Source organism: Hoplias malabaricus, chromosome 4 (genome assembly GCF_029633855.1).
Source record: "Hoplias malabaricus isolate fHopMal1 chromosome 4, fHopMal1.hap1, whole genome shotgun sequence".
NCBI classification, from domain to species: domain Eukaryota; kingdom Metazoa; phylum Chordata; class Actinopteri; order Characiformes; family Erythrinidae; genus Hoplias; species Hoplias malabaricus.
The window spans coordinates 54,151,470-54,223,558 of NC_089803.1; the positions used below are offsets into that span (position 1 = coordinate 54,151,470).

Consider the following 72,089-nt stretch of genomic DNA (forward strand, 5'->3'; position numbering starts at 1 on the left):
AACACCTTGAGAGGTCAGTGGGCCCACCTCTTAATATGCAGCATCAGCAGTATTTTTCCTTTAAAAAAACAGAAATAAGGCCTAATGGGTACACTTTATCTATAAATTTTCCTCTTGGGTGTGACGAGGCCAGAAATTAAAATGTCTGCTTCTCTTCTCACTGAGCAGTCACATCTGTAGGAAAAAATGGGACGTCTCTCAAAAATTGATGAAAAACGGAAAACCTTTATTACAGTAAGCAGTTACAAGATACAAAGATGTACCATGGGTTCAGCGGAGCTAGATTGAACATTGAGTAATAGAAAAACACAGCTTATATAGTTTGACAATACCGCCTTCCATCTCAGCTCCTCCTAAGGAACACAATACACATGGAACCCTGTCATCTGTGAGGAACTTAATGTGTATTGAGTTCTATCACCTTCATGTCTAGACTAGTTCACTTTGTCTGTGGTGGTTGTTGACTACTCAGTAATAAACTTCCTTTGATATTGATTAGGTCTTCTGGTCCCACAGTGAGAGCTGTTGTGGCTCTTCCTGCTTTGCCTGTTTATATACTAAATATGCCAAATGGTCAACCTATCTCTAGGAAGACACACTGGTTTGGAACATTTATTATGATATTAATATTGTTGATTGCAGCAAGTTAAGCCAGTCACATTTGGGTCCATGCTGTAATTTCTTATACATCCAACGTAGCCAGAGGAAGTCTGAGCGTCTCCGGTAGGTCAGGCCACTATCTGGAAGACTGTCAAAGTGAACTATGACTTTAGAAAACTAAAGTCCACTAAACTCACTGTTGCCATAAGCTATACAAGTTCACCAGTAGAGTATATGTATATCCTTCTCGACTCGCTAATTAGTTGGCTAAATAAGAGTTCAGGAGACAAAATGAGTGTGAAACTTTGATCAGAAATGTCCCTCTGCTACTGCCTTGTTAGTAGTTAAGATTCTCAGTCTGACAATCTAACTTTAAAACTTCTTGGACAATAAGTACACTGTGTTCCACCTTAATTCCAGCCGCAAAGCCCTTCTCGCCATTACTCCTCTATCTTTTCCTTTTTCTCCCCCATTTGGTTAACCCCTTATCCACTGTAACCCTCATCCACTTCCTCACCCACACTACTGATTAGGTATTTAGAAGTGAATCACAAAATCAAAACATACATATCTACATTTTTTTTAACATTTATGTGAAATTACAACTTTGACATATCACCAAATTTTCCAAAGAAACAAAAGAGTAGGAGGAGAAAAGAAGAAAAAAAAAGTTTTAATGTCCCCAACGGACACATCTTTTTCCTATGTGGGACAGGGAAGCTTGAGGAGAAAAAGGAGAGAGAGAGAGAGAGAGAGAGAGAGAGAGAGAGAGAGAGAGATACGCTAAGGGAAGGAAGAGGTTTTGCTATTTGTTGTGAGAAATGGGAGGAAATGTGTAAGCAAAGTGTGACATCCGCTTTCATTCACCATTCATTCATGTGTTTCTTAGCATTTAAACAGAAAAAAAGTATAGAAAGCTGTTACCCTATCTTCTTGGATCTCCTGCAGATGTTCTCTTAACCTTATTCTTTGCTACTGGGCCAGAAAGGATAGACTGTATATTAAATAGTAAACAATGAGATGAACAGGTCGATATGGACTGTATCCGCCTCATTTCATGTGCATGATTTAGCCTCTCTTTAAATATATTGTATAGTTCTATGCTCTGACCTTGCCAGGGCCCTTAGAATGACTAGCCTTCACCCTTGTCCTGTTGTGGGCCACGAGTAAGCTCTGGCCTTCCTCACATTCAGACACCCATATAAACCCTCTTCCAAACACTTGTCTGCAGGAAGCGGCACAACGCAGAGTGGCCTCAGTAAAGGCCTTGACCTCAGCTCTCCCTTCTCTGGACCCCCATCTCCCAGACACTCAACAAAGCAAAGACCAATGACCCCATAAGCAGCCATTACAAAGCTCCCCTTCTTAATCAGACGTAAAGACATGGGAAATGCACTTTCACACTGTTCTCCAAAAACTCTCCTTTCTTTGTCATCACAACAGTTCACCCCACCCCCCACTACAAAACACTTACTGAGGCCACTTTTGCACTGCCAGAAAGAGGCGCAATCAATAAAACATCAGGGAAGAATTTCATCCTAAGCGCATGATCTTTCCCTCCTCTGATGGCTCCTAGCGGACCCTCAGTATTTCATCTTTGCTAACTTCACTTCTCTGCCACTTTTTTCCTTCCGATTGCAGAACTGCATTGTTCCATAGCAAAAACCATGGCAAGCACTTTAGGATAACAACTGTTTTATGTACTTCTGCAGCTGATGGAACATTGCTGTGAGGATTTTATGGCATTCTCCCATGCAAACATGGCGCTTTTCAACTGCATGGAACCTACTTTACTAGGCTCAGCTCCCTGGTCTCCGGAACCGGGTACTTTTTTTAGTTCCAGCTTGTGTCTGGTTTGAAGTGAGCTGAATAGTTTGTAACAAATAAAAGAAGTAGGTTGGATTGGTGCTCCCTTAGAGAGGTTGATGCTTGGTGGTTTGGGTACTTGCATGGAAAACACCCAGGGAACGTGTCGTAAGGTGAGAGCATGTCGCATGAGAACACCCAGTCGTCACAAAACCCCTCCATACGTATCCTCTCCCACGTTACTACTACTCTCTTCCCAACACTCACTCTGGCTCCCACTGTACGTGCTAACAGCACCAAGCACCTAAAGTGACCATTACAAGGTGATAAATGTGACGTGCAAAATTTGCTAAGCACTGATTGGCCAGAGAAACTCAAAAACTAGCCACTTGATAAATCTCCAGGGTACAGCAGTAGTCACATTTGTTTTTATCTGACTTACAATGGCAGCTTGTAAAATTACGCTGTGGTGTTTTGAAGAGGTTAAAACACTCCTTGGGTCAGTGGTCAATTAATGATTTCAAAGAGCGCCGGACACTGCAACAAGAAAACCATTGTGAGAACTGGGACAGAGCCGTGTTCAGTCCAAAAAAACAAAAACAACACATGTATACACATTGAGTAAACAGGGCCTAACATTTCCACCACCATTGGGATGTTTTTCAAAGCCTGCAGTTCCCATTAGAGACTGCAGAGTGGTGCAGTGGAAAGGCACCATTAGTGAGATCATGTACAATAAAAGCATGTTGTATGTTTTGCTCACATTTTGCATTGAGCATGGTTACTTTAGCTCATGTAGTGTCTCCAAAGCATCCCATTTCATTTCATACTCTTCAATGGAAATACTATTATAACTGTACATAGAATTAACCAGTTTTTAAACTTTTCCACAAGCATTTTTAAATGTGCAGCACATTTAATGTTTATGCAATAATACATTGCAGGGTCGAAACTAACTGTGCTATAATTAAAGATTAAAATAATTATCCTATTATTATTATTATTTATTATACAGATTGGGGGTTCTTTAATGAAAATATGGTACTGAACAAATGGAGCTGTTCTTCAGTTGAGGTGAAGAACCATCAAGTGAGGTGGATGCTGTACATTGGTGGTGATTGAAGTATGTTTCAATGTTTCAAAAAGTAGTCTGTTGAGTGTATAAAAAAGCACAATAAAAGTATACCTAGCATCAAAAACAGCAAACAAAAATGTACTGGTCAGACACTATATGCAATAATACAAAAGACAAGGGTGAATAAAGCATGAACTTGTGACTTAGATGTATCCTGTACAGTAGTCCTTTGGGCATGAGGGATAGTAGAAAGGTCTGGAATTACACACACACACACACACACACACACACACACACACACACACACACACACACACAAAATAAAAATAGCAAAACCGCTTTGACTGCATATGTGGTTTTGAAGTTGGAACAGGGGTTTATTTGGAAACAGACGGAGGAGGTCATGCACGTGTGAGCGGGCTGAAGCGTGTGTCATTCTGCACTACTTATTGTCTTTTTTTCTATCCTCCCTCAAGGAGATACAGAACTCAGACTTCCTGAATATCCCAAGAGGGATATTGAGGTTAAATATTTACTCAAGAGGCTGGGAAGTGGCTCTAGAAGGGTGTGTGTGTGTGTGTGTGTGTGTGTGTTAGTGGAGGAGGCTGTATCCTATTTTTACACCATGAACTACAGTCCCTGTTTATCATGTGGTGAGGCCCACTGCTCATTGTTACTGTCAATATCACTACAGGACCAAAAAAGATTCTCCTGCTGCATGAAGACAGATGCTTCAAAATACAATCCTATGCTTTTAGGAACAGGGTTAATTTAAAATTGCTCAGAATTTGTTATCATTTATACATGCCTACAGTATACACAACACAACATAACATTCCTCTAATTAAACTGCAAGCAATCCTGGATTGGTTCTTTCACACATTCAGCACACAGTGGGAGATCTTCTGTGTCAGAACCGTTCTCTCAGCGAGAAATGCTGTAGGCATGCAGTGGCTCCTCTGATGTGTGTGCAGGAGATTCAGTGCGATTCTTCGGGATATCATCGGTTCTGTTCACACATAGGCTGTCTATTTACAAGGGCACTAAGAAGTTAAAGTCCACCTAAAATCTGGGACAAACTCATAAACATTTCTGGGTTACAATGAATGTGTTAAAGTTGCTCTAAACATGTGATGTAAACAATAGAACATTGACACCCATGCTGGCTATTGGGAGGGTGTGTAGGGGGTGGGGGGTGTAGCATTTGCTATAGTTAGTGATGAGGGATAAAAAGGGCCATACTGACTAGTCACAGAGGTTCTCTATACACAGCACTTTAATGAGGTATTGAATGGTGATGATATCTCCATAGAAAAAAAGGACATATACTAGTACGGCCTGGAGCAGCTGCATATGAGCTTAGCGTCACAATTCTCAACATGAACCATCATCGGTGACTATAAAATACTCCTCTTGGCCTATAAATCTTTAAATGGTATAGGCCCACAGTATCTTGCTGAACTTATACTCATACCCTATCACCCATCATGTACACTTCGTTCACAGTAGGGTAAGTCCTTGCCTGTTTTACCGTGAACTTATTAACCCCTTTATTTCTCCCCCAGTCAGATTCCTATGCAAGATCTTGGCTCACCATGCTTGGCCATGCAAGGTTGCTGTCTTAGCCCAAATAGACTCGGCATCTACTTTGACCACCTCCTGTGCCCTCTTGCATCTCTATTGCTATTTTTTTACCTTCATATTACCTATAACTCATTATCTCTATCAGTTCACATTTTCTGTTCGTTGTTGTGCTCAATCAGAGGAGAATAGGTTCCCCGTATGAGTCTTGGTTTCTTCCAAGGTTTCATTTTTGTTTATGTCTAATGGTGGTAAAGGGATAATCAGATGAAAGGACGTCTGTATTTTCTACTGTTCTACTCCTTTGGGTGTTGGTACTGGTGGTGGTGGCAAAGCCTACAGCGGCACATGCACCGCAGCATGAATACTGAGCTCCAGGCAGAGCTCCACAGCAGCTGCACACACAGACACACAGAGCAGGAAGTGTGTTTTATTTGCTCAGCAGAGAGGACGGACATCCTTCAGAGTGGAAGATACGGGAAACGGCCAATTAAGAGCATGTGCCGCTCACCTCAGGGAGAGAGAGAGAATATTCTTGCATCACATGTAATTGACATATGAGGGGTATTCAGTAAATTCTCAGTATCAATATAATCTACTAATTATAATCCTGCAGGTCGTTTTATAATGGTTCTAGGAAGTGTCACATTCTGAGTCTATAAATCAAACATCATCTCATTTTGATCATTAATATTTTTGCAACCAAGTAGACCCCGGTGTTACCTGTTACCAAATTTGAAGCAATTATCTGTTAATAGCATTAAATGTTCATTTTTCAAGTAAAGATTAAGTAAGATTTTAAGGATGATCTTATATATATATATATATATATATATATATATATATATGTGTGTGTATATATAATACATTTGTTTAAGTCCATACCTATACAGAGATATTATTCAGATTCAGATATTATTCAGATATTAAGCATCTTACAGTTTTCCTTTACATCAAAAGGCTACGATGATTCGTTCAGAAGGAAGTCGTGGGTCATGACTGTTTCTGTAAATGTTTAACCCACTGCTGAGCTTAATGTTTAATCAGATAAGCAGCCACTGTATAGAACATTGACTCTATAAACACAGACAAATTCACAGGACTTCATGCACTTCTCCCAGTAGGTTTATAGGTAAATGAAAAGCCTTAATTGATGCTTTACACATTTGACAACGCTGAAGAAGAAGGTCAGGTCATGCTGGGATCTGACTTATTTTGATGAAACTCAAGAGCCAGGCAGAAGAGCTCTACGCATGTGCAGCGCAATCACAGGCCCAGAATTCTGTACATATGTGAAGGATAATCAACACTAGCTGGATTACTTATTTCTTTTAACATCATATTTTACGACTGAGCACCGATTTTGTGACATTTAGGAAGGCTATAACACTATAACACTAGCATACTCAAATATTATTAATATATTTTTCTTGTTTCCTTTTTATTAAGCTATTTACAATAAAAAAAAAACAACAGTAATTTTTAAAATATAACAAATTAGAATCTTTATTAAATGTAATAATAGGTAGTGCATAAAGACTACTAAATACTATTTTTTGAGCCTTCTAAATAAACATTCACTTTTATAGAAACTGAACGTGTTTGTTCCAAAACTTATGAAGCTGATTTACTACATATCCCAGTGGTCAATGTTTTTAGTTTAGTGTGGACATGGTTATGACAGCAATGTAATGCTGGGTCACATGCCCTTATTAATATTTAAAAAGCAATTATTAATACCATTTACTCAAAATCAGCAAACTTAATGATGTATTGCTGAAGAATTTGCAGAAATGAAAGTCAGATTTTATTATTATTTCACAGAAATATCACCAAATCCACACCAGAGAGCTGTGGTGGCTATGGTTGTTAAAAACAAACTACTTAATTAACAAGTTAGCATTGCTAACAGCAATTATTTAGCTTTGATTGGTCTTAGATGACGACTTACACCTGGAACGAACCAGTTGAGAGACATTTTGAGGATGCATTTACAGACAAATGTGTCTGTTTCATTTGATTATTGTTTGTTAGCAACATTAGGCCCTTTTATCCAACTGTCAAACTAAAGAAAATAATATAAAGTGTTTATTTCTTTATTTGTTTTTCCTTTTTTGTTGCCAATGCATTACATTATTAGTAGGCAGAAGTTCATAATATGCCTTCTGGAGACCATGCTGTGATCAGGTGAATGCTGTGAAGAAGGAAAGAAGGAAGTTAATTTTTGCTCACCCTGAGCTGGTGCCTCTTTTCCATGAAAAGGTGGGAAAAGACCACCTCAAAATATAGTCATGTTAGCAGTGAACACCCACTCCATCCAGACAGCAAGTTTGTTCCCACCTCCTCCTCTTCTCCTTGCCTTCTTTCCTTTTCCACTCTTCCCTCCTTTCTCTCACCAACCCCCCATGGGTAAGTCGTGATGAATTACTGAGCAGCTGTATGATGTGTGCTGCCACTAACGATGAACTCCAGAAGGGGGTGGGTTGCTGAGTGCTGGTTGAAACAGGGGAAGGGGACTGGGGGTTTCCAGTGAGTGACGGATCTTGTCATTGTGCAAGGAATGGCGGGACTTTGAAGTGGAGGCCGCCCTCCCATTCATAGGGGCCGCAGCGAAGCAAAGGTCAGGGGCTCAGGGGTGGGCCACATCTCCCCTGTGTGTGTGCCAGAGAGAGGGAGGTAGAGATGTTTCTGAAATCGAATGAACAGAGGAAGGCAGGACTGCAGAGGAGGAAGTAAAGGAATAACTAATCATATCTGTACCTTCCCTGATTTAAGAAGAGGTAAGAAGATCCTCTCTCATTTGGACATGGTGTCCCGCTGGACTTCCCTGTAGTGACCTCACGAAATGTACCCTTTAACAATAGGGTCACAAGGACGTTTCCCTCCATTTTGGATCAGCAAGAGCTTCTTTCAAGTACACCTCAGGCTTTTTTTGTTAAGCCAGTCATATAAGCACAAAAGTCTGAAGAGGCAGAGTTTACTGTTATGTTCTTAGGTTGTGCATGAGGCATATGTCCAATCAGATCATGCCCATAAATCACTGAAACCAAGACTAAACAAATGGTAGCTGAACAATACTGTGACTACTGCTCTCTCAAGAGCTTCTGGGCTTAGAACGTGGTTGATAAGATAACATTCTTCAAATGTTAAACTGTATACATAAAAGCAGACATGGAAATTGTATATTCCACTACATTTACCTTTGAAGTATATGCAGTTTTCTTGGTTATTTACAGTTTTGGATTATGCTACAGCCTTAACACTGGACTGGGTTCATGTATTTACCTACACAACACATTATCCCACTTATAAAATACTTAGGTGCTTTAAATGTTTTTTTTTTAATGCAATTCCCTACTTAAAAGTTTAATACACTGAGTAAAAGCTGAAAGTTTTTGCTTACTGAACCTTTCAATCAACATGATTTTAGCCCTGCTCTTGAGCTTAGTAGTAAACTGCTCTTGAATTATACTCTTGAGCTTAGCAGTAAACTTCAAAAACTGTTTATCTGATGATGACACTTGTTTGGTCTACCAGGAATCTGTTTCACAAAGAAAAATTTAAGAATTAGCTAGATAAATTAAGCTAACACTGAAGACTGTCCAATAAGCATGTCTTTTTCCAGCGGAACCTCATGCTTATGTCATTGAGAAATCCTGCTTTGTACAATCCCCCTAGGTCATGCCTGGGTATTATTAGACCTATATTCTCTATATTTTAGAACATATTATATTTATAATTTCCAGTTTTGGAAACCCCTAAAGTAACTGTAGTGGTTTTGCATAAGTTTCAAAGAAATGGTTTCTTCACAGAAAAAAAGATTTCACAGACAACAGTATTCATAAGCACACATTTTTATTGTGCTGTATAAGGGGTTGAATATCTATAAAGAGAACTTTTATTAAAATTTTAACAAGCAAGCAATTTGAAGTGTAATCATAAACAGCAATATTAGGTGAAACAGAGAAAGCCATAAATGTTAGATAACATTTGAAGTTACATATTAGGCAAAGGAGGCTAAGAAAGTGACTGAAAGGCATACATTTTTCAACATCCCCTGCCTGGGACAAAAGAAACTACATAACATTGCATAATGAGAAGAAAAATGCTTTAAAATGAGTGAAATGTCCAGTCCAAATGTGACCGAGAAGCAGAGAGGAACAGTCTTATTAAATTCCCACAAAAATAAACTATGTGTATTAAGCACAAAAATAAACTATAGATATAGATGCATTTGAGATATGTATACATATATAAAACTAGTACTGAATATAGAGTTAATTTGAGTCCAGCTAGGCAGCTTGGAAACAAACAAGTTTTATAAGAGTGTCGTAGTTAGTTTAACACTAGACTATAGTTCTCCCTGGACTCAGCCACCTGAATTTAAGCAGATATTAAGTTTGAATAATGAGGTAAAAAAAAAAAAGAGGCCCTCCTGGAGGTAGTAATGTGTATTCGATTGTACTAGAACATGTTATCAGGATCATGAAGATACAAATTCAACTTCATTAAGACACCCACAGCTGAAAGCACATGAACAGTGGCTCTTGTGGGAACACATTCAAACCAACAAATGGAGTTAGGAAAGTATTCAGAGGTCTCTAGAGGAAAAAGTGACATTACCTCAGCAATATACAATGTCATATATGTGCATCACAGTGAACTGCCTTTGTTACATTTATATTTTTTTCCTGAAGGAGTGACCATACTTCTTGTAAACCGAATTCAGATCAAAGTAAAATTTAAACTAAATGCTAACTGCCTTAAATGTGACTAAAACTCAACAAAGAAGCTCTGTTCGCCATATTTCAGTGCATTGTATGAATAAACAGTATGTAGTGTCCCTTATGGTGTTAATATAATTTCAGTGATGTTAGAAAAAAAGCTAAAACTAGATTAAGGCATTCATATTTCCTGCTAGTTTGTAGCAGCTAGCATAAGGCTATCAGTGCTGAGTCTGTGTTTTCAAGTGTTAGTCTGATAACAGATTACATTACAGACACATTCCACATTTACATTGTTTTGCTAATCTGAAGTAAAAGAACACCAACTTCACAAGAAGTATGCTCCCTACTTTAGGTGTAATTGTTGTTACTTTAGTCAAACGTTATCTTATCTAGGACCACTTTCATGATGGTGATAAAGACCAGCAACACAGTGCAGAGCTTGCACTTTAACAATTTCATTAACAAGAAAATCAAAGTCATTAACTCTCACAGGATCAGATGTAAAGATGTAAACTTGTAACAAGAGCATCTGGAGACAACCATGTAAAAACAAGGTATAAAAAAATATGGGTGAGAAATCAATATTGTCAAGGTAAAATGCATCTGCATTGTCAAACAGAAAATCTCTTTGTCATTATTATTATTTATTTATTTATTTAAATTTTTTTACCTATATGTTATTAGTGAATATGAATTTAAGATAAGTTAGTATGTGTGAGAAGTATGCCTAAAAAACATTGTTCAGCATGCCAATGTTAATGTCTAGCTTTTCTACCTTGTAATACTCTAGATGAATAGAGCACAACCTAGAGTTTGTGGTGGGTTTTTTGTGAGAGTATACCATTGTTAGCAACATAATTAAACCACAGTTCATCACCAAATGTTTAACAAGTTGCCCCAGTATTATATTCTTGTTACAACAACCTGCAAGACTATACAAAATGCTGCACTTTCTGATGAAGATACATGACACATTTTACATCATATTTGCCTCTTTGTCCAACTTAGCTGTTTCATGAAGATGTTCAAAATAGGCAAACGTGAACAAAGCTTTAGTTTCAAGCTGCCAATAGGCAATATTCCCAGAGTTTCAGTGCCTGATCTTGCACAGATAAGCTACTCTTTCAGCCACCACAGATGAAGTTGGTGTGGATAGATTAGTAAATTGCTGCTTTGTAGCTTTACAGTGTTTGAGCAGGTTTCAAAGTTGGTTTGCAGCTGCCACCAAAAAAGGTAGGCGTTCCATACCACCGTGAATTAATCAATTCAAACGGCATGGCCACAGTTCCACTAGCTTTCTTTGAGGCTCTACCTCAGGCCCAGTTCAGAATACCAGTTTATATTTTAAAGGTTTTTCATGGTCAGAGGCTGAAAACGGTGTTTTATATATATTCACTACATAAGAAGCATTACATATACACCTGTTTGAACCATATAATGAGAACAGAAAATCACATTTGTGAAAATACATAAAACTCGCTAATCAAGTATATTTCAATATCTAGTATTTAAAAAAAACAAAACAACAACAACATATTAAAGTATATAATATACAAAACCCAAACATATATATATTTTTAAACCTGAAAAAGTTTCAAGTTTTTACTTTTTTTATATTTATGCATTTTGAAATCTGTCTTTCATCCCCCAGGTGAATAAAAACGAGCACTTTTAAAATTGATAAGTTTTGTAAAGCACGGATCATGTGCAGTCCTTGTGTCTCTCAGCACATGTCATTTTAGAAATCATACTAAAGAGACCAGGCAAAATCATTCATCTTTTTGAGACTGGAGGTAGGTATTTGTCAATTGAAAATTAATTACTTTTTTTTTTTTTCTTTTGAGGTACATATCTGAAAAGTCAGAATAAATCTATACTAAAAACATAGAAAATAGACAGGGGGGAAAGACAAAAAAACTGTAGCCGGAAAAATAATCCAATTCCTAACATTATCATTTAGTGTGATACAAGCCCTTGATCCTTACAAACCATTGAATCAGTACAAAACTTATAAACATATATTCAAGTTATAAACGTAAAACAGATGTCCCAGTCGAAGAGAAAGAGAAGTGTTACAAATGTCAGGTAAATGTGATAAGGTTAAAATAAGGAAAACAAACAAATATCAAAACAGTACTTAATTCCCTTAGCTGCTTGATGAGTTCAACACAGAATACAAACACACCTCGGATTTCAGTCATCACCTGCCTGACTCTCACATATCGTTTGCAGAGCCTGTTTTTTTTCTGCTTTGCCATCTTGCAAATATGTTACAGTCGTTCTAACAAGGTTTGTTTTTATTTATTTTTTAATTATAACATTGGCACTCACTGCCATCCCCCTGCTTTGTAATGAGTAGTTTATAGCAGCCTGTGTCTCACGAGCTGGTTTGCTGGGTGAAGAAATCGGAGGTAGCTTTGAAAACAATGGTGAGGAGATATTGCATCGGCAACAGTGTCTTCCAAGGTGGCGCTGTCACTGCTGTTCAGGTATCTCGTGTGTCTTGAGGTATAGTGTGGTTTTGTTCCTGTGGTTTTTTTTTTTTTTTTCTTTTTCTTTTTCTTCTTCTTCTTGTTTTCTTGAGGTTCAGTTTTTGAGTCAGAATTAATTGATATACTTCCCTTTAACTGAAATTATCAGAAATTATGTTTTTCTTAAAGCTGTGTCTTTAAAAACAAACAACAACAACAACAAAAACAAAACAAAACAAAACAACAATGGAAAGTAAATCAAATGATTATGTACAAGTAAGATGGTTAAGAAGATGCCAGGGTTATGAGAGTATGTACAGTAGATTGCTGCATAAATTGTTCTTTAGGAGAATTGTGTCTCACCGAGCGTCTTTACAGTTTATAGGAAAGCATAGAGTTTGCTGTTTTTTTCTAATGCACCACCAAAGACAAAACAGGACCAGAGTTGGTTTGGAAAATGTAGTTTTCTGGATATACTTGTTACAGGAATACTACAATAAGTAATCTTTTCAAACTGTTTAATTTGACACACCACACCACATGTCCAGGTGTATTTGTGTATCAGTGTGTTCTAAAATTTCTATTAAATTGTAGCTGTTATTAACAATGTATTGTTTTCGTACTCTTTTACTTGTACCAAACTTTTTGATCACCAATTATAAAATGTTTTAATGTGTTTGTGTGTGACAGTGTGTGACAGGGGATAATATGATGAATAAATCCCACACCTCATCAAAGTAGAGGGCAGTGGTGCACTTGTCAGCATTGTTCAGCAAAAAAGATTTGGAAACTTAAATTGGCAGAAAGATCTGAATTAAAACTTCCCACTAGTTTGTATTTTTTGTATTATTGGGTGTACTCCAGATGAGCTAGACTGGAGGAATTTGGGGGCAAGTTTTTGTAGGTATTGTTTATGGTGGATTTTTGCTCTGAAATATTTTATTGTCATTTTCCACTTTAATGTAATAAGCCCCTTTCACGCATTCATGGTAACAGAGAAATGTTACAGAGTTTACCCTGAGGAGCCGAATGTGTGAATGCCAACCCGTAATATTCATCCCGGACTTTATGCTGACTTTATACTGCTAGCCCCAGACTAAAATCTCCGGATAAAATCTGAGTCAGCATGTGTGGACAGAGCCACTAATGTCCCAGAGTATCTCTTGCACATACTGCCCATTGCCTAAAGCACACAGAGCAGTTCCTGCTGCAAGAATTGAAGCAGAAAATCTCCCACTGAGCGCTACATGTGTGAAAGGACCACTCTGGGACATCTCCAGACATGACACACTGGAGTTTCTCTAGAACATGTGTGGAATACATAGTTGAAAAATGTTTGTGTAATTTGACATTTTTGGGGAAAACAACAAAAAGGTCCACTCTGTCTTTGGTGATATGACACTGAAATAAGGGGGTTCTCTCTTTGTGTGTGTGTGTGTGTGTGTGTGTGTGTGTGTGTGTTTCTGGTTTCTGTGTGCACTTGTGATGAAGTAGGTGTGTCTGGGGCTCCACCACAAATATAGAAATGGTTGTGTGGTTTGACTAGAATGACAAAACCAGACAGTTCTACTGTTCTACTGTCTACTCTGCTTGTGTAGCCTGTAATATCAGTCAGTCAACTAGAGAAAGAGAGAGTGTGTGTATGTGTATGTGTGTGTGTGTGTGCATGTGTGTGTTGCATACAATGAACCCCTGCATCTCTATGCTACAGCAGTTTGGAACGATGAGGAGGCTCCAATCGTCATCTGCTCAATGTTTTTCAGGTTTGTTTGTTTGTCCACCGTTTCCCTGCCCTGGGTTCATGCTGTGAGGTGTTGTGTGTGTGTCCTGATCACTAAAACAAAACCAATCAAACAAACAATGCAAAGAAAAAAAAAACTGAGAAATGATCAACTTAAAACGAGAGTGGAAAGTCAACATTAAGTGGTCAAGGCAGTCTTTTCCCTTGGAAAGAGCTGACAGCTGGATGAGGTAGAGATAAAATACTGTGGTTGTTTAGTCTTCCTCTGGTGACCCCGCCTCCTCCTCTTCCTACAAGACACAAAATGACCTCCTGTCAGTCACTGCCATCTTAAACACACACCAGCATCACTATCTAGCACATTCCCAGTCTGGGCTAGGGTAGTAAACACTCCCAGCTCTGGGCTTTGTAGCAGTGCAACTGTGTTCTCTGGCAAGATGGATCTCAGTTCAATACCACGGAACGCTTTGAGTAGGTTTTTTTTATTGCATGATGAGTTTTATAATTCTAATTCCATAATTATCCAAAATCAGTACCAGATCTTAGTAATGATCCTGGGGCTGAACGCAATCAGTGCTTCACAGCTATGATCAAATTCTAATGTATATTTTTCCAAGAAAGAGCCTATTAGTACAGCAAAAGAAGGGCAAACTCACTGTTAACATTCTTGATTTTAGGAATCAATTTTGGACAAGCAAACTTTTGGAAATATAGTGCACTGTTGTGTCTATCATGTTTTTGTTAGCTCAGACCTATACAATACTATACTATTTTTGGTTTCCTTGTTTCAGCACTCCCCAGCTGTTGCTGAGATGACCACCACTGAATAGGAATGAGATTTTGAGGAATGAGAGAGCAGAATAAGAAAAAGGCACACTATGCTCTGGGCAGTTTCCAAAATAAAATGGATTTATTTTCCACATGCCTTCATTTTATTTTGGTACGCTAACTGACACAATTTATAACTTTGTTCCTTTCCCAAATTACTGGGCAGCTATCATTCATAGGAAGATCCATGGTTAATGACTGCACTATATGGGCTATCTCAGTTTATTATTGCAACAGATACACTGCATCTTCTAAAGTATTTAGAGACCTCTTCTAATAAGTGATTTTGGTGGACCATTTAGGTGGGCAAAGGCCTTTAAGGCACACATACAATTTGTATAATGTCCATAGAAAAGCGATGACAAATAGAATGGGATGCTCTGGAACAGCTGAACTTGACATTATGACCATGTCCAATGCAAAGAGTTGGTTAAAAAATTATTAAGCCCTCCAGCAATGGGCTGTGGAGAAGTGGAATTATGTTTTCTTAACTTATTTTGAACAACAGTAGCTGGATTTACGCTAGGGTTTATACTATCAAACTACCCAATATATATATATATATATATATATAATGTTTCTCATCTAAAAAAATTTTGTTGATAATCAAATGTACAGTAAAATTGATAATGCTAGACTAATTAAATTACAATGTTAGACTGTTACTTAAAGGCTCAGTGACACCCACTCATCATGAAGAATGAGGAGACTAAGGGAAAGCTTATGACTAGCATGTTAAAGAAAGGTCAAATGGTGGCCTCTGGGTCTTAACCCACACCTATAGATTCCCGAGAGAGAGAGAGAGAGAGAGAGAGAGAGAGAGAGAGAGAGAGAGAGAGAGAGAGAGAGAGAAAGAGAGAGAGAGAGAAATTGACAGCAACATTTTACAGGCAGGAGCTTCTGTGTGTTCCCACACAGGAACAAATTAGGCCACAGTTATGCATTCCCACCACAAACTGGTCCGCACCAGCGAACAGAGGGAGAGGGGCAAAAAAGTCTTTACCTATTCATTACTTTCCATAGGTACCTTTCCACACTAGATGGCCTCACTTGGTACAATAGACTTTGGAATTTTCTATATATCCTCTTCAATTAGCTAATCTCAGAGGTACTTCAGTTTTATACTCAGGAAGATGGAAGAAGGAAGAGCCAAAGGAATACATTTTGAAATTGAAAATGGCTAAATAACTAAATAAATAAATGAAACATAAAAAGAGACAGAACTGTTAGATGTGGGCTAAATGAAACGTGATTTACAGATAAAAAGGCCAAAATACAATACGCACTGACACATAAACCATAGAAAATAAGGTTTCAGCAGGATAAAGAGCTGCTGTCTTATAGTGTGAATGATTTTGTTCAGTGATGAATCACAAATCTGCACTGGCCAAAGAGAGATAATTAGGTTTATTATAAAGAAATACTCTTATTTTTATTTCTTTGTCATTAATATTGCATTCAAGTCATTGAAGTGCTTAGCTCTATTGTTCAAGATGGAATTAAGTCAAAAAAAGTGTCATCTGAACTAATCCATCAGGACAGATTGCATATCCATCTGTAAAGGCACATAAAAAGCATGGGAATGTAGAAAGCAGGGATTCCACACATAGTAATGGAAGATTTACATTAGCCTTAAAGCCCCACCATGCAGGTCCCTTGTCAGGCAAGAATTATGCTGTCTCATCAAAGACTGGGGTCTTTTCAACCTTGAAAACCTAAACCTTATCATACCCACACACACAAACAAACACTGGGCAGTCACATCATTAACTGATAGACTGTGTACACCTGGATTGTGCATCATAGCAAAACCTTTTGAAATATGGACTTCTCTCACGTGCCTTTCATGAGTGAGCCGAGCCCACACAAGTCTTTATGATTTTAGCACGGTCTTCAGCTGTGGTCTGAGACTTTTACCTGTTTGCATTGTGTTTACCAGGTTATTGTACACTGTAAATGATAAATAGCGAGGATTATCTATTGTGATTGCTATAGGCCAATCTGGATATTGGTAGCGGGTTTTCAAAGGTGTGTTTCAAAGGTGTAAAAAAGAGTAAAACATCATGTTACATACCTGAGCAGGCTTTTGTTGGACAACTTGCTGTGGCTGTAAGACAAAGAACAAGAACATTGAAAGGGACATTTTGTTTATGAACAGACAAAAACCAACATGGAACAACTGAAATAATTTAGCATAAAATTAATCAGATTTTCCTCTGTGGTACTTACAGAGGCAGATACAGCCAGACAAGCTGGTTAGGCTTTTAGGAGACAAGCAGAAGGCCTAACATCGTATTACACACTTACAGAAAACAGAAAATGCTATAAAATAGAACTGTGAAAAAGAATGTGTGAAAAAATAGAATAGAAAAAGAATGTGACTGTTTAAGTAATCAATCAGTTTTCAATTTACAGTGGTTTTGTTAAAAGAAAAATACTTTAAAAAAGGTAATTTTCATTTTTAAAATGGTAACCTGACCAATGCATTCACTTGATCAAATTTGAAAAGCTATGCCAGCCTTGCACCAAGTGATTCCAGGTAGGAATTGTTTATTGAAGACAATGAATGAATGAAGCTATGCCAAAACTCTTTTCTGAGGTGGTCACAGAAACACTGAAATTTTTTTTGAAAGTTAATTTAAGCTTTAGTGTTTGTTGGAACTGTTTGTTAATGTAATTCGCTATTAGCTTACCACTAACATGCATGCATTCATTCATTCATTCATTCATTGTTTGGAACCGCTTATCCAATTTAGGGTCGTGGTGGGTCCAGAGTCTAACCAGAAACATTCACTCACACACTCAATCCTATGGGCACTTTTGAGTCGCCAATCCACCTGTCAACGTGTGTTTTTGGACAGTGGGAAGACACCAGAGCACCCAAAGGAAACCCACACAGAGAAAACACACCAAACTCCTCCCAGACAGTCACCCAAAATGGGTCCCTGGAGCTTTTCTTCAGAAGCCCGCTGGTTTACCTATGGCCTAGATTCGTATTTTTGTAATCCGAATTATTGAATGTGAAATTTTTAAAGATGTATAAAGCATACAAATATAATTAAAATATTCAAAATTCAAATTCAAATCCTTATGTCACTTATGTCCTTAGCCCCATAATGCTTGGCTATGTTTTGGGGCTGCTTTGCCAAGTCTGGCACAGAGGACCTTAAAATATGTGCAGGACTCAATGAAATCTCTAGACTATCAAGATATTTTGGAGCTAAGCTCCACTTTACTTGGCTTCACTGCCAACTGTCAGAGTCTTCCAACAGGATAATGACCAAAAACACACAGCTAAAAGCACTCAAGGTGACTAAGAACAAAAGATTGGACTGTTCTGAAATGGACACTCTGCCAAAAGCCCAAGAATCCTGAAATATCTTTTTCAAATTCTTGCAAGGATCTTGTTCATATCTGGAGCATATCTGAAGATTGTTTGATATGATTTAAGCCAGGTCAGACACTGAGCCAATATTTGCAACTTATAGTATACTCTGTCCAGATACATCTCATGTTTGAAACATGCACTCATGATTCAATATTTGGCTAGAACATGACCAAATATGTGGTTTATAATCACTTTATGTCACTGAAAAATATACTGTGGAATACAGCAGGTTTGTTCCTGCCTTGCGCCTTATGATTCTGCGTAGGCCCCAGACCCACCGCAAACCGGAACTGGATAAGCGCTTACAGATAATGAATAAATGACTGAAAAAATTAACACTAAAAAAATGGAAAAAATCATACCATACATACAAATTTAAGCACTCAATAAGTTGCCAAAATATGACCAAATCTATAGCGTTTCTACTGTCCCAAAGTCCAAGAGATATGTTTTTCAAATTCTTGCCATTTAATTTAAATCAATTCCAACTACCTTCAAGACCTTTGCACACATAAGCCTCGATAGCAATCAATGGGGCAACAGCTCAGGCAAAGTGGGCCGAAACACAGCCATGCCTTCACAGCAGGCAAGAGAGGGGGTGAACAAAGCCCAGATTGTGCCCTCTTAGCATTACATCACGCTCACTAAGCACTGCCACCCCACAGGAAGTGGCCCTAAGACCCCAGCCTGACAGCTGAGGAGTCTTCTGCTCCTCCAAGAACCAGACAAGGGAAAAAAAGTCCCCTGTGTTTGCAACCCAAACCAGCCACTGCGAACAGAACACACACACACACACACATACACACTCCGCTAGATTGTTAGGAACAGCTGGTGATTTTTTGTGCCAGCGCCTGCTGGAATGCTAGCAGGCTGTAACACAGTAAATGTCAACACCGGATGGACCTGGGAGAAGAGTGCATGTGGTGATAAAGAGAAACTGGGAAGATGATGCACACATTCCGAAATGCAGAGAAGCAGCAGAACGCACTCTGGGAACCACCAGCACATACAGAGTACAATTCAGACACCTGTCTGATTGCATTTTTTTCCACCAAACTGGCTAATACAAGTGTACAAGTGTCAAGGTCAGAGATCACTTCAAGAGCAAAAGGCCATTATGTCATTTAAATTCAGGAGATATAAGAAAAGGTAAGATGTAAGATAATCCATGTAAGATGATCCAAAATGGAATGGAAAGTATAATAAATGCAAAAGTGTCCATGTACTTGATGCTGGAAAAAAAGATTATATATAGCTGATAAGACCTTGAGTGTAATATTCTTTTAAATATTATAGTAATAACTTGGACTTTATGGTTGTTTTGAGTGAAAATAATTTAACATACTCTGACATTTACATTGTACTCTATATACAACAAATTCTTGACATTCAGTTCTCTTGGTCATTGCAAGCCATATGAAAGAGGAGGGAGTAAGACCCCTCAAAAGCAACAGCAGACACAAGAAATATGCTGCATACAACCTTTCACCTGGCAAGCAGTTCTATTCTGACTTGCCTCTCTTTAGTCTCTGCAGCCCTGTAGGCCTTTGCATGCACCATTTTTCTAACTGACAGACCAAGCAGTGTCTCTGCCTTTGTGCTGGCTAAAGCTGTGGATTATATGCAAGGCTAACTGCCTATGAAGGCTTGTGAGTGATCTAATATCTGCACTGAGCCGCCACTCCTTTAACTGCACGACATTGGTTATTTGCCCTCAATGGCCGTGATTCGCTGAGGGCACTTACACATCATCTAATACCTCATGACCTTTACAACCTTTGCAATCTTTGCAAACCACATTACAACCATCACTGCTCCCAGTAAAACACTTACACATTCACTGACATTTTACAGTACACTAAGAATACAAAATGTACATTTTATTTGGACAATATATAATATGCAATATTTAATACAATACTGTGATATTTTATACAACATAATGTGCAATATTTCAATCTGTCTAACAATGTGCAATATCTCATGTGTATTATACCATGTACAATAGTCATGTTCATTTAGTTGTAAGTAGTATATATATATATATATCTTATTTTTATATTGCATTTTTATTGCATTATTTATGTTTACAGTAATTACTAAATTTTTTTTGGTTCCTCTTTATGTTCTTATGCTGCTGTAACACTTGGATTATCCCCACTGTGGGACTAATAAAGGATTATCTTATCTTATCTTTCCTAATTATCTTTTTGAGGGTGACTTTACCATAATAATGGTCTTCTGGAAACCTTCAGTTGATAAAAGTTGATGTCTCTCCAAAACATTAAAATAATCTTTCTCTATGTCTAACTCTTTACTTTAGTAGAAACTAATCTTTTTCACTCATAATACATTTGTCCCATCAGCTGAACTATGCTATCTGAATATTTCACTAGCTTACAATTTCAAAACGCACAGAAAAAGCATTGTTAATCACGCCAATAAATATAAAACCTTTATCAAATGGTGTATAAATATAATTGAAATATACCAAATTAAAAAAAAAAATATGATTAGAACATGCAACATTGTAATTCAAATATTTATTACAGTTATTTAGCTCCACAGTTACAGCAATTCAATTAAAACATCAGAATCACAGCATGACATTCTTAAAACAGAAGGGCCTTAAAGCATTAAATGTGAAAAAAAGAAAGAAAAGAAAAGGCTTCCAATTGTTTTTCATTTTAACACATCTCAGTATTTGCAATGAGAACGCTCCATGTGACGAGTGAGTTCCCTCAGTTCCTTCCTCATCACTGACTGCGGAATGGAGCTCAGGACAAACAGCATTTGAAACCAGAGCTCAACAGGTATAGAGGCCCCCTTTTTCTATGGCTCAGGACATTCCCTCCACCCCTTTCTCTTTCAGATCCCAGCCTATCTCACCCCTCTTCCCCGTATCAGCACAAAAGGGGAAATCTCAGCATTGTCTTTCACAAGGCTGAGGCTTCACTTTGAAGTTGCTTGGAGCTGACACTCGGAATCTGAATTCTGGTGCTGTGTTAAGATGTGGGATAGGGCCCCCCCCCCCATGCCCCCCCTACCACCATCATCGCCACCACACACACTGTGTGCGGCCAGGGCTGAAGGAACCAGAGGTACCTTCCCAGAGACGAAGGAGATTGGCAGAAGGAGTGCCGGAGGCAGCCATGCCATCGTTGCTGAAACCCAATCCCAGAGCAGGAATGTATCTTGACCCCTTTTCCCCCCTGCCACCCACATATCTTTGGAAAGCCCACCCCGGATTGATTTCCTCTCGAGATAATGCAATACAAATCAATACAACTGCTGTTCTCAAGCAGCATATAAAATGCTGGCAGATTGTGAAGAGATCCACAAAGTGCAGGGCCTGGCTGCATGAGCGAGCATATATCTTGCCATATTGGTGCTTGTGAGGGACATCTGCAGTAGAAAGGGTTGCACCATTTCTATTCTATTCCACATATTAATAAAATCTCACATCCTATTTCTGTCCCAAGTGTAAATTTTGGGGCTGATGTTCAAAGGTCCTCTTATCCACCAAAATCCAAAATTTCTATAGGAACTGTTCTGATAAACAAATGGCAGATGTTGACATAAATTGTATCTACACGATTTTACTCGCATAGTCTCTAATGGGAACTGCAGGCTAAGGAAACATAAAAAACGGCAGCGGTAAAGTTAAGTGTTGAATGTATTAATGAGTTGTTGTCTGGGACAGGACATGGCTCCTTGCACCAGTTCAGACAGATCAGTAGAGATTTTTGTTACCTACTGCACCGTCCAGTTCTCACTGGAGTCGTTCGTTGGCCACCAATCCAATGAGCGTCTGAACCTCTTCCAAACCCCACACATAATTTTTATGAGCTGTTGTTGTGAGTCCATCCATCCATCCATTATCTGTAACCGCTTATCCAATTTAGGGTCGCGGGGGGTCCAGAGCCTACCTGGAATCATCGGGCGCAAGGCGGGAATACACCCTGGAGGGGACGCCAGTCCTTCACAGGGCAACACAGACACATTCACTCACGGACACTTTCGAGTCGCCAATCCACCTGCAACGTGTGTTTTTGGACTGTGGGAGGAAACCGGAGCACCCGGAGGAAACCCACGCGGACACGGGGAGAACAAACCAACTCCTCACAGACAGTCACCCGGAGCTGGAATCGAACCCACAACCTCCAGGCCCCTGGAGCTGTGTGACTGCAACACTACCTGCTGCGCCACCGTGCCTTGTTGTGAGTCGGATAAATATAAATGTGATCTCTACTGCAGCTTGTAGATCTTACACACAGTTAGTGCGTGCTTGATGACTGCATTTTGTGGTGTAGACAAGCGTCTCTGGCCAATCAGCACTCTGCAAGGTTTACATGTCCTGGTTTAGTACCTAATCAAATTGCTTGGGGCAAGCGAGCAGCATCTAAAACATTCCCAGCACCAAGTACAAAATTTGCAGAATCGAAAGCAGAAAAAGCCAAGCAGATCCAAGTATGCCATGGAAAAGCAGCAAGAGAGAGCCATACCCTCCTTCTCAATGTGGCACATCTCAAAACAGAGTCTCAAAACAAATGCCCAGAAAGGCATCCAAGTAAGCGCTGGTCAATAAATGTTCTGTGGTAATAAAGTAACACATTTCCACCCTTCACAGCTCCACTCCCCCACTGACTGATAATAGGACCTGCCATTTACCTGGAGGAAACCATGCTCACTGATCAAAGGGGAAATAACATGTGGGAGATAAAAGCTAACTATCTTGTGAGAAAATGTGCTGCTGTCGTTTTACTAGCTTAACCCGTGTCAGCTCTTAATGTGATTGGTGACCTTTGGTGCTCCTGTGAAAGGGCTCCTACAACTTTGCTCCACATGTTGAGTCCTGATCATACCTGTCTCTTTAGGAGTGTGACTTTCTGCAAAGTATAACATTAGATGCTAGCTAAAATCATTAGTGGTTAAAGTGGTCAAAATATACATGTTGGGTTCTAAAATTTATTACAATTTGTTGAATAAATAAACTTCATTCACGGAACTGAATGGCATATATCATTTCTTAACATTTTAAATGCCTTCGCTTCATGATTGAACAACATGCACACAAAAAACATTGGAATAAAATATGTTTTACATTAAATTCTGTTAAAAATAGGTGGCTTGTTAAAAAGCAGGTATGCCAGACCATTTAAACTGTTAAATGTTAACAATGTTTCCATTCAGAAAGTGAACATTTGTCTAATGTAAATGCTTGTGTCTGTAAGAGCAGAATTGCGCTCCAAGAGCCCGTAACAACCATTAAAGTTTAATGCCAACCAGAGAACACTGAAAGTACTTTTTATTTTAAGGTACATGAACATTCATTATTTTCTGAATAAAATAGTAGTGTACTAACAAGTAAGAATGGTACAATTGGCAGTGCAGCATTCAACTCTCAAGATACTAAATAGTTATTTTAATAATTGGCTTGAACACTGTATTTACCTGAGCTCATGGCACAGAAATATGATTACTGTATTTGCTTTTTTGAATTGAGTCATTTGGGTCTCTATCAAAGAATCATATCAGTTTGATTGCAAAGGTTTGACTGTGTATATGAGCAGCACAGCATGAGCAGTGTAAACTCGGTAAGCAGTCTGATAAATATTAGCTGAATAATAAAATATCAGCCAAATGTATCATTTAAATCAATAATAACATGCATTGTTTCATCCAGAATAAAGGCTGGAATAGTGACAGGCCTAATAAACGATGTTTACTTGACTACTTCTGCCTATATAAAACAATGTCAACTTTTCATAGTGGCCAATGAATCTAATCTCAGAGACACAGCTTCAGGATACAATGTGCTATATGATATTACTAAAGAATACTACAATTTTACAGAAGTTATTCTGAGTTCCCAAGTTTTCCTCTAATACCTAATGGCTTGCCACAACCTGCTGCATTGGAAATAAGTGCTACAGTGAATGGTTTCCCAGCCTACAGTGTTATGCATGCCTTGCAACAACTGCCTGGAGGAAGACTGAGACACAGGCACACATATATATTCACACACACACACACACACACACACGCGCGCGCGCGCACACACACACACACACTCATCATGCTCAGGAATGATAACATCAAAGAATGCTATCTGGGGGGAAAAGAGGGAAAAGAAAAGGAAAAGAAAACCATGGCATCGCTGCTCATTCCATACTAAAGCCTGCCGTGCAGCAGCTTTTCTCTCCGAAACGCACAGTGGGCTCCTGCTCCACTGGACACCCTGCTTCAGTGTGGTCAACAATTTCTTCACAGTTCTCTGGGAAGCATGTAGGTTTGCCAAAGAATAAAAGATAACAAGATAAGCAAGCGCTTTGACAGCCAGTTAAATCTTGTCTGGACTGTCGGCCCCTTTTCAAGTTCTGACAGCACAAAGTAATCAGTTTGTCCCCCCCCCGCCCCCCACCAACTGATGAGACAGGCGTGAACTTTTTCCAGCCGTGAGTTGCGTGAGTGTTGCTAGCATGGAAAACCAACACAGCTCCCTCACTTGTATTCCAACAGACCATCTAGAGGTTTTAGAACAGGAGCAGGGGAATTGGTAAGAAGAGATAAGGGATTATAATAGTGTTCTTCAGACTTTGTCTGGAACTGTCAAAAGAGCTTCCCTTGAAGTGATAGCGCTCGGCTGCTGAATGCCCTGGTCATGATTATAGGCTCTCAGATTTCAATGATTTTACAAGTAAATATTCTTGTCAAATCTTGCCTGCCATTCTTTGTGTTCTCAAGACTTTGAATGTGTGACAGTCTGGTGAAACTGTTGATGCCTCATTAGAAATATGACTCCCATTCACCTTTTCCCACTATAAAATAAAGGCATATATATGGGCAAAAGTTGCACAAAGATTATGTAATGCTTAGAAGGCAGCTTCTGGCACAAGTGCCAAGGACATCCGTCCTAGAGCATGCAAGTGCATGTCTTAGCACCTCCAGAACAGAGCATGCTGGAACAGTGGCAAGCCTCACTTCAGAGGAATGAATGGGCTTTTGGCTTCTGAGCATGGCACATCTGACAAGGTCCATTTTTTGTGCCATGTGGCATTTACTAAAAGTTATCCACATTTGGGGAAACCCCACTTTTTCTCGTATGGTTCCATCAGTTCAATAAAGAAAGATTCTGGATCTGGGCAATTCAGATTGTAGAAAAAAAACATACAAAATTATATACAAAATTAAATACCTAAAATAAAAATGATTAAACATTGAATTAATTAAATGTTGGATTAAATGATTTAATTTTGAAATAGAGGCTTAAAATGTCAGTAGTTATTTAAACATATGTGTTAAATCTTTAAATAATTCATTATTTTTTAAAAACATTTTAAATAACAAATGGTTAACACACATTTTAAAATATTAATAATTAATAAGCACATATATATATATATAACAATTAAATATGTTAATAATTAAATACATTGATATATTTAAGCTTCCCTTTCAAAATTAAATAACGAAATCCAACATATAATTAATTCTAATTTTAATAATTCACTCAATTATTTATTTATTTATTTATTTATTTATTTATTTATATAACAATGCCACAAATATCCCTCAATAAGGAGGCTGCCCAGAGAGATATGTATTTTAATTTAATGTTATTTGAAAATGACTTGTTTTTACTTGGTGTTCTTCACAATTGATGGAAGGACAAGGATCATGGCTGGTTGTGACAAGACCAGACGTTGCTCCTTGACCTTGATGTTGCATTTGTGGAGTGCACAGAGACTGGCAAACAAAACCTTTCCCCAACTAATTAAATTTTACCAAGCAAGATGCCTCACACAAAAACCACATTTTCGCTTTAGGCCTTAGGTGAACAAGCTGTTGCTTTTTTTAATAATCCAAATCACTGTGCTCAACCTCGTCTCACAGAGCTATGATGTCCGACTTTAATATTTAATTGTTTGTATGTCTCAGCACACTTTAAACTGAGCATGTATTATGCATTCAAAATGTAGCTACAAGCCATAAGCCATTATTGAGACATTTTAGTTTGAGAGCTAAGGCCAAGAGAACACTTTTGCCCACTAGCCATTTTCATCTTACCTTGCTAGTAAAACAGAGCAGAAAGTCTAGAACACAAGAGCATGGCTCACATGCAGTTTAAACTTAAACTGCGAACACATGGTTTGTGTTTGCAAAAAAAAAAAAGGCCATTTCTGAACATAGTCTCCTTAGGGCTGCTGACAAGAATTCCACAAAGACAGGGAAAAAAAAACCCACTCTGCCTGATTTGATGAGGCAAACTTATCCAAGGACTCCTGCACTAGAGTCAGACCCCACAGACGAGCCACCCAGTAACTGCAGCCCTCCCCAACTCCACCACTCTTGTGAATAAAGGCCACATGTTCTGTTAAACTGGAGGTGGAAGTGGGGAAAAGGAGACAGACATCTTCAGGGTGTAGGGCCACAGCCTCGGCTTTGTGATCTCTCCTGGAATGCCTTCACTATTTCAACTGATCCTGAAAAGATTCTACAGCCAGGACCTCCATTTCCCCACTCCCCTCCTCCACCCAATTCAGCCTACTTCCATCCTTACACTTTCCCCCTCTCCCCATTCCTCTCCCAATCAACCACCCTCCCCTACCAAACATTTCTATGAATGGTACCTATCAGACCCGGCCTAAACCCTGCGATTAGGGAGAATTTGCCGAAGGGCCCTTTGTAGAAGAGAAAAATGTCTGCCAGAGCAAGGAATGTGGAAAATTCCTGGCAGGACAAGCAGCCTTTTGTTAGGACATTTTCTTTTTTTTGTTTTTTTTTTTTTTTGGTGGGAGTGGGGGGTATTCTGGAGGGAAAGAAAGGCACAGACAAATTGGATCTGCTCCGTTTAGGAGCCTCTGCTGTTTGAAGTGAAATCAGTTCCCAGAGTTTCTCAAAGTAGAAGGGAAGAGAAGGGAGAGGGGTTGGGGGCAGTGCTATAATTCAGGTTTTAGTTCTGTTCCCCACAGCTTTTGAGTTTGAGTTTTTCTTGTCTTGAGGGTCTGTGGGGTATGCAATGGGAACTGCCATATAGTAAGTCTTGTGGGATCATATAGGAAAACATACTTTTATAGTTCCCAGTCCATTTGTCCTCATTTGGTTTTACTAAAAATCCAAAAACGCCGATGACGAAAAGCGGTAGGGAACGTGTGCTTCTCTTTCTTGGTCTTTTATTTTCTCTCTCTCTCTCTCTCTCTCTCTCTCTCTCTCTCTCTCTCTTGTTCTCAAAGGCTGCAACCGCAAACTTCTTATTGTTATTGATAGCTGTTTAAGTTATTCATAGGCATTTATCCACACATACAGTATAGGAGAGAGAGTGTATTTCTTGGAACTATAGGATGCAGTTGTGGTTTTTTCCAGGCATAAGAGTTGAGTGGGAAGAAATCCATATGAAGCTGTAAGCTCTCCATATAGTAAGCTAAACGATGCAGATGTTATGGATTAACCTATTTTACCTGGAACAATGTGCCTCCTGTGTCCTAATGGCAGTGGCGAAACTGCATTAATGACTTGAATATCCAGGCTACATATGTATCTGCACTGTGTCCTACATGCAGTAAGATCCAGTTGCATATGTTGCTTATCAAAAGATGAACACACCTCCCTAAACAGAGACGTAAGCTTGCAGCATACAGATTGGTGATGACAGTGCTAGCCAATGGCTGATGCTTTCTCCTGGGTGTTTATTCACTTTCCCCCACTCCGGCACGCTGCATTAATCTATGCCCCTGCTGGCATTTTCCATTATTGGTGGAAGCCCCTTTTTTTCTATGACTGATTATTCTGCACTCCAGTCTTTAAACTCACAGAAACTAAGTGAATGTGAACTCAATCTCTCCTGACATTAATCACGCTAGTTAACTGTGGTAAATTGACAGCCTTCATGTGAGTGTGTCTCCGCTTGAGATGGGAGCTGGAGATGGGGGTTGGGCGGTGATATTTAGAACTCTATGCTGATTTCATTTACTTTTTTTTTTTTTCTTTAAAGGGTGTTGAGGCTAGTGGTGTGTCAAGACTGAAGTTAACTTAAAATCTACTTCTTGTCCAGAATAAGAAGACTAGTTGATTGCAAGCTATTTCAATGTATGCTTGTATGGAAACGTTCTGGGCATGTCCAGCCTCTCGGTGAAAGACATCAGTGAAGGAATTCACAACTGCAGCCCTGTGTTGGCCCAGCCTCCCCCTGGCAGGAAACGGAGGCAGCACATGTGGGGCCAAAGCCTGATAGAGGCCTTGGCTTGCATAGAGGCCTTACCATCAATAATACACGCCACATACCTTTCCCTGCTCTTACAAACACACACACCACCCCCCCTACCATCTCTTTCCCTTCCTCTCTTCCTCTTTCTCATGTCAACACCTCTCTGAACCGTGGTGGTCAGTGCTCAGTTAGGTGAGTGCTTTTGTGTTCTCAGATAATATAACAACAGTGGAAAAAAGGTGACTTGTTCACTAAATAAGAATTAAATAAAATAAAAGTGAAAATAAAACTATGACCATTGTGCTCAGTGACCTTTGCAGTTTTACTGGTTTCTGACTAGTGTTAATTTTCTATCTCAGCATGTTATTAGTAAAACTGGCACAATTTCTAAAAATCTATATATCTTTCTGTCTGTCAACAAGTAAGGGGCATAAAGGCCCTAGCTGGTCAGGGGTCCAGCAGTAGGAGCAGGATGTAAAAGCGGCAAAGAGGAATTAATTTAGTTGAGCCATATGCATTACCACTGTGGATGAGGAGCCCAAGCCTGGATACTCAGTACACCCCTGTTGGCAGGAATTTAGCTTCTGGAGCCACAGCAGGAAGTGGGGAGCAAGAGAAGGAAAGATGGGGAGGAGGAAAGGAGAGAGGAAGAGAGCAAGCGGGGAGGAAGGGGGAAGGGCTGAGGGAATGTGGGGAATGAAGTATAGATGTCCACTGTCTCTGAATAATACAGGAGGGTGTCCAAATTGCAAAGTAAACCAATATTTTCTTTTTATAAAAGAACATACCATTGCACTCCACTGGCTTAAAAAACCTGTCTTGCCCATAACTGCAGTATTAGTACAACATTTGGTTTAGTTCGCTAAAAATTTTTAAAAATCTCCTTATTAATTAGTAATTAATTTATTAGTAATTAATCTATTAGCCACATCTTAAAACTTAAGTTGGGATGTTGTGTAAAACATCAATAGAAACAGAATACGATGATTTGCAAATCCTTTTCAACCTATATTCAGTTGAATACACTACAAAGACAAGATATTTAATGTTCAAACGGATAAAATGTATTTTTTTTTTTTTTTTTGCAAATATTCACCCATTTTGAATTTGAGATCTGCAACATGTTCCAAAAGAGTTGGGACAGGGGCATATTTACCACTGTGTTACATCACCTTTCCTTTTAACAACGCTCAATAAGTGTTTGGGAAATGAGGACACTAATTGTTGAAGTTTTGTAGGTGGAATTTTTTCCCATTCTTGCTTGACGTACAACTTCAGTTGCTCAACAGTCCGGGGTCTCCGTTGTTGTATTTTGTGCTTCATAATGTGCTACACAATGGGAGACAGGTCTGGACTGCAGGCAGGCCAGTCTAGTACCCGCACTCTTTTACTATGAAGCCATGCTGTTGTAACATGTGCAGAATGTGGCTTGGCATTGTCTTGCTGAAATAAGCAGTTGCTTAGATGGTAGCATATGTTGCTACGTTGCTTAGATGGTAGCATATGTTGCTCCAAAACCTGTATGTACCTTTCAGCATTAATGGTGCCTTCACAGATGTGCAAGTTGCCCATGCATTGGGCACTAACACACCCCCATACCATCAGAGATGCTGGCTGTTGAACTTTGTGCTGCTAATAATCCGGACAGTCATTTTCCTCTTTGGCCCGGAGGACACGACATCCATGATTTTCAGAAACAATTTGAAATGGGGACTCGTCAGACCACAGGACACTTTTGAACTGTGTCAGTCCATTTCAGATGAGCTCAGGCCCAGAGTAGCTGGTGGCGTTTCTAGATGTTGTGAGATATGGCTTTTGCTTTGCATTGTAGAGTTTTAACTTTCACTTATAGATGGAGTGATGAACTGTGTTCCCTGACAATGGTTTTCTGAAGTGTTCCTAAGCCTATGTAGTAATATCCGTTACAGAATGGTGTCAGTTTTTAATGCAGTGCCGCCTGAGGGATCAAAGGTCATGAGCATTCAATGCTGACTTTCAGCCTTGCCGCTTACTTGCAGAAATTTCTTCAAATTCTCTGAAGCTTTTGATGATATTATGGACTGTAGATGATGAAATCCCTAAATTCCTGTATGTTGAGAAATGTTGCAATCTTGTCTTCGTAGTGTATTCAATTGAATATAGGTTGAAAAGGATTTGCAAATCATTGTATTCTGTTTGTATTTATGTTTTACACAATGACCCAACTTCATTGGAATTGGGTTTGTAAGATGTGGCTAATTGAAGGTGAAAGCTAACTTGCTTGACGGTATGGCACAAGCAAGCAGTGCATTTTAATCACATAGTAAAGCACTTCCATTACTTCCCTGAGCTCTCTGCGAGGAATGATCAAAGAGAAGACTCACATGTGCCAAAAAAAGACCTTTTAAACATAGCGGACTCTGTACTAAACAAAGTGTGTGACTCAACACATTGTCCCAATGTGATATCCTTTGCACGTTGGTCTTTGTTTATGTTTGTTAATAAGGCTAACAGCACACTGCACTGTTCCATCCCATTCAGTAAGCAAGTGCAAACATGAAAAGAGTCAGAGAGAGAGAGAGAGAGAGAGAGAGAGAGTGATCGAGCCAAGCCACTGATTCACACTCTGAGTCATAGAGCAGTGAAGGCACTCGGCTGACTGCAGGATCCTTTGGCCAGAAAACCCGGGGGGCCAAGTTCAATATTTTGCCTGTGAGGCTTGCTGAAGCTATAAAAAGGTTTTGATGTTTGACACCGTATTCCCATCACAATACCCTCCTCCAGCCTTTACACACTCACAAAAAAAGAAGGAAGAAAAAGAAGAAGAAAAAAGTAAGAAAGGAAAAAGAGGGAAAAAAATCTTTTCACACTTTGGCAGAGGCTGAGGGTTTTCCGAGCCTCCCCACCACAGTCCGAGACTGTTGGATTATTCCCAATCACAGCGCTCATCCCCTCCTTCACCTCCCCCTCCTTCCCCACTGCCAGACTCTCCCTCCTGTTTCCCTGAGCTCCGATTCCGCTCCTCACCACCTGCCAACATTGTTTGTCCCATGGCCAAGAGCAGCACAGCCTTGTGTGAGAGAAGAGTACTTCCTCTACACCCCCCTGCCTAGGCACCCTCACCCACCCTTTACTCATTCATTTACTCATTCTGCTGCCTTTTCCAAAGGCGTAGGGCTTGCGCCTTGCTAGTGTTAAAAGAGTAGTGACTAATGCCCCTGCACCCCTCCAAACCACATAGTAAACTACCAGTGACTCCTATAGCTTTAATCCAGCTTGAGATTTTGAACTGACCTCTTATAGTCTGAGGACATTGTGCACAAATACAAATAGACCTGACTTACCAAATTAATTTTGTAATCAAACATGAATGAAGCTAAAAAGGATTCTTGACTCAAACCTGATACCACCAAACAGATATAACATTCCTTAAGATTGCACCTATTATAGTGTTCTGTGGACCTTCTGTGTCAACTACGCAAATGACTCAAACCATAAGATATGTGAAAATATAATGGCAGGCTAAATTCAAGCCAAAATGTGTATAAGAAGGGAAACAAACAATCTATGAATGTGTTGCCTGTACCTGACCCTTGCTCTAGAAACATTTGAGGACTGATGTCAAGAACTGAAATGAAAAGTCAAGTCCTGCCAGGTATGACACCCTATAAAGCAAGCAGGAATTGAGACGTTGCACCTTTCTGCTACATGGTACCTACTCTACTCAGCTTGGCTGTACTCCACTTTTTTTGCTTTTTCATTAGTTACACTTGGTACCTGGTACCTGGAGCTGGGCATTTTTTTAGTACCCGCTCGCTCATGGTTCCAAGTGAGCCAAGTAGGGACTAAATGTGACATGTAAACTTTGAAAACTGCTAATTAGCCATGGAGACAACCAGAACATGAGCAGACAACCAGCACAAACCATCCTACTGTTAATTCTCCACACTACAGCAAAGATCACATTTGTTTGTATCTGACTCTCGGTAGAAGCTTGTGACATTACATTGTCTTTTGATGAGGTTCAAACATTCCTTGGATTTGTGGCCAACAAAAGAATCTAGCAAGAATTGGATGGTCAAAAAACTCTGTTGATATGTGAGAACAGGGCACAAAGCCCCTGTAATTACTGCCACTCTTGTTGTGGATTCCAAAGCCCATAGTTCTAAGTTCACAGGCTACATTTGATATATTGTAATTGAAAACCAACTAGTACTAGGGACCAAACAGCAATTACAGTTGAGTAGAGTAGGTATGATGCAGTGGAAAAGCAACATTTAGGGGTGATGTATGCACTGTGCATACTCAGACCCAAGGGCGGAAGTGGTGATTCTATCTGACAAATGCGGTTGAGGAAATCAAGTGAAGGAAGTGGAAGCACCTGGGAAGTGAACAAGTGCCATGAATCAGGATCTTGTCTTCCACCTCATATCAAAGGAATTTCTGGCAGTCAAGCACGTGGATGTCTTTGCCTAGAGTGCTTTCTAGCCTCCTGAATTTTGCTGTGCCCTTTGAGGAATGACTTGTATGAGAAGGCACAGCGAGGCATAAATTTATTGTCTCTGCCAGCATACCCGTTTCCTTCCATGGCAACTAATATTCAGGGCTACTGGCCGAAGAGCTGAGTGCTGAAAAACCTGAGTCGATTGCAACATTGCTGGCAAAAGAAAGAGGTCGAACTGCACAGAAAGAGGATAAAGAGCTTCTCTCTCCACTGTAGTCCAGCTTGCTTGGTGAGCAACCAAATGCATAAAACTCTGTGGACACCAGCCAGTTGGCAGAATGATAGGGGAACTGCTGTGCACAACTGATTAATGCTAGCTGTCTGAGGACAAAGATTCCCCCTTCCAATCTCCCCCACTCTGCCAACAGCAAAGCTCGTCCGCTTGGCACAGTCAACCTTGTCCGTCTCAGCACCTGTGCAGGGTGCACACTGGGAAAAGGAAGAGGGGGACTGTAAATCAGTCTTTTGGGCTGCTTAAAGAGATCTACCTAGCAGCACTTGCAATGGTTTAGAGGACTTACTTAATACTATCCATGGCAGGAGTGCCTGCAGGACAGATTTTGTGTTTTCAAGGAGCCAATCTTTTAAAAAGCTTCTAAAGTCTCAGCTTCCACAGTCAGCTGAAGGACCTTTTTATGCTTGTCAATGTTGTACCAAAAAAATCCAACATCTGCGGTATCCTTGTAACATTGGACCACAGAAAGGAGAGTAGGTGTTAGCACCAATTTCTGGAGATGGTATCTGCAGGATAGAACAAAGTGGGATGAACTCAGAAAACATGAAGTTCAACATGAGAGAACACCTTCTAGTCAGCATTCCTTGCTGGATCAAATTGTCAAGGTCTTCTCCAGACACATCTCTCTATTTCTTATCACTCTGGGGGAGGGCAGTTTCTACTCTCTTTCACTATCATCCACACCACCTGTGGAAAATGACGTCAGTTATTCAAGGACCAAAAACACCAGGGGACGTCCATTTTATAGGGTTCACTGTTTGTTCCCAAATCCAGGGAAATCTAGCAACACTAACTTTACAAGCCTTACTTTCTCTTTTCTCTGTGGTAATGTTGTGTTATAATATTATTTCTGCACTGAAAGAGACAAAACGGTTAGTACAGAAGAATGGGCTTGGTAAAAGATCATGTACATCCAGATAATTGCTCAGTCTAGACCTTTAATTTCAGCATCTCTCCCCCTTTTGAATCAAAGATATCTAATGTTTAATGTTTCCTGGAGAAGCTACTAGAAAGGCTTAAAAATTGGTCCAAACAAAATTTAGCAAGTTACAAAAGGAGGACAGTGAAATGCTAAAAAAGAAATAATTATAAATAAATAAATAATAATACAATAAATAAAAAAACAGCTGGTGGGATCCCCTCATGATTTTCCATTTTAAAATATTTTTTAACTCTCTGGCAAGACTTGTTACACGCACACTCTCAGATTCCTCTGGGGGTAGATATGGATAAACACTACTTTCTTTCCCTCCCGGTGGCCAGAGCCACCTTCTTCCATTAACCATTTAGGGGGGTTGAGGATGGTTGGTGGGGGGTGAGGCGAAGGAAAACATTCCAGTGGCCCCTTGTAGCCAAAAAGGATATGCTATAATTAGTTCCAGGAGGACGAGCGGTAGCTGAATGAAGAAAGCTGACTTGTTTATCCAGGAAAGGAACGGCAAGGCTCTTGACAAGTCCACCCTGTATGTGTGGAGGCAGCCATGTGGCGACTATGGTAGTCCTAGACCATGCCAATTTATCTGTGACACACTAAAACTACCAAACATATCAGAACCTAGCTTTCAAGGGTACACAAAGTCACCCATACATGAGGAGGCCTGCAGTCATGTGCTTGCTTAGTCCATTCATAGAAGAAAAAGGGAGGGAGGGGGGAGAAAAAAAAAACAAAAAAACAAACTTGGTGCTCTGCCCCTGACCGCACTGGGTGAGTTAATGGGCGATTCCTGGTGTGCGTCACGGCGCTAGGATAAATGGCACCCATCCGCAAATGCAGGCCTTGGACTTGCAGAGCTACTAGAGAGGACACAGTCATGCTTTTACAGCATGCTGCCTCTCTGACTCACTCTCATTCATAAACTCACTGCCGACACACATCAGAGAGCCTTCCATTGCACAGCTCATTCTGTGTCACAGGAAGTTTAAAAGTCCTCCAACACTGGCATGATTTAATGAAAGCTCACTCCACTGTCCCTATATTCCTGAAAAAAATCTTGACAAGTAGTTTTTAATAAAGTTGATGTGCAATAAATGGCCAAAAGTAGGCACTTTCTTACCCTGTGTTTCTTTTGAAATCAGGGCTAATACTTAGATTGCCTCCTACTTTTTTGCTCTACTTACCCATGAAGGCTTTACACTAAATATGGAACATTTGCTGTAAAGATTTGATTGCACAGAGCCCCAAGAACCTTAGCAAAGTTAGACACCAATTGGCTAAGGCTCCATCACTCCAGAAAATGCAGTTGTACTGCTTCACAGACCAATGCTGAACTTGGCATTGATCATGGTGATGATGATTATAGGCTCGTGTGGCAGCCTGAGACTGTCCTATGAACACCTGTGAACAGTTTAAAACCTGTGTCAGCATTGTCAGCATCAAATACTAGAACTCCCTCGTTAAAAGAGGGGTCTACTGAAATAATAACACAGCAAGATGACATTTGTTGGATTTTTCATTAATTTAATCCAACAAATTCGCAATCTCAAATTTCTTCTATAAGAAATCTCCCAATGAGAAATGTAACATATATTTTGACCTTTTTTTTATTTATTTATTTATTTATTTTTTAACACTAGATAATTTAACAGTTACTATTTTCACACAATATACATTAGGTGATTAAGTGTACAAATATGTGCTTTTGTGTAACTTATAATTGTAATTTAAAATTCAAACATTCTTCCACACATTTTATGCTAATTGTTCCATAGTGTTAAAAAGAACAACTGTCATTTTATTTAAAAATAAACATTAAGAATTAATTATTCATACACTGCATTCACTAACATAGCAATCACCATTTTTAAATTGTCTAAACCAAAACTCACACGTGCTTTTGAATACAATGTTATCACCAAGAATAGAACACATCCATGTACATGCATTGGCAGTGTTTTTATTTTCTTGATGGAACTCATAACACAGACAGTGACGAATAAATTATTTTCGCTTTCCATTTCAAACTTTATTTTTAGGTTATGTTTTGTTTTGTTATGTTATGTTTTACTGATGAGACTGGGAGAATATTTTCATTTTTAAATGCATATTTATATGTTACACACACACACACACACACACACACAGTAAAGCTTGTTTGTATACCTAATGGTCTGTCAATCTCAAATACATCATCCACAAACTGACTCTGGCCACTGACTAACTTTTGCCTAGATTGAACTTTTGTTGACCTTTGTTTCATAACGCTGCAGTGCACCGGTAAAACCTACAGTCAGCAAAATGCTGCTATTTTAATTCAAAGCCGTTGCTTTGTTGTTAGAGTTGTATGGTATATATATGGCATATAATTTTTCTGTGTCTTTTCTATTCACTTTGAGACAAATAGCGTGAGTAATGCACTCCATTCTCTATTTGTCCAAGACAGTGACATCAGTGTGTGGGTGGACAGAGCATTTGTTTGTGTGTGTGTGTGTGTGTGTGTGTGTGTGTTTGAAGGCAATGTACTGCGTAGGTGTGTGTACCTGTGGCATTCAAGCACCATGAAAGAGAAGCCGAACGCGCCTCCGGGCATCGGCCCAGAAAAACAGCGCAATAAACAAGACCTTCTTTATCAGTCTAGTCCAAAGAGTTCAGCAGCAGTTAGCAATTCCATCTATAGTCTCACAGAACACCCCCAACTTATGCTATTCCAAAGCTATTCTGCCTAGCTTTCCTGGGTGGAGAAGAGCAGGCCTAAGCCCCTCCAACCCGATCTCATAGCCAAGTGCCTTCATCTTTTCAACTCCTATTAAAGCTATGACACACGGCACAAAGACTTTCAATTACTAAGAAGTACTTTACAATGTTAGCTAAAGAGGGTGGTCAGACATATGAAAGTGAAGTGTGTTTTGGATCTGCTCAGCTCACGTGACCAAATCGCATTCCTGGATGATACTGTAAGCTGGGTCATGTTTTCCTCCAATACAAACGCACTCATTTCTCTGTAGAATACATCATTCCAAGTCACTATTCCAAGTTTCTGTAATAGATATGAATGCAAGCCGGGATGTAGACTGCTCAATTGGCCACAAATGATTGCAGCACCACAGAAGGGAAAGAAGTTTTAATACTTGTTTAATGGTTTAATACTTGTTTAATGGTTTAAAACTTGTTTAATGCTGACCTCATAAAATAACAAATGCACACTGGTTTCTAAGCTGACATAAAGTAATCATAAGTGGGTGGCATTGATAGACAACCTTGTACATCACACTTCTTAAGACATTGAATATGAATCATAAACTACATTCAAACAACAAATATAACTTTGCAACTTGAAAAATTCCAATGCTTCCAGATGAACATTTCTACCTCTGAGCCTCACACTAGCAGCCTCATGGGGGAAGACATAAATTATTACTAAGAAAAAATTTAAAACTCTAGAACTGGGTAATGTATTTTTTACTAGCAGACTTCCATTTTAACTCCAATTTCGGAGATCAACAAGTTTTTTTATTTTACTAGTAATAATAGAGATTTTAAATACATTCGGACTAGTCACATTGCCAGGACGACAAAGTCTTAATTTAATTTTGAATAGTCATATGTCACCACTGATTTACATGATTTTTTTTATAAATGTAATTACATTTATACTACAAAAAAACCCAGTTACACATACCTATAATTACTTTCATACTAATAACATTTGCAGTTGCATGTATATATATTCTGAGTATTAAATTAGGGTCCACAAATAATAAAAATCTGACTAGTAAAAATGCTAATTCAAAGTATCTCTATTGTTGACTTGTAGTAATATGAATCCAAAATGGTGGACTTCAGATCTATAAAATAATGTTTTTAGCTACCTACAATTTGGTTTTGGCTAGTAAGAATAATTTCACATACATCTAAAGCTACAATTGCTACTAGTCAGAGCTACTACTGCAATTTTTACTACTAACATGTCATATTTGAAATTTGACTAATATTAACATAAAAGAAATTAAAATTTCAAATTTGACTAGTCAAAATTACATTAAGGCTATGTAGCCCTGGCAATATGATTAGTCAGAATAACAAGTGAGCGAAAGAGAGACGGTGAGAGAAAGTGAACACAGAAAATGTACACTGACTACAGAAAGTTCTCTTTCCCTCATATCTGCTCACAGTTTTCCTGGTGGCACTTTTAACTGCCCGCAGCTCTCCCCACAGGGCCATCAATCAAACGTGTCACTTACGGGCTGATAAACACACACAGTTTTTAAGCTGTCTGTGGAATTACTGAAGTGTAGCTGTGGTTAGCATGAAGTCTAAACATTTTCTTTAACTGATAACACAAACATTTGCACAATCTCGCTAAGCATGCAGCGACGAGCGATCAGAGCAGCAGCAAATCTGAGCAGAAAGTCTGCAGTGGATTCCCAAGCACAGCCTTAAACCTAGCCCTGGATTAAATTGCAGTGATTGATGGACACTCCCCCATTGAAGAAAATCCTTTTAGTCCATGACTAGGCCTAATCTGGGCCCCTAAACATGCCCAATCTTTAGAGCTACCGACATCCATCAGAAAGTGAGAAGAAATCAGCGGCACATTATATACCCTTTAAAAATCAAACCGTAAAAATTAGAGATAAAACAATATGTGTGATTTTGTGTGGCTTAGGTCAAATGTCATATTCTGTAGATTTTTTTTGTGTACATATTCTAGAGAAAGCACACTAGTTCTCTGTTGTCTTTAAGCGCCTGTTCTTTGAAATAAAAAAAATCCTGTTTTCTCCAAACACCAAGGGCTCAGCAAGGAGCAGAAACGCTGTTTTTTGTCTATTTTACTTTGCTCTCTATTTTCTGTGTTCGTGTCCTTGCATGCTGTGATTGGAGAAGCTCACACCATGATGCGGGACAACTCTGAAGTATCTATCTACGTAAAACGCAGCACAAAAACTTTTATCCTTTGTTTTCAGTTGTGTTTCACAGTTTGTGAGTATATGACATATATGAAAATTTGTAACGTATTTACATAAAATTTTTGATCAGAGATTCATTGTTAAAAAAACGAACAATACAATACATTACAATACACTCTTACAAATAATGGTGCAAAGAAACTTTACCTGAACTGAATTAGTAAACAGATGAGAACAAAGAACATGTTTTAAGAACAGCATTTTTAAAGTGTTTGTTAGGAGCTAGCTGCAATATCCTTTTAGGAGACAATAGTTTTAATTCTTGTTCAATTTTTTATTATTAATGAGCTAATGTGACCTCCCTGAATTAAAGTGATGATTGTCAATTTTAACGCTAATACTCTATGATCCCTGTAAGGGATCAAAGTCTGTTTAATCAAAAAGACTTGAAGAAAGGGACTTACCCATTTCCTTGGTCTTCCTCTGGGTCTCTTCTCCCCTGTGGTCTCAGGTTTCTATTAACATCAACAAATACAAATTAGTGCCATTCATATTTTTTTATCAAGTACCAATATACATAACATGTCAGAAACTAAGCTTGGCTTGATGTTGAACATTGTACCGGGTCATTTTTACAGGACAGTGAATAGGGGCTTCTTGTCTTTTTTTTGCCGTGTAGCACCGACTGGTGCTTGGCTGTGTAAGGTATATCCAGGCCTCTGACAAGGAGGTGTCTATGTAGCTGCAAGCTCACAGAGGATTTTTCCCAGCCTAGGCAGCATAATATTTCACTGGAGGAATTTTATGCCATTCACGTGTAAATGAGAGGACCATTATCAGCAGGCTCACAGTCCAGATAAGCAGCGTGTTTGGATCACACTATGCACCACTCAGTAACGGCCAAGTCCTGATATGGAATATCTAGGATGTCTGAGATTTCTTTCATCGGTTTAAAGTTTATATAAGTGCATGGTTTAAGTGTCTCATCTCATTTGCCTTGGATGTCTGACCAGAGTATGTGAGAAATTTAGCTGTATGAGACTCAAATTGTGAACGTGAATTCAAATTTTAAAAGTCTATTCTAATAGCTTCAAATACAAAATGGTCAATGGCCATATGTTTACATTTGGTTGATATATAAAAACCAAAATATGATGAGGTATTTATTACAGCCCAGAAGAATGTTTAATTTGTTCTCTGCATTATGTTAGATTTGGAACATTACTGGAACATTTGTCACAGTTTTCTGAACAGAACTGTCCAAATGGCTGCATGACAAACATACAGTATATGCACATCATTTTTAAAGGTTTACTCTAATTGACATTGATTGCCATAATACTGTTTTGAGGTGTATTCACATTAAAAGTGACATAATATAAACGTTTTCAGTGCATTTGCACATATATTTTGGGATCAAGAGTGGTCCTACCAAGCCGTAAACTGTGAAATAAGGCTAAGTTAGGTTTTTATTCTTTTTTTTTTTTTTTGCCTATGTCTGAAATGTGATAAAATGAGTTGTTCTGATTTTGTTCTGTTTCCTGCATCAAGTGCTGAAACCTTAGAATTATATCCATGTTTGAATATCTCCCATCACAGTGCTGGACCCACGCTTATATGAGAGTGCAAAGATTAGGTTAAATGAGTTAAAACAGACACAACAGCACTGACAAATATTTCTACTGATTAAATATGGAAAAAAGAACAGAGAACAACAAAAAAAGAGAAACTGGCTAAGCAAAAGAGCTTCGGCTCACTTACTCCTCATTGCTGTGCTCTTATGTTGGGTTGAACAGTGGATCATTATTATTTAAAGGTACAGATCCTGAAAACAGTCTATTCTGAAAAGGGCTGTTTAGGCAGCGTGAGAATGGCACTGCATTGTGTGATCCTTAAATTATTTACATTTCAGACGCTAGGCAACTTTGTTAAATTGTGGACAAGGGGTAAAATATGCCCCCTCTACAACCGTTAAAATGCAGGTTTTATGACATCTGATGTTAGCTGGAATAAACTCTGATGAATGTTTTTGAAGCTTGTTATTATAGACTTATGTAAGTACTGTGTAATTTTACAAATGCCAAGCTTCAGTATGACGTTATCAAAAAAATCTCGTTCAAGTTCCATGTTATTTCAAATAGAGTTTAAATATTTGTCTCTAGAGACAGTTGTGAGTGTGAACTGTAAGATTATTTCTGTAGCAGAAGGCTGTAAGGTGACTTGTACAGCCACACTTTGGTGCCCTGCTGTGGCAGTCTAAGACAATTAACAAGACAAGACGCATCTCAATTATTGATAGCATATAAAGTGCTCTCCAGGGTTGCAGGCATTTGTCATGCTGAGCCTTGATGGAAACCTGATCCTAATCATCAAACATCTATGAATTCTACGAAACACTAATAAAGAGCAGTTGAATGATACACAGATGAGAGGAGTATCACAAGTCTGGAAAGGCACAAAGCAACTCTGAAGGTAAGATTAGATAAATATGAATCTATGCAGGTTTTCTTAAATATTTAAAATACATTCCACATTGCAGGGGCGGAGTTATGGGGAAGGGGCCTGCATGTAACTGTACTTATTGCTAAGTTCTTGAATTAAATGAGAAGCTTTATTTTTATCATTAAATATTTTTGGAGCAAGCAATCACCATGGCAACGTTTAGAGAGATGCAGGCCACTGTCTGTCAGGTAAAAAAGCAATGGAGGCTGTATACTCAACCCCTGATTGTGGGCAACTAACTAGAATCTATGCTAGTTCCTATAGTTTGTGGACCTAGTGAGAGATTGGAATTATTTGATTATAAATTATATTTGATTATTTAATTATAAATGATTTTTAAGATAAAACAAAGCTAAGTACAGTGAATAACTGACAAGAAAATGAAAAACAATTCATCATAGACACGTCCATCAGGTAGGATTCTACCTTTTAGCATTTACAGCAGCGTTAGCAATTTGAATGTGCTTGGATATGTGTTGTGTTTAATTTTCAAAAATATAAAAAGAAAAGGCTGCTAGGTGGAAGCCATTTTCACTATAGAGATGTTTCTGGGCTTAAATAAAACTCTGGCTATAAGCTGCCACAATGGTGAGCATTTTCTTTGGCCCCTGAACAGAATCACACGATGATTCAAGCTCATGAAATGAAAGAATGTATTAAGGGAGGGCCACGATCTCCGAATCTCATTACAGCACTAGCATTTTGTATGTCACACTATGCTTTTGGACAGTTAACACATAGCATATCTATTCTCTCTCTCAGCTTTGCTTGTCTCCTTGCCCTGCTTGGGTAAGGGTGGCATTATGGCAGCTCACATTACCGCTCCTCCAACAAGCACAGTTTGTTTTAAATACCCCAAGGACGCTTTATCCCAGTGCTTGGCAAAGGCCCGGCCATACAGGCGAAACATTAGCCGGAGTGTCACAGGAATGGCCATGACTGAGCTTTCAGAGCAGAGACGGCCTCCTCTGACTCATCTCCAGTCTGACTGCAGCTGCCAATCACCTCAGAGCTTCACTTCACATCTGACCGCTTCGCTAACTCATACAACTTGCATGATTTAGACATGGCCTATCAAATTCTGAAGCAAGAGGATGACTTGCTCCATTTTATGATCTGATTCAACAATTCTGGTCACCTCTAGCCTGATTAATGTAAGCAAATCTTTTCAGCTTGAACCCTGACCTAGTGTAAGTAAAACAAATATAGTCAGTCACAAACAGGCCTGGGATCTGTGCTTTGTTGTGTCTGTCTCATGCCATCTTTCTGCGTGTGTCTCTTTCTCTGGCCAATCTGTGTATCCTTACCCAGTTCTCAGTTTGGGATGCTACATTTTTAATCAGGATATTTAATGGTCTGTAAACCTACCCCTTGATCAATTAATCATGGCTGCTTTTGCATGTCTCGTCCGGTCTTAAAGCCCAGCCCTGTACTCTATCCACACCGCTACTGGTCAGCTTTGAGGAGATTCAGACTGACCAGAGGTGGGTAGAGTAGCTTAAATCCATCCTCATGTAGAAGTATTGTTACCTGAGTAACAATATCTTTCCTTCCCAAACAATAAAGTAGAAACATACTGAGTAACTTATAGAACTGCAATGAAACATCGTAATACATCCAGCACTGGAAGTAAAATTTGATATCTGGTCTTCAGTTTTTGGTCTGAGATAAAATGCAAAAGCCCCAAAGTCAGTGGTATAACCCGAACACAAAGCTGGAATTTGTACGAATACTCAATTACAATCAATTCTGACTCTGAGCTAGCTTCTGTATGGTGTTATATTTAATAGCATAAAAACGTCATGAAAGCAGAAATCTTTATCTATTACTAAACATCCACAAAACCACTTCAAAAGGAGGTCATTATAGTTAGGTAGATGTCAAATGCTTGCGTTCCCTCTGGTCCTCTGAGCAAGAAACAGTCAGATAAATCTACATTAAAACATATCAATATTATCTAGAGTGTGACATTACACCAGAGACACATGTCTTAGACTTTCTTATTTTCCATATGGCTTGAGTCCATTGTAATCACATGACATCATCAAAATGCAACAAAGGCAACCTACTCAAGGGATTGAGCCGAATATTATATGGATCTTTGTCATAAATCATATTTTCATTGTATTGGACATCTACACTGTGTCATAAGAGTCAGTGTTCTCTTTAAGGGTGCGAAGCCTGTGGTGTCGGAGAGGCAGGGTGGGCTGGGCTTTCCCTGCCATACCCAGATTTGTAAAGGGAGGGTTTAAAATTAGCCCCCACATCCATTGTATCAAGTTCAACAATGACTGCTCTATGGAAAATATTCCAGCTCTTCATTAGGGGCCAATGTATTGAGCAAATGATGGGAGTGTGTGGTAACTGCTGACTTTTTTTAACATGGATAAGACTGTGTTAACACCCAGCGAGGTCATCCTTCCACATTTAGCCCAGCCTGTTCAAATAATCCGTCCTATATTTTGGAGCAATACTTTGGTAATTAAGAGCTGCAAAAAATGCGACTATAATGCAGGGGATTAAGTGCATTGTAGATTAATTCAATAATCAAGTCAACTCTCTGTTCCTGAGGAGCTCTGTGCCACTTCACCTCTGAACACCTTCCAAAGACCTTTAAACCTTACTTTTAAAATAATTTAAAGCATTTCTCTATGGTTATTTTAGTCAGTTTATTATTGTAATAACTATGTGATTTCTGTATTTTAATTACTGTTTTTATTACTCTATGTATTTTATTCTATTTTTACTTTCAATTTTATTTTATTCAATATTCTTACTGATTTTTACCTCTCACAATCTAAATGTTATGTTAGGATAAAACATTTGCTGTCATGAAGATCTCAAAGATTTGTTTTACATTGAAGCGAGATATTATTAAGTTACAGCTGTTTTTCACTGGGTGAAAGCAGTATTTCTTAGTGCTCTTCCTCACTCAGAGTGCTTCAAATGACCTTGATCAACTCTTGGAGGTTTTAATCAATTCTTAAATACTCCAAGCATTGATTACCAGCTTAGAGTTGCTTTTCCTCACTTGAAGTCAAGTATAATCCCTTTTTGAATCTTTTTAAATTGTTTATTTTTTAAATAATACATTTGAATAAATTTAATCATGTCTTTCTTTATTACACTATTTTGTTACACTGTTTACCCTTTCATGTTTTATTAATTTAGTTTTAAAGAATTTTTGTGAAGCATTTTTAGGATGTTTTTTTTTTTTTTTTTCTTAAATGGGTTATATTCAAATCCCAATCATTCTATTAACAGTAAAGTTGCCAGAAAGTTCTTTGGAGGGATATCACTGAAGTATTACTACATAAAGTTTATTTAAAGAATCCAGAATTCCATCTACAGCACCACTCCAAAGAGCCTTTTTGACTTGCTTGTTTCTAGGAATTAGTAATAAGTTGAATTCAAATTTGGATTCATTCATTCATTGTCTGTAACCGCTTATCTATTTCAGGGTCGTGGTGGGTCCGGAGCCTACCCCGAATCATTGGGTGCAAGGCAGGAATACACCCTGGAAGGGGCAATCTGGATTCAGATCTTTCTAAAAGGCAAAGCACAAATCTAATTACGTACTAGAACGAAAAATGGCTCTTAGTTCCATACAAGCTTTTTAATTGAATGGTATCAAAAGAACTGTTAAAGGTATCAAGTGGTTCCTCAATGGCTTTGCTTTATTTTTAAGAAATATTAGTAGTAACTGGATTCAAAATGTAAATGTATACATTAAAATGTATTCATTCAAATTAATAAAGGTCCAAAAAGTGTTCTTTGGAGCAGGTCTGAATAATAATAATAATAATAATAATAATTATAATAATAATAATAACACTGATACACTCTTAAAGTTCGGTTTTAAGCAGTAGTAACTAGATTCAAGTCTTTGTTAATTACTGGTAGCAATTAAAATGTATTCCCTGTGAAATAATAATAATTATTATCATTATTTTTGTTTCTAAATTGATACTCATAATTTCATGTCTCTCTTCTTGTAAATCAGTTTCATATGAAAGACCACCAGGTACCCTCATCAATCTGTGTTCCTTTACCTGTATCAAAACCTTCACTCCACTAAAGAATCCCCCAGGTTGAGACTCCCATGTGTTTGGTTTAGCCTTCAGAGACGGGCAACAGTTTGGGGGTCAGAGCGAGGAGCAGTGCTTTTAAACCCAGGGATGAACACTTCGTTTCAATCATTAAAGCAGCAGGAGCCAATGAGGATGATTGATTTGGGGTGGGAGAGCAAACCCTGTGAAAAGTGTTCCTAGTCAGGCGCCTTGGCAATTTGGACTCCTTTCATCTTAGCAGATTTATCTGCACACTGTTTATCATAACAACGGCAAATGAGATGAAACAGGATTACAGCAGCAGAAAAGTGCTTGGGCTTTTTCAAAAGCCGGCCCAGGACTGTTTACAGTGGTACCCTAATGTGGAAGAGAGCAAGCCGAGCTGTCAGCAAGTCGTTAACAGGGCCTGATCCTCCCTCAGCCACCAACCCACCCACCAGCAGCAGTTAAATGAAGACATCCAAAATCCCCCATGGCTTGCAGATGAGAATCACACACTAATACTTTTAAACCAAAGATTGCAGTTGGTGTCAGGGGAACTTCCCACAGGCCAAAGAAGACCACACAAGCAAAACAACAGGGTGATGTTAATGACTTAATCAGCGGATGCCCCAGATATCTGTGTGATTTTGGAGAAACGCTCCGGTGTGAATAATATTTTTTAAATTATTACTTTTGTTCACAAAAAAATGTAGCGTGCTCAGGAGTAAAGACATGTTTCTAATTATTTTTCATATTTCCATAGCTATTTATTTTGTTTGTTTGCTTGCTTTTTCATTAATTAGCCTATTTTTTCTCATTGCCAATTAGATCTCTCTCAGTCACAAATTGCCATCACACTGGGAGTGTAAGACAAGCAGATGCTTTCTTAAAGTCACCGCTTCTTTTCAAACTGCTATTAACACAATGCCAACGTGCTTGGATGAGAACACCATTTTGAATAACTGTTTTGTTAGCTAACAGACACCTGCAGTAGTTAGCATCACGCTGAGTGCTTAGACACTGGAAGGGCCATGCTAAATAGAGCAAGGGAAGTTGTGCTGTCATAGACCCAATGCTAAAACTATATTAGGTGCTTTAAGATGTATGCATTTTTGTCTCAAACCGCTCAGAAGGAAGAAGTTCCTGTCGGGAGATGATGATTTAAAAGCTAAATTGCAACCACTAAATCTGAAGCTGTTTTACCAAAGCTCACCAAAGAAGCCCCTCTGGCACTTCATTCCTTTATTCAAGTTCACATTTTCCCCTTTTTATTTCTGTGCTTAGGATTTGCTACAACATATTGGCTATATATTCATGTTTTTCCTCATGGCAAATGTGTACAGTGTATAAAGTCTGGTATTGAGCTTCATGGTTAACTGTGCAATGGTGGACGCCGCTCAGTATGCCCTGGACATGATATTCTCTGCTCATTTGTAAACACACCACAGAAGCTTTACTGAGCGCTAGTATACATGATACATGAACATACACACACGGCTTGTTAACATTCCTCACATGCTTTAAAGGGCCTATATCAAGGGAAACGGTTTCTTCACATTTTGATGTACTGTGAAACATTGTTACAGTTCAGTTTCATAACATACTTTTAATTCACCTGTCCATAATGTCTATAACTAAACTACAGAAAAAAGGTCATGTTGCAGGTCTTGGTTTTGGGGTTTTTCCTGATGTCATGAAAACCAGATCATCTACATGCTATCGCAGTTTAGCCCCGCCCATTTCAACTCAGTCTGGCCTTACATTCATTTGTGATCCTGTGCTTAAATTGAGTTTATATTAAACTTGAACTTGACTCAGTTGTAAATAAATCTGAAAAGTTAAACTTTGCTTTTTCACAAAAAAGTTATTTCAGAGCCACTTGGTTGTACCTAATGGAAATAGTTCTCTTAAAATATTGGTGAACCACTATTGAACACTAGTGTCTTTTAACCTAAAATCAGTTGATTAAGCAAGAGCCTTGTTGCAAAAATGTTACCATGACATTAGAGCCTTAAGAAATCATGCTACTTTAACATTCGGTACTTAAGCACATCTGAAGTCAAATGCTTTTGCACTTATACTCAAGTGGAAGTCTAAAACAAGGACTTCAGTTATACCAGAGTAATACTTTACCTTTGGTATATCGACTTAAACTCAATCACATAGTTGGTGTACTTCGCCCACTGCCCTAGATTTTGGACATTGTTATGAGAATTTGAATGCATTCAGCCACAGGTGAGGTCAGGTACAGGTGTTGCGTGATTGATTCTGGATCACAGTCACCCCTCCGACTCTTCCAAAACGTATTGGATGGCATACTCCAATCATTCCAGAGAATGTAGACCCACTACACCACAGCCCAGTTTCAGGGGATTTACGTCCCCCTAGCTGATCCGTGACATTGAAATGCTTTTCAACTGAAATTATACAAACTGGGTGTGCAACTGAAAACCTGCATCAGCAATGGGTGCATATAAAAGTAGCTGAATTCACTTATTATAAGGAGAGTGCACAAAATGTTTGGACGTACAGTGTGTATGAGATCTGAAGGAAGAGTAACAAAAAACAGCCTGTTTAATAATACCAGGTCATACATGCATTAAAGCTGGGTTTTTGGAACATATAAACACATAGATGTCCTAAATCAGTGGACACAAGATTAGTGTCACATGGGAGTGTTGATTGATTTACAGTGTCAGAGCACTTCTCTTTCAAAATGTGTCTTTTATTTTTAATTAGTAATAACCACTGAGGCACATCAGGACACAGCGTGGATGGAAACGTGAATGTGTGTGTGCGAGTGTGTGCGTGTTTTCACAGTTAAGCAGTGGTGAATGAGGTGCTGCAGGAGTTGATGCATGTGTGTTTTGGAGGCTGTGGAGGTGTGCAGCAGTAGTCTGCTTCTCACCTTCTGAGCTGCTTTGGAGGGGCCCTTGTTCTTGCTTCCTTTGGGGCGGCCCCTCGGTCGTTTGGGGACAGGCTCACCCGTGGGCTCCTGAGGAGGCAAACGCAGCAGCGTGAGGACAGGAAACAAATCTGCCCCCAAAACCAAGCACCCTGCACTCAACTACCCCCCTACACACACACACACACACACACACACACACACACACACACACACTAGTGAAAGCACAACCCAGTTCCAACAATGTGCTCATTTACTGGTGCTCTCCCATTTATGCATCAGGACCACAAAGATGGACAAAAGTTATAAGTGTGTGTGAAGAGCTGCTGCATATGCGTGAGTGTAGTCAAAGTTCATTTCAGAATAAATAAGAATAATCATGATGTTATATCAGATTATTTGATATATACATGCAGCACATTAGCAGTCCTAAAGAATATGTTGTACACAAACGTGCTCCTTGAAGTTTTAGTGCCTTATTTGTTGCTATTTCTGAAAAGGTTCTGTAGAGAACCATACAGAGGCAATTGCTTTTGATTTTGTTTCAAGCTTTTTGACCTTGCCAAAGAATCCTTCGGTGTACACTCTTTAAAAGGCTGGATTCTTGGGGGTCTTCAGCAAAGGCTACACACTGCTATCAATTCATTACCGGTCCTCTGCAAGGTTGAATAGTTCTTTTCCATGTTGTGTTCGGCTGGTTTGAAAAAAACATTCATCTTAGTAAGAGTGTACAAAAAAAGCAGAAAGAAGTCATATATATATATATATACAGTAGGGGGTGTTTATTTATTTGGCACATCAGCAGAGTGCCAGTAAGATGTCATTTTAAAATCAAATGTTAAATAACATTTAAACTAATTTAGGAATTGTATTATTATACTGTTATTATTATTATTACTTTTATTTGGATGTTTACCAAATTTAACTAAATATTACACACCATTATAACAGTATATGACATACTATATCATACAAGGGTTTCTTCTGGAACCATTTGATGCTTTTAAATGTTTCTTTAACCATTTAAACTGGCAAAACAACTCTGTGCACTCAAATACATAGAAATACAGCTACAACTGTAGAACCATTGCAGGGTGTAGTGTTATTTGGAACCCTGTTGATTGTCAGAAAGCTCAGACTCCCCGTGGCGCTGATACGTATAATGTTTGAAGGTGTGGGATAATGCTATTGGCTGATTGAGAGTCTAATACTTGGAACTGCACTGAAACGAGCAGCTTTTGTCTGACGAGGTTGCAGGCGCAGGTTTCTGTTTTCTTGTTGTTCTGCTGTATTTTGGAAACTATGAATGTGATCAGACGTCCCAGTGTCATCACGCTGTCATCAGATCTGCTAGGACATCGCCATTTATTCGCTGTGAGGAAGTGCACTGAAACTCGCCAGTGTGGCGTGTTCACGCGCTGCTTTCTGCGCCGTTGTTGCACTCCTTCGCTCCACGGTCTCGTGCAGGCGGTTTGCAGTCACGAGCACGACAGCGCTGCAGAAGCTGGGGTCGCGCTTTGGTCACGAGGGCGCGCGGGCTCAAAACACGGAACCAGCTAAGTGCAGACAGCATGGATATTTGTGCAAACACGAAGAGCGTTGGAGAAAGCCCCATAACATTACAAACAACGCCCTTATTCTTTAGTTGTGAAGCTTAAGAGAGCTTTAAAGGCGCATGGCGCAGGGAAAAGTGTTTATTTGTACCTTTTCATAACTTTCTAAAGCATTGTAAAAAAGGGGAAGTCTAATATGGAGTTCAATGAAACATAACAATAAAACTGTAATGCATTATGGGCCAACTAAAGGTACAGAAAACGGACCACTTGAAGAGACCACCCCACGTTTAGTTGTCTGTCAGTGTCTTTGTTTCTGAGAATGTACTCTTTAAAAAGGGTGTTCTACAAGGGTTCTTCATTAAATGCAATGTTCTATTAAGACCCATGAGTTCTGTATAGACCAAGTTGAATATCTGATGGAATACAACGATTTATATAAATATAGAGAGCCATTTTCCAAATCTGCTGTAGAACACTATGCAACACGTATCAACACAGACTCATTTAAGAAGTCAAATTATTCTAGAACTCATGGTTCTAAACAGAATCATTTTCTTTAATCAAGAACCCCTAAAGGACTCTTGGTCTTGGTTCTTAATTGCCCCAGCGATAGTGGCTTGTAGGCTGCCTACTCCTGAAGTAACATTTCAACAGGAAAATAGGTTCACTGCATGCAATACTTTAAAATATGATTGCAATGCATTTTAATCCAGTTTTGTGTCTTAACTAACCGTACCCCTGAGGACCACCCCTGTGACATGAGGTGCACCCCTCATTGCCACACTTCCAGGATGCGCGCGAGCCCGCCGGTTCTTTCCCATTGTGAACTGAGCTGCGGTGAACGAGCGCGATCCGAGAGCCTCGCTACAAGCTTCTGGGTCTAGTCTGTGTGTGAGGGGGGGGGGTCAAATCCGCGCCCGCGCAGAATCAAGTGGCAAGAAACAGCTGCACTTACGCCACCGGCGCGCGCTGAATGAAAATGTTCAGCCCCGTCCCGAGACGCTCGAATGCACGGCTCGCGCTTTGCCTGCAGTCTGCAGAGCAGGGGCTCGCTATCGTAGGCGCGGGGTTCAAACTGAGTTTCGAGCAAGTACAACGGTCTGCAAAAGTTTGGGCCCCCCAGGTCAAGATGGCACTTTTTTGTTTTGCGGAATCTGGGTGGACATTAGATAACCATTCTTTTCCAGTGCAGACTTAGATATGGCACTCAGCTCGGCGTATTGGGGATATTAAGACGTAAAAGAAAACGTCCCATAATTTGTGAACGAGCCTCGTTGTACGAGGTATGGGTCCAGGGTAAATCCAGCGCGTGATCAGGAATTGTGCATAAGGTGACCATTCCGAAATTCAACAAAACATTGTCATATGACCAGCGTCTTCAAACTTTTGCACACTACGGCCGTACGTGTAAACAGATGCACGCAGACGTGCACGCGGGAGGAATAAAAGCGTGCTGCCGACCTGCTGCGGTTTCCTCGGTCTGCCCGGTCCTCTCTTCGGCGGCTCCGCGGCTCCGGGCTCCTGCTGAGAGCTTGACGCCGCTCCTCCAGAGCCGCCGCTCTCCTCTCCGCGCGCGCTCATCTCACACCTGAGTGCCAAGCGGCCGCAAGAAAATCCCGTTCAGTTCCCCCACAGCACGTACTGTAACTCTCCCAACACTGGAATACCAGACACACACACACACACACACAGAGGGAGAGAGAGGGAGGAGGCGGAGGAGGAGGAGAGGAGGCGGAGGAGGAGGTAGGTGGTGCTGCGGGGGTGTGCTGTGGTCGAGCAACGAGGAGCGCCTGAAAAAAAATAAATAAACACACACACACACACACACACACAAAAAAACCAAAACAAAAGTTTCCTCAAGGAAATACAGGAGCGAAAAAAGGCAGGTCACTGCTGGAAGAAGACGGGGAAAACGGAAGAGAAATTAAGGAAAAAGATAGAAAGAGAGAAAAAAGAAAAATATATTTATTATATTTAAAGTAAATAATTAAAGTAAATAATTTAAAGTAAATTATTAAATATTTAAAGTAAATAAAGGAAATATAAAAAATATAAACAGAAGTAAAAAACGAATTGAAAGAAAGAAAGAAGTATATATATTGAAGGGAGAAATATTAATTAAAAGGGAAGTTTGAAATGAGAGCAGTGAGTGAAAACGCTGTAAAAAACACTAAGCATCAGTACTTACATCATCAGTGGTAGCAGACAGAATTCATATTGACGTTTTTAAAGGGTCCCAATACTCTGATAAAGGCTTCATGGGAAAAAAAAAACAAGTTACAGAACCCCTGCAGGGAAAACACCTTTTGTTTCTTGTTTGTTTGTTTTAACCTTATAAACACATCTGCCAGTTTTTAATATGCATAAACAAGCAGTCAGCGCCATGGCTGAGCATTTTGGTATTGAAAATTTTGTGTTGAAATAGTCTCAAACAGTTGGTTTCATAAAGAGAGGATTTATAACATCATAAACCTAAAGAACCAATCCTGTCAGCTTGTGAGGCTGGGCTTTCGAGCTGCAGGCGAGTGGCGGAGGGGTAAGTGGAGACAGAGATGGGGACTAATCACATATTTGTAGGTCTGTGTGTACGGAATGAAGGCCAAGGTGTAGAGTTACATCTAAGCCATTTTTTTATTTTGAAAATTTGTAAATATGTTGCTTTGATTAACGAAGATAGGTTTGAAGGAGTTTTAAATGATGATCAAAATGAGACTTTAATCTGAAATAGTGATTCGGTTATTATTAGGAGTGGAAATAGAAACAGAAAATAATACAAATAATAATAATAATATTAATACAAAATAATACAGGATATAGATAGATAGATAGAGAGAGAGAGAGAGAGAGAGAGAGAGAGAGAGAGAGAGAGAGAGTGAAGTGGCTTGGATGGAGTGGAAAAACTTTCCACGCTGACTCATTAAAGGGGAATTCCTTCATTCATTTTTTTCACATTTCTACATAATTCAGTGATTCAGATGCAAACAAAGTCATTCAGCGTGGTCTGATGTGAGACAGCTCACTGTGGAAAAACGCACTGAGATTTATTTACAGTGGTGAAAGGAACCTGGAGTTGTCATATATACTATGCGAGTAGAGCCATTTTATTTACTGTTCTAAGTCACCAGTGATCCTACATGTGTCTACGTTGTTATTAAAATAGAAAAAAATGTTCAGATAAACATTCATAGACTTTAACAATAAAGAAGTACATGCAGTGTTATTAATAGCAAGCAGAATCACACTCCTTTAATGAGCGCTCCATAAACGTGAGAGAGAAGGTGAAAAAAGAAACCTATTTGCTGCCATTCCTAACTGTGATTGAATATATGAATGAGTATATGAGTGAGTGAGTTAATGCGTGAATGAGCATGTGAGTGAAGGAGTGAGAAAGCGAGTGAATGAGTGAGTGAATGAGTGAGTTCTAATCCAGTTCCACGAATGGCTTAGAAGGGTTGGCAATGTGAAGCAACAGGTAGTGTTACTCTCCAACAACTGGGTGGTGGGTACAAGCCCTGCCTCTGGTCACTGTCTGTGAGGAGATTGGTGTATTCTCCCGTTATCTGTTTGGTTTCCTCTGGGTGCTCTGGTTTCCTCACACAGTTCAAAAACACACACTGGGGGAGTGAATGGCCATGCTAAATTGTCCATAAATGTGAGTGTTTGTTGCCTTGTGGTGACTGGTGCCCTGTCCAGGGTGTGTTCCCGCATTGTGTCCAGTGATTCCAGGTAGGCTCTGGACCCACTGTGAACCTGAACTGGAGAAGTAGTTATCGACTATGAATGAATGAATGAATTTAGAATTTAACTATATATTTTAGGCCAAAAAACACTTCAGATGTCTGGTTCTAATCATTGCCACTCTAAACGATGATGACTATGTTTTTCTACAATAAAAATCATGTAAGACTAGAAAAAAAAGACTTTGTTTACATCTGAGTGATTTAATCATGCAGGAATTCTCCTTTAAAGTAAAATACTACATTAAAACAAACACATCTTAGAAAACATGAGAAAATCTTCAGCATTAAGAGTGTAAATTGTGAGCCAGACTCATTTAACCTGCACCATTTGCATTAAGAATATCATCCACAAGCCTTGAACAAAATATGCAACAGGGAAAAACACACACTGCACTTCTTTGTCTACTTCAAATAAGGTGACAACAGACCCTCTTTACTGACCACATTCATTAGCCTTGTGCAAGTTGCGCAAGGCTATGTAGAAATGTTCTTCAAGGATTTAGGGAGCCAATGGTTCTTGAGCCACAAACTCACCTATGACAAAAAAAAGCCAAAAAACACTTATTCATTCATTCATTCATTCATTCTCTGTAACCCTTATCCAGTTCAGGGTCGCGGTGGGTCCAGAGCCTACCTGGAATCATTGGGCGCAAGATGGGAATACACCCTGGAGGGGGCGCCAGTCCTTCACAGAGCAACACAGACTCACACATTCACACCTACGGACACATTTGAGTCGCCAGTCCACCTACCAACATGTGTTTTTTGGACTGTGGGAGAAAACCGGAGCACCCGAAGGAAACCCACGCGGACAAGGGGAGAACACACCACACTCCTCACAGACAGTCACCTGGAGCGGGAATCGAACCCACCACGTATGATTTTATAAATAATAAATCATTTCACATTGCACTTTTAAAAAAAAACTTTAGATACTTTATAGAACCATTTTTTCTCTGTAAGAGTGTGCGTCTTGGTCAGTATCTAAAATGCAAAATTAAATGTAATTTGATAACTGTAATATTGCATAATAATGGCATCTTTCTATAATGGAGCAATGTATAATATATTGTATATATAATAGAGGCATTAAACACACAGACACACACATACATATATATAAGCGCTATAGTTGTATAAAAGTGATTTCTAATTTTGTTTACATTGCTGCATTGCTCTTGTCATATACAGAGATATTAAATGAAAATGTTAAATACCTCTGTGAGTTGTGAATAAACAGTTTATTGTTTCAGAGTGAGTCACTACAGGACCCATGTTCTGATCACATGAATGAAGAAAGTCCATCAATCAATTCTGAAATTAGCATCAGTGTTTACAATGGAGTCCCCAAATTGTAATGCTATTTTTACTCAATTTACTAAATTTAGTTGCTATTCCACCTGCCACAATTAGAAGTACTTGTTTTGTACAGAAATCCACCAATAAATCATGTAAATACTTGTTTTTTTCAAGAGACACATTATGTCTCAGTAAATGTGTTTATAGTTTTTAATTATTAATAATTTGGCTTTGTTTGAAAAATATTTTACAGGATGTAGATGTAAACGTAAGCAATGTTAAATGTTAGAGAAGTTCATATGTAACATGCTGCAACATAAGGTGGAATGTAAAAATATATTGTAATTATCTTTTAAATTACAGATGTATATATTATTAATTAAAGCTGGAGTAGATTATTTTGTAGTAAGCAAAGAGTGTAAGCAAGTTTTTGAAAGAAAAAAAAGTCCCCTGCTATACTTTCAGTACTCCTTCCAAAAAACACTCCTCCAAAACACAAGAACCCCAAAGTCACACAGAGAGAGGAGAACAATGTCTTACGTTCAGACAAAATCCACTTATCTCATGTTTCATTCACATGCAAGAAAACACCCAAGTGCTAGAGATATTCACTCTGATTTGCCCTCTGTGTATATATATATATATATAACATTTATATCATCAGGCTATTTGATTTACATATTGTTATCTGGATGTAAAGAGTATTTCAAGAAATATAACAAGTAGTGTTTCAAAGACCTCCATTAAGGTAGCCTTAGTTTCATCATGGAAACATAGTATCATCCATGCCAATAGGTGTCAGTGTAGCATCAGCAGCTCATTAGCATAACTGCTGCTTATAATGAAATCCCTGATTCCCTAAGCTGTCTGAAACGGCTCCTTATTCACTAATTCCTATATTAATCTCTATATAGTGCACTATTAGGGAACTGAATTTAGGAGGGTAGTAAATAATTTTGGACACCAACTCGTGCAGGTTTTAACCAAACAGCACTATACATGAAGGTACATGAGTTGTAAACTACTTTTTGCAGTGCAATGTGGGATTGTTTGAATGGCAGACTATACTACTCGCGTACTGAATTTAACTAAATCTAGTATGCAGTATGTAGTATAGTAGTATGCCACTCCGAATACAGCCTATGTTTACGGATCCTACTACAAAATGGCAGAACCCTAAAACAGTGCACTATCTAGCCTAGGGAATAGTGTATATATATATATATATATATATATATATATATATATATATATATACATACACACACACACATACATATACTAGGGTTGGTTACAACTGCACACATATTAATTTGTAACACAGTTTATGTGTTTTATTTTAGTACAACCACGTTTCATACTATGTCCAAATGTGTTTAAAGTTACACAAAATATGGTGAAAACAGATTTGCCCAGTGCACTTTGTGTTGCACAGAACGCAATGGAAATACTCATTATAAAGGAAAAGCAACTTGTCACGAATTTCTACGTTTCTGAACTTCTTTAGGAGCAGTGGGAACACGTTTTTTCACTTCTCAGCGTTAGAAGTTCGGGCTTGTGAGAGAGAGAGAGAGAGAGAGAGAGAGAGAGAGAGAGAGAGAGAGAGAGAGAGAGAGTTTTTCTGCCTTGGTATTCAGTTCATTCATAAAAAACAGCCCTAGGACCCCCCAAAAGAAGGTGGAGCTGAAAGGAATGTGGTCGTTTTCTCTGCCCCCCCCCCCCTTCCCCCCCTTCTCTCTGAGGCTCCTCCCCCGCAGACAGAGCGGCGTCGCGAGCGCGAGCGTGAAACGAGTCCAATCAATAGGCAGAGGTTGCAGCGCGAGAGTATGGAAAAGCACGAGCACCAAGATCCATTACACCTTCAATTTAAGGCACGGGGACTTACACAAAACTGGATTTTATACATAGTCAGTTTCACTCTCCAAGTTTAAATACCACTTACATGATTCTTCTTTCAGTCATGAGCAACTGAGTGCAGGCGCAAAAAGACAGTATATTTCAGTTCTACAGTGAGCTGTGTTGTTTTGCTTTTTTATTTCGTCTGTTTTTCAAGTTTAAGTTCCGAACACAACACAAATACAACACATTACAGCAGAGAATGTCAGTGCTATAGGCAAACATTATAGTATGAGTGTTATAAATGTTAATTACAGTAACTAATGGGGAATAGACCAACATTCCAAAATTATTTGGAATATATTCTTTACACATTGACCCAATTTACACTGATTGAAACTATTTTGTGTTATTTTTGGAAACATGTTTTTCTCTGGACAGTGATGATCTGTTCAAAAACAAAACAAAGGAAAAAAAGAGAAAACATCTATTGCAACATCAGACAAATATTCTATAGCTAAATATAACATGAAACTACTTTCAAGTGTTTAGTCTGTCCACTGCTTTTTCTTTCATTAGAATTCATTTCATTTGATTTTTTTAAGCAGTGATTTTTTCCCAAACATTTTTACACCTCCAAAGTTCCGTCTTTGAAGTTGGTTGTATTTTCTCAACTCCTGCAATCCAAATCAGTGCAAATGTGAAGAGGGGGAACAAAGCACTCAGTGGGTTATAAAAGAAGGAGCATGTGCATCTCAAAAGACATTCTTTGGGTTGAACACAGATTTCCTCCGTCTCTTTTTTTCTGTAGTTCTCTCTCTCTCTCTCTCCCTCTCTCTTTCTCTCTCTCTCTCTCTCTCTCTCTCTCTCTCTCTCTCTTTCTTCTTTGACAGAGGAGGGGAGTGCTCAGGGGCAAATTGTGGGAGAACTTGTCCACCATGGCACACTAAAAAGATTTGAGACCAACCACAGCCCCTCGCCACCTCACAGCAGTTTTTAACCATTTCACCCCCGACCAGCCGAGCCCAAACGCAGGCCTGCCATATGAGACACATTTATGGAAGCTGTCTGTCTGCCACGGCCCTATAGGCACACAACAAACACAAACTGTTCAGGCCGTTTTCTTTCACGTTACTCTCAAGCACAGCTAGACTAAATGAAAGCTGCATAAACTGGACAAATAAAGTCCATAAACTGTCAGTCTTAGGCAATCTAATTTGCAGTTTTATTGAATGCTGTATGTGTCTGGTGTTATGTTTATGTTCAAGGACAGGGCTGCTGGCCTTTCACTTATGTATCAGAACAGCACACTTAAAAAAAAGTTTCTTGCATTGTGATTGTCATGGATGTAAACTCTTGTAAATGTGGATTATTATTAAACATTTACATTCATTCCTAACACTGAGGTGTCTCATTTATAAAAATATTTCTTTGAAGTAAAATCCACTCAAAGCATCATTAGGAAACCTCTATCACATCACACCAAAATATTTAGGTTTGATATATAACTAAAATCTTTATTTTATCCCCTTTTTGGAGATAAAATCATCTAGGAAGTGACACTTTCTGAACCTATGTAAGGAAAACATGAGCACATTATGATCCTTATTAATTGTCAAATGACTAGAAAAACAAAATCATGTTGAAGAAAATTGAGCATGGCGCTGTGTTACTAAGATGACGGATGATTCCTAGATTTAATTAAAAAGCTCATTTCTAGACCTCACAAATGACAAATGTATTAAAGTTAAATAAGATTATAATATTTTTCACATGTTTAACATGTATATTCTTATCTTATGTGTTGTGTTATACTGTGGTCATGCAGAAAGACGTCAGAGACCTTCCTTAATTTTCAATCAAAATTCCCACTAAGTACAACTAGTGTTTCATCATCAGTGGAGTAGGAAATATTTAATGGAAAATTATACAGAAGTCTCAACAACTTAATTTGAGGAAACCGATGCTAACTGAGATGATTAACAGGTTGTTTTCTGTGGACAGACTTTGTTTTTCAACTCAAAGCTACAAGGTAAAATTTGTATTTATTTAAGTACAATGCAGAATTTGTGTGGATTGGTGGGGAAGCTGCGTATTGGCTTTTTCAGCATAGCATTCGGCATAGCTGTCCCTGTCTTAGCTTGGGAAATTAGGAGATTAAATATAGAAGCTTAAGAGGGCAGAAAATGCATCCAGATGGCTGGCCACCCACTGGCCGTAGAAGGGGAAGTGGCATTGGGACTCCACTGACCACACAGTGTTACTGACTGTAACAAGGCAACGGGCAATCTAGGGCCAGTTACACTCTCAGAGGGGAGGTGCCAGGGGGGCGTTAGAGGTCACTCCAGACCAGAGACACAAATTATCATCCTGGGCTGCTTTTCCTGTTGACTCCCTTCTGGGGTGACATGGGCATCTGACCCGCTCTCAGCAGGACAAACACAGGGTGATGTGCATGAACAGAGAAACACACGCACACACCCTGGATTTTTGTCTTTAGAAATGAGTGAGCAAGTTAAAACATATCATAACACATAATTTCTTAAAATTTGTTTAATAAGTATAAATATAATAAAGCACTTTTATTGTAGCACTTAAACACCAATTTTTGATATTAATGAGTTTGCAAATACACTTTTACGTCATTGTTTGCTGACAGTTAAACATCGACTCACAGCAACTCACACACACTGGCTGGATGAAGAAATACATACGAGTGAGAAGCAGCATGAAGAGCTGCCCTGTTCATAGTCTGCAGGCTCTCAAGTGTCTAATAAAACAGAGAAGAGTGCAAGGTGAAAGGATCTGGTCAGAGTGCAAATTAACCTCTGTGAGCTCATCCTGTAATTTGGGAAGTGTTCCAGGAGAGGAAGAGGGTATGACATGCCATTCTGGGGTCAGCACACACACAAACTCACACACACACACACACACACACACACACACACACACAAACAACAAAGTCTGTGTGTCAGAAGGCTCTTCTCATCTTCTCACCAAGACATGGGAATGATACCCTTCCCAGGCTCTCAGAAACAGAAAAGCATTGCACTATAGTTTTAGGTGTCAAGTCTGTTAAATCTAGTATAGTGTTACTATACACTCATAAAATTAAGATATCTAATCATTATTAGCATGTACAAATGAGTCAAATGAGAAGTTCATGACTGCAATAAAAAACACAGACAACAAAAGGTTTATTCACCATTTGCCTGCCCTCCAGTCTGTTTACATGCTCAAACCTGGTGTAATCTGTTTAAGAAGCCCCAGTGTCTGTAAATGAGTAAAAAAAAAAGCCTAATAGCATGGAGCGCTAAAAAGCAAGAACTGAGATGAAAATATTGCTATATTCTTGCTCCATCTGGGTAATATAGACTTCTTTTTGCTGTTTCAGATCACTTAAGTTGGAAATGTCTCCAAATTCTGCAGATAGCAAACTGCATTAGTAAAAGTGCTACAAAACTAAACAACTGAAGTTACAAATACGTTTCTGTGCTAAATCAAATACTGAATAAAAAATTAGAGAAAATTTAAACTTCATTGATGAAGTTTAAAAAAAACAATAATACCAAAGGCAGACTTTTTTTATCGAATGTTGCTCTTAAAAACAGTTTTGAATTAACAAAATAATTTGTACTGTTTACTATTTGGCAGTATTTGAGTCACCATCTATTATTCATTCATAGATATGTTTTACAGATCTCTAGATGTCACAAATCACTCACCGAGGGTGAGAGAGTTGGTGATTTATTTAGATAAACAAGTCCATCAGACAAAAATGAGTGTCAGGTAAAAAAATCAGAAAAAACAAAACTATAGCCTGTTTAAGGTGTCTCAGAATGACAGAAATAGCTCAAACTATACTCTGCAACTATGTAGGCAAAACAGATCTCTTAAAGGGACACTATGTAATGTTTTTACCTTAAAATTACAGCTTCAAATCCATATGTTTACTGACCTATAATAGGGAGAATAGAGTGTGTGTCGTTGCTACTCTTGGCTCAGCACTGCAGAAACTGCTCTATGTAACATTTGGAGGAAGGTAGGAAACCACCCCTTCCCTCCCCTGCCCTACAGTGCTGTAAAATTATTTGCAGTACGGGGAAGCCCCAAGAGCAGAAAAACAAAGAGAAACAAGGCAAGGCTAGTTTAGCTGGACCACCATTAGCCATTTAGCCATTGTCACAGAGGATTTTCTGGCATTTCAACAGGAAAGCCCAAAATACCTACCCTTGTCATTGGAAGGTCTGGAGAAGCTTTGGTGTTTCACATCAATGTGTTTGTTTAAAATAATAACAAGTAATAAAATATAAATTTAGTTTATTACTTGTTTTTGAACATTTTTAAAACCAAGCACCTTAACATTTCATTAACCAAGTAATCTACACTATGACAAAGGAACAGGGCATTGCTGAAACTAGATATTTATTACTGACTTGCATTTCTATAAGGATAACACGGTGCTGTAACATATTCACAGCCTTGTTTTTTTTTTTTTTTTTTTGAGTAACAGCTCGCTCTGGTGTGCTGGCTTTAATAATCTGGAGAATCGTATAAAGTTAAACAAAAAGATTTATGTTTGTTAAATATATAATAGAAAACAAAAGGCTGAGTCACAGAAACTTTCTCCAAACATAAAGGAAAGACTATGATAAATATTACCTCAACAAAGTTCAGCATATTTCTGTTCAAGGCTCTAATAAAACACTGAGCTGCTCACTGCGGTGGATGGAGGACCTACAGCGCTGAAGCGGTGTGAGTGTGTCCCAATTCAGCTCTCAATTCTCTGACCCCTTGAGCACTTGAACATGCATTTTTTAGGTCCAAAAAGAATACTTGTCCAGGGAATAGAGGACCTCTGGTCACCGCTGAATGGTTCCAAATATAGTTTACAAACTGGAAGGTGAAATATGGCTTAACTAACAACAGACGGTGTAGTCTGTGAAAAACAGCTGAATTAACAGTTTGTACTTGCGCATACGCCTTTCAGCATTAGGAGTCAATCAATAAGTATATACCTCTTCTAGGCCGGCACGGAAGGCAGTCTATCAAAATACCCAAATCTTACCTAGTGTCCCTAAATGAATGTTCTGGTGCGTAGAACCCACTAAAGGCCAATTTATGCATTGACTCAATGCAGAGCTTATGCAGCATGCACAAGTGTCCAATTCCATTGAGAAAGTTTATACTTGTGCATTTGCGTCAGTTTGACTCTGCAATTACATCGCCACACCACCAGGGCTTAATTTCAAACATCTTCTTCAACCCTCTGTAGCACACAATATTTTGGTGTAGTAATATTATTTTTACAAATCTTTAATGTGTACTATTTAGGGAGTATAGTGTAGAGGAATTAATAGTTCTGGACTTCCTGACTTGAGCAACTTGAACCATGTTTGTCTGACAGTCATTGTGGTCTGTGAGGCAAGTTACATTTCTGGAGAGGTGGGCATCAGGCCACACTGTCTACAGCATAGGTTCAACACAGTAGAATAAATTGGGTTTAATATCCAGGAGACAGCTACCTCTGTTGGTTTGGAGGGGCAGCACTTTGGGTGTATGTAATTGCTGGTATAATATCATTCATTGTTTTTAATTTTTGGCCATTTCTGCTGTGTTCATCCATGTCAGACTAATTACTGACATTCTATTAAAGGACTGGGGAACCAAGAGTGACACTAGAGTCTTTTCACCTTCAATGTGTTAAGCATGAGTCTTGTTACAAAAATTTATAATAGAACATTAGAGTCATAATATGCCATGGTACTTTTACTTTAGATACTGAAGTATGGTAAATGTATGGTTGAAATTGAAGGTAAATATTTTTTATATAAAATGTTCTGTGACCCTGAACTGGATAAGTGGTTCCAGACAATGAATGAATGACTGTAAACTTTTGTTTTGTTTATTTATCTTATTATTGTGTGACTCGTGTGACAAACCTTGAATCATCTAAAAATTCTGTAAATATTCACTTGTGTGTATTTAAACACTGTTTGGATTATTCATTCATTCATTGTCTGGAACCGCTTATCCAGTTCAGGGTCGTGGTGGGTCCATGGCCTGCCCAGAATCATTGGGCATAAGGCAGGAACACTCCCGGTAGGGTGCACCAGTCCTTCACAGGGTGACACAGAGACACGCACACACACACACACACACACACTCATACCTATAAACACTTTTGAGTTGCCAATCCACCTACCAACATGTGTTTATGAACTATGGCAGGAAACCGGAGCACCCGGAGGAAACCCACACGGACACGGGGAGAACACACCTCAAAGACAGACAGAGCAGGTCCCTGTAGCTGTGTGACTGCGACACTACCTGCTGCACCACCGTGCCGCCTCTGTTTATATTATTAACTGTTATAATACAAACAAAATTATTTATTATATGCTTCCATCTAGCTGATATGACAACTAAACCGGTCAGTACAGCCACTGACTTAAATGCATACAGCTTTAGTTTATTGCATAAGTCCATAAGCCACAATGAGATGAAGCCTCATGGGCACGCCCGAGTTAAACTCCCTCTGGATTGATCATTTTCATGATCATTCTAATTGTATCCTGTGAAAATACATGTTCTCTTCTGAATAAACGGGTTCTTGTACAACTGATTCACTGTTCAGATACTAATAACACTCTGGTCCTAATGTGCCAGAGGACTGAGAATTTATTCCCAAAATATATATGATACTATGACTTGATATTATGACTATATATGATAATATGACAACAATACCCTGCATTCATAAATAACACTGCAAAGGGTTGTGTCTGTTTCATTATATGTGCAACAGAATATTCAGATCTTATTTTCTGAATGATTCTGACTTATTTCTCAGACTTTCACAGGCTAATCTCAGAATTATTTTGAGTTATTTCTCAGAATTATTTTGACTTTTTTTCTGAATTCTTCTGACTTTATTCAGAATTATTCAGCCTTTATTCTCAGAATTGACTTTAATCTCAAAATAATTCAGAATTTTTATTAGAATTCTGAATTTATTCTGTTTTTTTTTATGCAGTGGCATAATCTGAGAATAAAGTTATAAATTCGTAATGTTTAATGTTTTGTGTCTAATATGATTATTTATTTAATTATTATTAATTATTATTAATCATATGATTATGATTAATTGCTCCATAGAGCCCTTTTTGATTCCTTCACGTTTAACATGCAATAAGATAAGTGTAATAAATATGTTTAAACCTTATTTGTGATTTGAAATTCTCGTAATATTCTCTCAAATTGTTTACAATAACAAAAATAAATAAATAAATAAGGGCGGCATGGTGGCGCAGCAGGTAGTGTCACAGTCACACAGCTCCAGGGGCCTGGAGGTCGTGGGTTTGATTCCCGCTCCGGGTGTCTGTGAGGAGTTGGTGTGTTCTCCCCATGTCCACGTGGGTTTCCTCCGGGTGCTCCAGTTTCCTCCCACAGTCCAAAAACACACATTGGTAGGTGGATTGGTGACTCCAAAGTGAATGTGTGTGTGTCTGTGTTGCCCTGTGAAGGACTGGCGCCCCCTCCAGGGTGTATTCCCCGCCTTGCACCCAATGATTCCAGGTAGGCTCTGGACCCACCGCGACCCTGAATTGGATAAGCGGTTACAGATAATGAATGAATAAATAAATAAACAAATAAAAGAATAATAATAATAATAATAATAATAATTATTATTATTATTATTATTATTATTATTATTATTTAACTTGGGATAGTTTGATTGTGTAAAAAGTAAAATCTTATTTTTTGAGAGTGGAATGATAGCAGATTGTTCTGTCTCTGAATCTAGAAACCAACACTTTAAAAAGCATATCTCATACTTGTGCTGATGATGTACTCTAGTGAAGTTTCTCCATATTTGACCAGGGGGTATTTTACAAGTCGGGATTTCTCAGTTTAGCCAGTTAACGTAAGCCACAGGGTGGCATGATGGTGCAACATTAAGTGTTGCTGTTACACAGATCCAGGGTCCTGGGGTTGTGGGTTTGAGCCCCGCTCTGGGTGAATGTGACAAGTGTGTTCTCCCCATGTCTGCATGGGTTTCTTCCGGGTGCTTTGGTTTCTTCCCACAGTCCAAAAAACACACTTGGGTAGGTGGATTGGCTACTCAAAAGTGTCACTAGGTGTGAGTGAACATGTCACCCTGCAGACTGTGTTCTCGCCTTATGCCCAGTGATTCCAGGTAGGCTCCAGACCCACTGTGACCCTGAACTGGAAATGTGGTTACAGACAATGAATGAACCCAAAGTCAAGCTTGCCCAATAGGGATAGAGCTGAGGGAGTCCTCAATTTTGTTCTTAAGTTAGTCTCAGCCACAGATGCTCAGAAAGTCTGTTGCTTTCAGTGCATTAAGTTGGCCTCTCTGTCAGGATTCTGTCAGTTTCATTATTATATTGACTGTATGTCGCCTTCTACACGTCATGCCCAGGCGTGCCAAAATTTTGATTGGTCCCTATGTGCATCAGTCAAATTCCTTTTCCTGCAGTAGTAGGCAGTTCTTGGCCACATTAAATGGTGAGACCAAAGTTAAGTTAAATGCAAGACTAGGCAAAAGTTAGCTGGCTTTGTGTAATAAATGCCCCAGGCCGTTTGAGGTGCTAGAAGCTTTTTTCAGTGCAAGCTTTGACAAAAGGTGATATCAGCTTTTATTAACTCCTTGTATTCCCAGGCTCCAGAGGCACTGACCTAGACCAGAGTAACCTTCAGAGTCTTGTGTTTGTGAACAAATACGGCACACAATGGCCTGAAGCCAGGTGTTGGAATGGTTTTCTGACCAAGTGAGGGGTCACAAGTAAAACTAGTGTTTGAGGAGGCTTTTTGGTTCCCTCAAACTGTGTGCTCTGCTGATATACTAGAGTCTACAGTGGGTAAGGTTCATACCATGATGTCATTTGATTGATTGCTATGTTTGGAGTTGAAGAGCCTAACCAATATTTACCATAGCAGAGGGTCGAAATCCAGAGTACCAGAGAGTAATGTGGAGTAAATGTAGGATATGTGGTATGGCATAACTTTCGCTGTAGTAACAAAACTTTATATTTCTGGAACTGTAACTTTACAGAAGGAAATTTTATCTTGTAAAATAAGTGAGTTTACTGACATCGTCCACTCATGGTGACTTTGTGATACAATGCAAAAGGCAGATTATATTTTCAAATTATGTCAATATATTTTTTTATGTATAGCCACGTTTTTTTCCCCACAGCAACTGTTTAAAACACCAACATAAAACCAAACAAACATTTTTATATCATATATAACTTACTAAATGCATATCTTCCTCCTGAGGCTAAAGCACTACTGGGAGAATTTAAAAAGTCCCTAATTACAACAGTTTTCATAGTTGAACTTTAAGATTATTCAAATGGAATATATTTATCAAATTGTATTTTTTCATCAATATATAATTATTTGTAATTTGGAATATAGCTTCAATAAGACTAAAATAGGGATAGAGTTAATTATGTTTAATAATTCACATGAAATAAAAAAGCCAAATTTTATTACATTAATAAGAGGATATTTTTATCAGAAGAGATGTATGAAGGTCAGTTCTGACTGCTCCTCATTTCCATACATTTTCCAATAAGCTTCAGCTGCATCTGCCATTATCCCCTCTCTCATTGAGCCCCATGTTATTGTAATTTAGCTTGGTTGAAACGGGCTGTTGTGTGGTGCACCAGAAGCAGGTCAGACTAATTGTGCAGCCGCTCTTGACCCTGTGAGAAGGTCAGATGTAAGACTGGGCTTTTAAGAGAGGGCTATATGTTGGGAATTCTTCAGTGAAGCTGTCATAAGGGGAAGCGGATGTCATTCTGGCATGCAAATGGATAAGATACCCCATGTGTGTTTGGTTTTTTTTTCACTGCTTGTGTATCAAATTTAAACCTCTGACCCACTACTAAAAAAACACAAGAGGCTTACTGAGTAGGTCAGGTACTGTAACTGCCTTCGCTCTTCTGAAATCAGTTTCCATTAAATATTGAAATATTTCTGAACTGATTTGATGGCAGTGTCTTAACTGATGTTAGATGATTGATTCTGGATTCTAAAACGGAACCTAAATATACTGGATGAGCGCCATCTCTCTAGAGAGTGTAATTTCACTTCTTTGGGATTTATGCCCTTCTAGCCCACACATAACACTGAGCGTGGTGGTTTAAATCTCATGTGCAGCTGCCCCAGAGCATCCGATTTCACTTCATGCTTTTCTATAGAGGTGATACAAGCTATGTGTGCACAACTGGTACTTGCCAGCTAAATTAAATGGATGTTTTCAATATTAATTTGACCTTATTGTTGATTTCAACCGCAAGTAAATACTTTCTTACCAGTTTTAGGTGTTTGCAATGATAAATACATATCAGCATTAAATATCAATTTACAATCATGGGGCATATTAAATGTGTGCATAATAAAATAATAATATTAATGTTATGTACATAATGAACATATTTTCATTGTTTACATCTCAAATGTTGAATTAGATATATAGAAATCTTAATACATCTTAATTACGCAAATAATGATTATTGTTGTATATTTTATATAATAATTCAAAGTAATTATCAATTAAGGCGTCTTAGGATTAATATGATTTGCAATTCAACTCCCCTCCCCCTTCAAATCCTCAGTTCAGTATGGTTTCTGTGCAGTAGTACGACTAGCACTGGCAAATCTCACTGTGTTTATTTCCTGTGATGGAGGTATTCAGGAAATCTCTGGCAAAAAAAAAAAAACCCTACTGACCTTTGACCCTAACTTTGCCAGAAATCGGAGGGCAAGAATTCAGCCTCCACATCCTTCATGGTCAAAGTCTTCCTAGCACCAGCAAAGCCTGAGGACACTGCTATATAACACAATGAATAAATGTGCTTGTTTTTTTCCTTCTGAAGCTAGAAATGCTGCCTGATTTTGAGGTTTTTTTTTTACAACGTAGTGGTTCGCACTGCTGTTCTTTCTCACCTCAGGCTACAGTTTGATTCCCTGCTCAGATAGGAACTCTAGGCTACACGAAAAGGAATCCTTGGACATCACACCTATCACTGCATTTGGCAATAACATAAATTGTATGTCACTTTGGATAAGAATATTATAGTCTCTATCACTCACTAACAATTTTACAGAGAAAAATTAATTCAGGGAAATAAATCAATCCTTGTTTTATTTTCAAATGTTCTAATAAATAAGAACCACCACTGTTGCAGAAAAAGCAAACTGCATTCGATTCATTGTAAATATGTTCTTATTTTTGGCACTTTGGATGGGGTTTTTGCAAACACACACAAACAAGGATGCTTGCAGTGTATTTACAAAAGAGCCATGTGGTCGTGATTTCTATAAAGCTGTTTCCTGTGATTTATGAAGACAATTTTACTGTAAAATTTTGTATTTCCTGCTTTGAAATATTGCTCTGGAATGAAGTCACAATAATGTAGCCAAATAAATCAGAACTATTCACTGAGGTCATACTAAAAACATTTTTGTACTTCTTTTAAAAAGGGTTTTGGGTGGAAATCACCTTCAGAATTTTGCCCTGCCCACATAATTCAGGCTCACACTGGGAATATTTCCTGCAGTGTATTTGTAAGGATGTTGTTGAAGTATAAATTAAGAGTATGAGGCTCGCTGGTGACTTTATGGGGGGTGGGTTTTGGTGCCAGCGCCATGCATCTGAGCTCCAGTAGAAAGCTGGCAGGCCAAAGGCTCCATCTGCTGGCATAAACGAGAGGATAATGCTTAACCTATCTGACATCAAACAAAGATCTGATGGTTCTCACCTTGGCACTTTTATCCTGGCTCAGTCACCCTGAGAAAGTCTTTGTACATCAGTTCATAGACAATAGCCTTATGTGAGTGGGCTATGTTTACATCTCTTTACAGCTCTTAACATCAAAGTCCAGATATGTAAACTGAAAAGAAGAAATGTTGATGTTTCAAACTATAAACACTGAGCAAATGCTGCATGTCAAATATTACATTCTGCTTCACAATATCTCATGATTTGAAGAATATTTTTTGAAGGGACATATTGGTTATCTGAAGTTAACATTGTACAAACATGATTATTTAGAAAGTTAGAAAATTGTATGCATTGCAGTAAAACGAAGCTGTGGTTTGTCAATTCTCTCAAATCTTTATGTAAATTTTTCAATATTTAGGCTGACCTTTATATTTTGGCTGAACCTTATATTTTGTAAGTATTTAAAAAAAATACCACAGCACACTAAAAAAAATTGGGGCAAGATCAAAATAAGTGAAAAGAGAATTGAGTTTACATTGTTTTGAAATAAGCTGGTTTTCCAGAAGTGAGGTGCAGGGAAGTGAGGAGTCAGATGTAAACACAAAGATGCCAATGTATTAACCAAGAGAACAACAAATTAAATTAAACACTGCAAGGAAAATGTACAGACACAGTCAAACTAGGACTATAAAAGGTAAAAAAATGACCAACTAAGGAGAAAACAAAAGACTAAAAGAAAATAAAGCAAGAAACACAGGATAGAGAATATCATATACGAGGGTGAGTCACATGAGAGGAAGGGGCATGGCTAGTGAGGCAAGAAAATGGGGAAAAAAGGGGAAAATCCTGACACTGGTGAATTGTAACAAGTGAGTGTATTATAAGTGAGTATAAAATATTCGAAGAAACTGGAAATATCTTTATGTACGGTGAGGTCAGAAACCACTGTTGAATTCAGATGACCTTCGAGCCTTCAGATGGCAATGCATGAAAAAGCAGTCATGAGCAATATCCTCATTTATGTTCATACTTTTCAATATTTGGAAGTTCTAATAATTGTCTAAAATTTGTTGTCTCCCCCAGATGTAGTTTCTGCCATCAGCAGACAGAGAGAGAGCCTAGCATACCATTTTTTTTAATGTACTAAAATTGGGGCTTAGTAAACACATTATAGAGGTTTCCAGCACACAAACAGACTGAAGAAAACAACTTCTGATTTCTATAAAAAAAAAGTTTTTTTTATTTCAATTGTGTACTTTGCTTTTTGTGTGTGTGATATGTAGCTGAATTCAGCTTCTTTTTATTTGAAACCTTCAGTTCCACCTTAAATTTTAGTAGTAGATATAGTAGATATAGGCGCTAGAAAGTAATTGCTTCACCATTTAAGGTGGAACAGGTAATTCTGTGCCATCTGCAAAATATAATTGATGTTTTATGCTTGTTGTAAGTAAAGTGAATAATGACAAGTGACATGCTCTATGACTGTTGTACAACAAAATTTGACATCTATTGCAGGGAACACACACATTCACAGTGATTAGGAACAGTGAACACACACATACACACAAAGAAAGCAGTGGGCAGCCATTCTCAGCACCCAGGGAGTTTTTTGGGTGTTAGGTGCCTTTCTCAAGGGCACTTAAGCCATGGATGTTCCTGCTGGTGCAGGGGCTTGAACCAGCAACTTTCCAGTACCAAACCCAGTCCTCTAACCATTAGGTCACAGCTGTCTCTGGGATATAATGCACTGAAACTACATAAAACTAAATTTAGACAAGGGTTATCATAGTTTATCAATGAAGAAAACACTGATTTTGGTCATTTGCGCTACCATCTTTTAGCTGAGTCACAAGGCATTCATAGCCCTTCATTTGTGACACAAGAACAGGTAAAAATTTCAATTGCAAAACTGCGGCAATTTGTATCCTGAGTTCCCCAAAAATTATCAAACAATTGTAACTAAAAGGAAAGCTAAAGTAACATAGTGGTAAACATGGTGTGTACTGGTTTAAATTCCTTAATGTATTTACATATACAAACTGCAATTAAGTTTGTCACTGAAAACATTGGGGGAAATACATATACAGGGCGGCACAGTGATGCAGTGGGTAGTGTTGCAGTCACACGTTTCCGGGGACCTGGAGGTTGTGGATTCAAGTCCTGCTCCGGGTGACTGTCTGTGAGGAGTTCTGTGTGTTCTGTCCAGTGCTCTGGTTTCCTCCCACAGTCCAAAAATGCAGTGGATAAGTGGATTGGCAACTCAAAAACTTACACATTGGGCATGGGGAACTTATGCTCATGTGCAGCTGCTTCAAAGGAATTCTTTAAATGACGTCAGAACCACTTTTGTGTCTTTTTAAGAAATGTCCTTTTTAATGAGCCATCCACTGGAAAATTCCTTAAGCCTTCCTTAGATCCTCATCCCACCCCAAATCCCCCAGCCTCCACCTCCAAAATGATCTACTCTATTTGATCCAATTGACATTACAAATAGAAATAAAGGAACATAGGTGTGCCTAAGAGCCATATTGAAAACCACTGCTGTAAAGAACCTTTCAGTGGAATTCAGAGGGGTTGAGAAGCTCAGCTTTAGGGTATCAACAGTACATCTACCATGGCATGTTTCCAAAGAACCCTTTGTTTTTAAGAGCATATCCCTATGGAACATGGGGTTACTTAAAAGGGGAATCCAGCAGCAGCTGCTGGTTGCTCTCTGTGGTCCTCTGACTTCAAAGCTGACAGGCTAGGTGTCTCTCTTACTCTCATACCCCATGCTCGTCTCCCTCAGCGGATGTTTAAATTTACTCTAATCCCCATTAAGAGCACTAGGGTCAGCACTGTCATTTGCTTAGTTCTTGGTTTCTTTCACATTTGAAGTGTCTACCCTACCCTGCAGGAGAAGCTGTGAGCACCTCAGATACTAAACCTCTGTTTACTGCATTGTAATTCTTATTTTATAAAGCTTTTTGACAACATTTATGTGCAAATGTTAGAGAGTGTCCATAATTCATTTAATTTCAAGTATAAAACATATATTTAATATTTAACTGACTTACATACAAGCCTCAATAATTATACGTTCGTCATCATGCATTCATTGTCTGTGACCACTTATCCAGTTCAGAGTCATGGTGGGTCCAGAACATACCCAGAATCAATAATTAAACAATGTTAAACAAACATATCAGCAATTTATTACATCTGCTTCTGTACTTTTCAGGGGACTTGCTATAAGCTTCTCAAAAACAGAAACAGTAGGGGCATTTATACACACTCCCAAAGTTTATTCTTAGATAAACCATTGAATTGGTTTCTGCTTCTGCTAAGAAATACATGGGCTTTCACTTTCACTCTTATATTTAAAAGCAAAAAAAAAAATTTTAATTTACACAGCTTTTATATACCACATTTTTATGGATTTTTAGTTTACTACATCATTTGTACACAGCAGC

At 38.7% G+C, this 72,089-nt stretch overlaps 1 protein-coding gene across 1 annotated transcript; it reads right to left on the bottom strand.

The window, feature by feature from the left end:
- Positions 1-14,255: 14,255 nt before the first annotated feature.
- hmga2 (high mobility group AT-hook 2) lies at positions 14,256-51,582 on the bottom strand. Its single transcript, XM_066668866.1, has 5 exons — positions 51,463-51,582; positions 48,449-48,535; positions 39,451-39,501; positions 16,904-16,936; positions 14,256-14,291 (listed from the first exon to the last, which is right to left on the bottom strand). The coding sequence occupies exons 1-5, from the start codon at positions 51,580-51,582 to the stop codon at positions 14,256-14,258; spliced, it is 327 nt and encodes a 108-aa protein (XP_066524963.1).
- Between the last annotated feature and the right edge of the window lie 20,507 nt (positions 51,583-72,089).

Excerpts from the sequence above, each read along its gene's own strand:
- hmga2 (XM_066668866.1), bottom strand. The coding sequence starts at position 51,582 with ATGAGCGCGCGCGGAGAGGAGAGCGGCGGCTCTGGAGGAGCGGCGTCA. Across the intron at positions 39,502-48,448 it reads CCTCCAAAGCAGCTCAGAAG|AAACCTGAGACCACAGGGGA; the intron begins GTGAGAAGCAGA and ends TGATGTTAATAG. Across the intron at positions 14,292-16,903 it reads TCCAACAAAAGCCTGCTCAG|GAAGAGGAGGAGGCGGGGTC; the intron begins GTATGTAACATG and ends TGTGTCTTGTAG.